Consider the following 72,089-nt stretch of genomic DNA (forward strand, 5'->3'; position numbering starts at 1 on the left):
TGTGTTCGATAGTTTAATTGATTTGATTTAAAAAGCAACTTAGTCAAAGGTAAATAAATATATTTTTTTTTATTAAAAAGAACTTAGGTGAATTAAATTACGAAAACTCATCGGGATCATGACAGACCTTAAGACTTATTAAATGTTGAAAGAGGTATTTACATCTTACATATTAATAAGATTCTCACATTACAGGGAGAATCGAACCAACATTTTTTTGAGATATGAGTTTGTTTCTTGTAAATTGGACCAACCTTTATTGGCTAAGGTAAATAAATAAATATTTGATTTGAGTCTTGAAAAGTGAATATAGAAATATAATTATGGTTTCAAGTTTAGCGCTTTTTCTTAAAGATGGTTAATTATTGTTCGTTTCCGAAAAAATAATACCAATAGCATATTTTATTTTTATTTTTAGGATGATGGTTGAGAGATTTTCTCATAAAAATATGATAATTATTTTAAAAAAATTATAAATTTCCATTATTATAATTATTTAGAGTTTTTTTAAGAGAATAAATAATATATGGATGAATTGTAACAAAATCTTTTACATCATCATAAAATTACAAATTACAAAAACTTTTGCACTAACAACAATTTCAGGACAATTGCTTATGTAAGTTCTCAAAGTTAAGCAACTTCAAAATATTAATGGAATAAATGAGTTCATATAGCTTATATAAGCAACTATAACCAATGTTGCTCTAACATTAAAAAAAATCCAAGTTAGAATAAAGAGGCAAAAGGAGACTCATTACAAATATGTTAAAAACTCAAGTTTAAGCATTAAAAAATAGTAAGTATTCTTAAATATAATATTACTAATAATGTCATATATGATAACAAGAGGCCCATTAGAAGAAACTCAAGAATCTGAATTAAATTTTTACATTGGATATCTAAGAGTATCTCTAACACATGTGCTTCATGAGTTTTAAAACTAAACAACAATTCTTAACAAGTTTTCACCATTGGAGCATATGACTTGGTAGCGTATTGCTTAAGTGAGTTGTTTATATATAAAAAAAAATTATTGCTTAATTTATTCTTACTAATTAAAGAACCATTTTTCAATTACAAAATCTAATGTGGCTGAAGTTAAGCACTCACTCAAACAACTTTAGTCTTGGAGTAAATTTGTATCTACAATTTTAAAATTTATGTGGCATTGTTGGACGCACAAATTTAAGATAAACAAATTATTTAAACAATCGTGCATGATAAATGCTCTAATAATGTAGTCAAAATTTGTTGACACAAATGGTTCAATTTATGATTTCAACATGAAGTCATAATTAGAGTTGTGACTATACCCTAAAGTAAGCCACTTTTTCATCCAAGTCATTTGTGAGAGTTATTGTTCATCCCAAAATGCTTTATTTGGATACATATTTAAGGCCATGCAAGAAAAAATTAACAAATAGTTGGTATCAATAGACAAAGGTTGAGTACTAACACTAGTCAGTGAGGAATCATTTGATATTGGTCAATTGCCATAGGGCTGAAATAGTAGGCTTAATAAAGTTTATTGTATAGAAATAGAAATAGAATACACAAATTAGGAGACCAAATTTCACATAAAACTAATTTTGTGGTTTATTTGTGTTTGCAATAGCAACCAAAATTCTAAAGGGTATGAGAGAAATCACACACACATACACAAACACAAGAGATTTAACAAGGTTTAGCAAGTGTGCCTACGTCCTTGGGAGCAAAGTGATTGTTTCTATTTCTTATTCATAAATAATAAGGTTACATCATAATATATAATATTATGCATACCATGGGCTTTACCCACACCCTCAACCCACTTTGTAACCCAACAGCAGGTTGCCTTTACGCTCTACTCTATCATTTTTTACTAGCCCATAAAATATGAGTCATGCACAACAATCTCCACCTTGGTGAATATTTATCCCATGGAAGATAAATAATAAATCCACCTTGGTCTCTTGGGTTGGGGGTCTTGTCATGTCTAGCACTCAACAATGTTTAACAAGTCCAAACAATGTTTGAACTTGTTAGTTGTGACTGCCTTGGTTAACATATCAACTGCATTATCTGAAGTGTGAACCTTTCTGAGCAAAATCTGACCAGATGTCATCAACTCCTTGATCTTGTGGAACCTCACATCAATATGATTGGTATTAGCATGATACACCTAATTCTTTTCCAAGTCAATAGCACTTTGGCTATCACAATGCAACTGAACTCCACTTTGCTTAATGCCTAGCTCCTTCACTAACCCTACTAACCACACAGTTTCCTTACTAGCTTCTGCTATCGCCATATTGTATGTTTCTTTATGGTATTTGTTTAAACATGCAATATTATGTTAAATAATATATGCTCATTAATATTAATGAGCTTATTGGATAATTGTATGCATATATTTTTTATTTACTTCTTAAAATTTTGTATATAAGTTTATGCAAATATTTAGCTCTTTATTAAGAATTAATTAATCTTAAGTGATTAGTATAATTTAATTGATTAGAGAATAGTCACAACATCTTTAATTGATTAGGTTTATATATATTAAGTGTTAAAATCACATTTAAAACATTAGTTGTGATTAATCATATGTAATATAATATAATCTACCCACAAGAATTTTATTATATTGTATGACTAATTAAGATGAAATATCAGGTCATATTTCTTAATTTACCCAAAGGAATTAAGAAGAAAGGAACAAAATTTGATAGTTTTATCATAAGTTGAATCTAATTGATTAGGACTTTAACCCACAGGAAAGTTTTATGTCATTAGGTTCATAAACTAATACAAGTTTTACATTGGTAAAACATAATATTTTATTTAGTCTTAAATAATGAATAATAAGAATGTATGTTTGAACTTTGCAGTTAATCAATTTGTGAGAAGTTCTAATATTAAGTGTGATATTCCCAAATTAAAAGGGGACAATTACAAGGTTTGGAGGGAAAGAATTCTCCTTCATTTAGGTTGAATGGATATTGACTATGCCATTAGGAAAAATGAACCATCGAGTATTATTGAAACTAGCACTCCAGATGTTGATCTTTTATGAAAAATGGGAGAGATTTAATCATCTCTCTGTGATGTTCATAAAAACCAATATATATGTTAGTATCTGTAGTTCTGTTGATCAACATGAAAAGGTCAAGGATCTTTTAAAGGCCATTGATGATCAATTTGTTACATTTGATAAGGCCCTTGCTAGCATCCTTATAATGTAGTTCTCATCCTTAAAGCTCCATGGGATAAGAGGAGTGCGTGATCACATCATGCGCACGAGGGATATAGTGGCTCAACTAAAAGCTTTGGAAGTTACCATGTCAGATTCTTTCCTAGTACACTACATTTTATGTACTTTGCCTATGCAGTATGCCCTTTTCAAAATCTCTTATAACACATATAAGGATAAGTGGTCAATTAATGAGCTATTGACTATGTGTGTTCAAGAAAAGGAAAGGTTAATAATGGAAGAGGGTGAAAAGGTATATTTGACTGCTTAGGAAAAGAAGAAAGGGGATCAAGCCAAGAATAAGGGCAAGATTCTTGCTCAGCCGGTCATAAAGAAAGAGTCAAAGTGTTTCTTTTGCAAGAAAAAAGGGCATATGAAGAATGACTGCTCAACATTTAAGAGCTGGCTCGACAAGAAAGGGTATGGAAAATCTAAGAAAGTCTGTGGGAAGTGAGCAGTACATTTATTCAAGAGGCAAGATGAGCTCACATGTGGAAGCCATTGGGACATGCAGTTTAGTTTTAAGCAACTGTTTTATTTTGTGTTTAGAAGAAACATTTTACGTTTCAAGTTTTTCTAAGAATTTGATTTTTGTATCAAGACTTGCACCATTGGGTTTTTCCTTTAATTTTTCGGATTCTAGTTTTTCTTTAATTAATAAATCTTGAATTATTGGTTCTAGTGCATTACTTGATGGGCTTTACATTATTGAATTGCAAAATGATGCTACCTATAATTCTATGCATGTTACTGCTGGGTTAAAACGATGTGTTATGAATGAGGAATCCTCTATGTTGTGGCATCGAAGATTAGGACACATCTTTATCGAGAGAATTAAGAGATTAGTAAATGAAGGAGTACTTAGTGCTTTGGATTTTGCTGATTTTGAAACTTGCGTAGATTGCATTAAGGGTAAGTGTTAATTTCTATTCATGAGCTTTTAGTGCATTGAAAATAAGTAAGAAAATAGCAATGTGCCTCCAATTTATGGTTCCTTTTATGGAAATTGTAAATATTTTTATTCTTATGTGAATTTATAAAGTAGAAACCCCATTTTTGTGATCTAATGTTGAAATTCAACTCAGTTTGTAGGCTAAAGAAAAGAAGGTATGAAAAGCTGCTGATAAACTCGCTTAGCGAGGTAGATTGGCTAAGCGAACCTCATTCGCTTAGTGAGGCAGCCAGCTCGCTTAGCAGATGCAAAACCCTGGAAGAGGATAAGTCAAAGATCAGCACGCTTAGCGTGCAGCCAGCCCGCCCAGTGAGGACATTGTCGCTTCTCGCGCTTAGTGTGCCCAAGCTCGCTTAGCGGATTTTCACTTACTCTCGCTCAGCGAGACATGCTCATTGAGCGCGCCTTTGTGTACTGAGAAGTCCAAAAGCCTTTAAAAAACTGAGTTGGTGGGAAACCAAAGGGACCAAGCGAAACCAAGCCATTGCTACGTAAAAACAGAGAGAAGAAGGCAGAAAGGCTGGAGATAAGACATTCATCTTCATCCTTTCCCATTTTCTTTCACAAAAATATTCATTTTTCTAATTGTATTCAACCTTTCATGTTAATAGAGGGTTAGAAACTTCTTAGTTGGGGAGTATTCTACTGAGCACTCTTGATGTAACCTCTAACTATCTATTTAATGTTATTTTTTGGTGTTCTTTGCTTATATTTGCATTTATTTTACATGCTTATGGCTTGATCACCCATTTGTATGTTTAGTTAGGCTTTTGAGTGTTAGAAAATGCTTTAAATCCTCAGAACTTGATAAAGCAAGCTAGAGGCCTGTGTATCTAGGAATATAATGCAGTAATCTAGTATGTTTTGCACTGTGCACATATTGCAACTCTTTTAGAATGAGTTTGTTGAGGAATCAAGGAAAAAAAAACTAAGAGAGTTAGGCTCATTCTTGTGAGGAATCAAGGTCTGAGTATATACTCAGTGCAAGAGCGCTAGAATAACGTTAAATAGAGAAAAACCTTTTTACACAACAAGAGAAAGTTCAGTAGAAGGCTCTCCGACGCTTTTTATCTTGACATTTATCGTATTTCTACAGCTTTGAGTTTATTTCATAAGTTGATAAGTAGAGTAGTTGATTGCAGAAAATTTAACTATCATTAAATCTTTTATTTCATTTCCAAAACTAAAAAGTGTTTACATACTGTATATACATAATCTAAGTGAAACAAATTCCCTGTGGATACGATACTCAGTCTTACCGTTTAAATACTACTTGTGCAAATCAGTACACTTGCCAATAGGTGAACAGTAAGCAAACTAACATGTCTCGAAAAGGTGCAAAAAAGAGCTCAAAGCTATTAGAAATCATACACACTAATATTTGTTTTCCAGACATGAACTCAAATGGTTTGAAATAATTTATCACTTTTATAGATTATTATTCACGATATATGTATCTCTACATACTTCATTCTAAAGATGAAGCTTTAGATGCCTTTAAATTTTTTAAGGTCGAAGTTAAAAAAAACAATGTGGAAAGCAAATTAAAATCGTGAGATCCGATAGAGCTAGAGAGTACTTGATGTGAATCGTACGGGGCGGAACGTTTGACACAAGATTGTTGACGGAGAGGGACGCCACTTCCAGAGATGGAAGATAAGTCACAGTGACGCCACAAGGAATCAACCTTGATAAGTCAGAATTTGGTTCAACAGGAACCCTGAGAGAAGCTTTCTCACGTATTTGAAAAGAATGCCAAAAGTGTCTTCATTCATTTTGACGAAAATATATATAGTTCACCAAACCCTAAAAACGAAATAAATTGGTGCAGCTGAAAAGGCATAGGTTTCAGCCACAACCACCAAATTATTTATTTAATTGCAATAATAAAATAAAAATAAAAATAATGGAAACATGGGCCTTCAATCATCCTCAATGGCAGCTATACAAATAACCAGCCTTGTCTCTGTGATGTGTTGGGCTTGTTTAAGTCTGCCTTTGGTCATGGGCCCTTCCAGTGCTTCATGGTCCTTGCCCTTAGTTGTGTCCTCATCACTATGCTGGGCCTGTTTAAGTCTGCCTCTGGTCATGGGCCCTTCAAGTGCTTCATGGTCCTTGCCCTTAGTTGTGTCCTCATCACTCCCTCCTTCTTGAAAAGGATTTTTCCTCAAATCCAAGGCTCCTCCACCTGCATAAAAAAGAGACAAATCAGACACATTGAAAGTGGTACTTACATTATACTCACTAGGCAAGTCAATCTTGTAGGCATTGTTGTTGATCTTCTCCAACACTTGGAATGGTCCGTCTCCTATAGTTTTAAGCTTGGACTTCCTGTGTTCTGGGAACCTCTCCTTCCACAGGTGTACCCAAACCCAATCACCTGGTTCAAGCACGACTTTCTATCTACTTTTGTTGGCTTGTCTTGCATAGCTCACGTTTTTCTTTTCAATTTGAGCCTTCACTTGCTCATGCAACTTCTTCACATACTCAGCTTTAGCCTGTGCATCCTTATGCTTAAACATAGCAATGTTAGGCATAGGCAACCAATCAAGAGGAGTCAAAGGATTAAATCCATACACTATCTCAAATGGTGAACAATTAGTTGTGCTATGGACAACCCGATTATAAGCAAACTCAACATGAGGCAAACATGCTTTCCAAGATTTAAGATTTTTCTTTAAAACAGTCCTAAGCAGTGTGCCTAAAGTCCTATTGATTACCTCAGTTTGACCATCAGTTTGTGGGTGACAAGTAGTAGAAAACAACAATTTAGTACCAATCTTACCCCCACAAGGTCCTCCAAAATTGACTAAGGAATTTTGCATCCCTATCACTGACAATGTTCCTTGGTAATCCATGAAGCCGCACTATTTCTTTGAAAAAACAAATTAGCCACATGACAAGCGTCATCCACTTTCTTGCAAGGTATGAAATGTGCCATCTTAGAAAACCTGTCAACAACAACAAACATAGAATCCTTTCCATTCTTGGTTTTGGGCAGCCCCAAAACAAAGTCCATTGATATGTCAGTCCAAGGATATTCAGGAATAGGAAAAAGAGTATACAATCCATGAGGTTTAACCTTAGATTTAGCCTTTTTACACACAATGCAATGATCACAAAACTTATACACATCACGCCTCATATCAGGCCAAAAGAAATGCTTTTATAGGATTTCTAGGGTCTTTTGAACCCCAAAGTGACCCATCCAACCCCCCCTCATGTGATTCACTCACAAGCAACTCTCTAATGGAACACTTAGGCACACACAATTTATTTGCTTTAAACAAGAATCCATTATGCCTATAGTAACCATTTTCAGAAAACTTTTCATATGCAACAAAAATTTCAGCAAAGTCCACATCATGCTCATACATGTCTTTCAAAGACTCGAGACCAAACAATTTAGTTTCAAGCATAGCAAGTAAAGCATGTCTCCTAGATATCACATCAGCCACTACATTCCCTTTCCCCTTTTTATGTTTGATGACATATAGAAATTGCTCTAAAAACTCTACCCACTTAGCATGCCTCTTATTAAGCTTTCCTTGGCCTTTTAAGTACTTTAAGGACTCATGATCACTATGGATGACAAACTCTTTGGGTAATAGGTAATGCTGCCAAGTTTGTAAAGCTCTAACCAAAGCATACAATTCCTTATCATAAGTTGAATAGTTAAGGGCAGTGGCTCCTAACTTTTCACTAAAACAAGCTATTGGATGTCCCTCTTGCAACAAAACAGCCCCAATACCCACATTTGACGCATCACACTCAATTTCAAATGATTTTGCAAAATTAGGCATAGCAAGAATGGGTGCATTAGTTAACCTATGTTTGAGGGCAGCAAAGGCCTCTTCTTGTTTCTTACCCCATTTGAAACCCACATTCTTCTTAACAACTTCAGTTAGAGGTGCATCCAATGTACTAAAATCATTAACAAATCTCCTATAGAAACTTGCTAAACCATGAAATCCCCTCACCTCACTCACGGTCTTAGGTGTTGGCCATTCTTGGATGGCCTTAACCTTTTCCACATCCACCCGTACTCCTTTAGCACTAACAACAAAACCAAGAAACACCACATGATCAGTACAAAAGGAGCACTTTTCTAGGTTGGCATACAATTTTTCTTTCCTAAGCACACTTAAAACAGATTGCAAATGTTTAGCATGCAAATCAAGACTAGTGCTATAGATAAGAATATCATCAAAGTACACCACCACAAATTTCCCAATAAATTCCCTTAAAACATGGTTCATCAATCTCATGAAAGTACTAGGTGCATTAGTCAAACCAAATGGCATAACCATCCACTCATACAAAACCATATTTTGTTTTAAATGCAGTTTTCCATTCATCTCCCTCTCTTATCCTAATCTGATTATAGCCACTTTTAAAATCAATTTTAGAAAACACACATGCACCATACAGTTCATCAAGAAGATCATCTAACCTGGGGATTGGATGCCTATACTTGATGGTGATGTTGTTTATGGCTCTACAATCAGAACACATCCTCCATGAGCCGTCCTTCTTGGGTACTAGAGTGATAGGTACATCGCACAGACTCATACTATTTCTCACCCAACCTTTGTTCAGGAGTTCAGACATTTGCCTTTCAATCTCCTTAGTTTCTTGTGGGTTGCTCCTATAAGCTGGCTGATTGGGCAAGGACGCTCTTGGAATGAGATTCATGTGATGCTCAATTCCCCTCAATGGTGGCAAACCATCTGGTACACTTGCTGGAAACACATCATCAAAATCTTGCAGAAGAGACTCAATACCAGAAGGCAATTTAAATTCATCAAATTGGTTAGCATGCAACATCTGACGTTGAGAAAACAATAAATAGAGGGGTTGTCTCGCGCAAAGCACCCTCTTTACCTCCCTTTTTGTTGCTAAACAAAGTTGTTTGCCCTCAAGTGTGTCACTCTTTTTGTTTTCTCTCTTTTCCCTCTCAAGTATTTCACTTTTTTTTTTCTCTCTTTTCCCTCTCAAGTGTTTCACTCTTTTTCCTCTTAAGTGTCTCACTCTTTTTCTTTTCTCTCATTTTTATCTGATCCTTACAAACCTCTCTAGGAGATAACAGTTTGAGAACAATTTTCTTGTCATCTTGCTTGAAAGAGATTTTGTTGGTGAAGCCATCATGCACTGCCTTGGTATCATACTGCCACGATCTTCCTAACAGCACATGGGTTGCTTCCATTGGGACCACATCACACAACACCCTATCATTATATCTCCCAATAGTGAGACACACCTCAACCTGTTGAGTCACTTTTACCTCTTCATCTTCACTAAGCCACTGAAGTTTGTATGGCCTAGGATGGGGTTTAGTTTCCAAATTCAGTTTGGTCACTAACCTGGAACTTGCAACATTGGTACAGCTTCCCCTATCAACAATTAAAGAGCACAACTTACCATTAATGACACACCTGGTGTGGAAAATATTTTCTCTTTGGTTGTCATCCAGTGGCTGCATCTGATTTCCCAACAGCCTTCTCACCATCAACATATCACTCTACATAGCTTCCTCCTCATACTCTTCTTCTTCCATTTCTTCTTCACTGATTTCAGACTCACTAGTGACTTCTCCATTAGCCTTCATGATCATGGTCCTCCTGGTTGGACATTCAGAAGCAATATGTCCTCTGCCTAAGCATTTGAAGCATTTTATGTTTCTGGTTCCAATATTGGATGAGGAAGTGGAAGTGTTATGTTTGCTTCCACCAACACTAGATGCTGCTGACTTTCCATGTGGGGATGTTGCTGCTGGGCTGGACAAATTACCTCCCTCCTTCTTGGATCTGTTGGCCCAGTTTTGGTTGTAAGTATTGGGTGAGTTCCTCCTTGCTGCACTTTTTCTTTTAATTTGTTGTTCAACTCGTAGTGTCTTATGTAGCAGTTCATCCAACTCCACATACTCCTATAATTCAACATCTCTGATTTCAGGGTTTAGACCATTCAGAAAATGAGCCATTGTGTCTTCAGATTCCTCTTCGATGTTGGCCCTCACTAACGCCATTTCCATCTCTTTATAGTACTCTTCCATAGTTAAATTCCCCTGGGATAGCCTTTGGAGCTTTTGTTATAGCTAATGGGCACATACCTTTTTCTCATCACCTTTTTCATTCCAGTCCATGTATCTACCTTTCACCCTCCCTCTCTCAACATTTCTCTCTGGCTTTTATGCCACCAAGCAAGGGCATAGTTGGAGAATTCAGCTATTGCTAGCTTGATTTTCTGCTCTTCAGTGTAGTCATTGTAGGCAAATACATGTTCAATCTTCATTTCCCAGTTCAGGTAGGCATCTGGATCACTTCTGCCTTTGAAGGGAGGAACATTGAGCTTTACTCCCTCAACCTGGTTTTGCCTTGGTCCGTCATTACCGCCATTATTACCTCTGTTCCCACCTGTAGTTCGTCTAGCATTCTGATTCGCTTGGTTCTCCAATAATTCTAGTCATTCAAAGACCTCCTAATTGCTACGATCCAGCAAACGTTGCATCTGTGCATTCATCGCGTCCAGTAACATATGCTGAGCTTCGTCCAACTGATGATAGTCATCACCACCACTACCACCTGCTCCTACCATGATTCAACAGAAAAGTTTGCAGTAAAAAATTATTAAGGTTTCAGGACCTCACCACACTCTACTCACGTGTTTATCTCTTATATGGTAGTACACTCGTGTTTGATGCTCTCAATAGGCTTTTGTGTAATGTATTCCGTCTTGCCTTTTACCACTCGTATTCCCTCTTAAGTTCCTGGATGGACCAAATTGGACTCACAAGAAGGTTGCTGCAACAATGATTAGACGAACGAAGAAGTGACGCTCCAGAACTTGACACAATTAACAGAACTACACTTAATAGTGACTATCCTAAACTAAACCACACGCAGGCTTGGGCAAAGACATAAGTAGAAGTTTAAGGACATAAACAGAACATAAACAAAACACACAGATAGGATTGAAAACAAGGAAAATATGCAATCAATAGAGAAGAAGACACATAAATAGCAAAATCGACATACAAATTTTAAATGATCATAACTATTGCTACAGACGTCTGTTTAAGGCCCACCATATGTCAAAACACTCAGAATTGAGAGGAGAATCCCTGAGCAAATTCCCGAAGATTTGGCCCCACAATTTTCCCAAAAAAACGCCTCTAACTACGTTAATTTTGTGTTCAAAGATCAAACACCCAAATTTCTTCCAAACTTTTTTTTTGCAAATGTTTCCTTTTTTTAAAACAGTCGTCTAGATATTAGAATTCGTTCAATAGGCAATCAGCATTAGGCAATTTGAAAATTTAGCAATTCGACAATTAATCAATTTTTATGCAAACAAAATTTGAATAGGCTGAAACAAAAGTTATGAACAGAAGACATAATACAATATGAAAACGATGAATAGTATGATAGAAGACAAAATACAATACAACAGGCACAAACAGAATACAATACGAAAACAAAAACAATGACAGAAGGCAAAACAAAAAAGAAACGAAAAAAATAGAAGACAAACGAAATACGAACATAGTAGCAACGACAAAACGAACTTGAACAATCAACGAAATACGAACATAGTAGGAACGACAAAACGAACTTGAACAATCAACGAAAATAAACGAAATTGACAATCAATGAAAACGACAACAGAACCTGTATCAAGAGCCGAAGCTCTGATACCAGATGACGTGAATCGTACGGGGCGGAACATTTGACACAGGATTGTTGACGGAGAGGGACGCCACTTCCAGAGATGGAAGATAAGTCATGGTGATGCCACAAGGAATCAACCTTGATAAGTTAGAATTTGGTTCAACAGGAACCCTGAGAGAAACTTTCTCACGTATTTGAAAAGAATGCCAAAAGTGCCTTCATTCATTTTGACGAAAATATATATAGTTCACCAAATCCTAAAAACGAAATAAATTGGTGCAGCTGAAAAGGAATAGGTTTCAGCCACAACCACCAAATTATTTATTTAATTGCAATAATAAAGTAATAAAATAAAAATAAAAATAATGGAAACATGGGCCTTCAATCATCATCAATGGCAACTATACAAATAACCAACCTTGTCTCTGTGATGTGTTAGGCCTGTTTAAGTCTGCCTCTGGTCATGGGCCCTTCCAGTGCTTCATGGTCCTTGCCCTTAGTTGTGTCCTCATCAATGTGCTGGGCCTGTTTAAGTCTGCCTCTGGTCATGGGTCCTTCAAGTGCTTCATGGTCCTTGCCCTTAGTTGTGTCCTCATCAGTACTATGGTAGATACACAAAGAATGGACAAGCATCTGGTCTATTTGTGAAGTTTCTTCAAGAACATGTGATTGTTGCTCAATGCACTATGCCTAGTTCTCTGGATCAGAATGGTGTAGCAAAAAGAAGAACCCAAACTTTAATGGACAAGATGAGGAGTGTGAGGAGTAATAGAAAACTTCCTTAATTCTTGTGGATTGAAGCACTAAAGATGATTGGTCGACTGTGTATATATTAAATCGAGTGTCAACCAAGGCTGTCTCAAGGACACCTTTTGAGTTATTCAAAGGTTGGAAACCGAGTGATAATTTATAACCCACAAGAGAAGAAACTAGACCCAAGGATTATTAGTGGGTATTTCATTGGATATGCCAAAAATTCCAAAGGGTATAGATTCTATTGTTCATCACATAGCACTAGATTGTAGAATCAAGAAATCCAAAATTTCTTGAGAATGACTTGATCAGTGGGAGCGGTCAATTTCAGGACATTGCTTCTGAAAAGGATCACTATGAAGCTCAACTCTCTTGCTCAAGTGACAAATTGATTATCATTCACACCCCTCAAGTACAAATGGGTGTTAGACAATCAGTGATTGAAATTCCACAAACTGTTGAAAATGATCCTGTAGATCAAGCTGTTGATGAGGAACAACAAGTTCCTCAAGAAGATCACGAAGCAACATTAAGAAGGTCTACTAGAGTCAAAAGGTTTGCAATTCCTAATGATTATGTGGTATATCTGCAAGAATCAGACTACAACATTGGAGTTGCAAATGATCCTAAATCGTTATCACAAGCCATGAGTTCTAAGAGATCAAACTTATGATACAATGCTATGAAAGATGAAATGGATTCTATGGGATCTAACCAAGTTTGGGATATTGTTGAGTTTCCTAACAGTGTAAAAGCCATTGGATGTAGATGGGTCTTTAAAACAAAGAAAGACTCACAAGGCAACATTGAGAGACATAAGGCAAGACTTGTTGCCAAAGTGTTCACTCAAAGAGAAGGAATTGACTATATAGAGACATTTTCTCCTATATCTAAGAAAGATTCCTTCCAAGTAATTATGACTTTAGTAGCTCATTTTGACTTTGAGTTACATCAGATGGATGTCAAAATGACATTCCTTGATGGTCAACTAGAGGAAGAGGCTTACATGAAACAACTTGAAGGATTCTCCTCTACTTAGTCTGCAAGCTTAATAAATCCATCTATGGATTGAAACAAGCCTTCCACCAATGGTATCTAAAATTTCATAAGGTCATCACTTCATTCAATTTTGAAGAGAACATCATGGATCAATGTATATACCAGAAGGTCAGTGAGAGTAAAATTTGTTTTCTTGTGTTATACGTGGATGATATTTTACTTGCAACTAATGATAAGAATTTTCTATATAAGGTGAAACAATTTAATGTGTCATCATTTTCTCCTAATTCTTAACCCTTTTTGTCACCATTTTAATTACTGATTAGCCTTATTTACCAAATTAATTATGCAGTTTTATCATTTGGGCCTATTGGATTAATTTTGTATTTTTAATTTAATTTCAGGAGAATTATAAGCAATTGGGCTTCAATCCAGAATTGGGCTTGAACTTGAAGAAAGCATACTATTTTATTCTACCAAATCTTATCTTATCTAGATTTTATCTCATCTAGATATTATTTCATCTAGATCTTATCTTATCTTATCTAGATTTTATTTCATCTAGATATTATTTTATCTAGATTTTGTCTTATCTTATCTAGATTTTATTTTATTTATGGGCTTGGACTTAAAACAGATTTGTAAGCTTTGGGGCTGGGAACATATATATACAACACCAAGGTTCTAGTTTGGGCTCTCTCTCTTTTTCGGTTTTAGTCACTTTTCGTTTTAGGGAGAAAGAATAATTTTAGGTTTTGCAATTCCAGTTTTTACTATTCACATAGCAATAAAATTTTGTTTTCTGCTTCAATCTACAATTTCATTTCTATTGATTAATAGAAGGCTAAGTCTCCAGCGTTGTTTTCTCTTGAGGATCAAGCACAACTATCTTTGAGGTTTTGTTATTTCTAGTGAATTCTGATCAGTTTTTCCTCTTCACCAATCACTCTATATTTGTTGCTATTAATCCATGCATGCTTAGTGCTTGATTAATTGTCTCTACGCTTAATTTATGTTCATGCTTAATTATCAATTTCGTTCATGATTATTGGTGTATGTGTTGCTTAATCACATAATGATAGCCTTATGTTAAATTTCGCTTAGTAATTTAATTTAGGGTTGGATTAAGTGGTTGAACTGATATAGGATAAATTCTCGTAACCTAGGATAAGAGATTTGCTTGTGAATCAAGGGGAAACAACGTGTTTTTAATTCTGATATTTTCTAATTAAAATTTGCTCGATGTTTAATTTACAAAAACAAACAAACTCCCCCAATTCGTTACTATTTTATTACTATCTGTTATGAATGTTTGGTTGACCATTGTTCGTTGGAAGACGACCTAGAATCACTTCCTAGATATTGCATTTTTAATGTTTATTTCATTCGGGTATGACCTCGACCAAATTTGGCGCCGTTGCCGGGGAGCAATGGGCCAAAAGTTCATAATAGTATTTAGTTATCTTATTTTGTGTAGCGTTCTGTTTTGCATTTCAATTGCATTCCCTGTTTAGCGACGGATTCAGCGACTGATTCAACCTTTTGTTTTGCTGTGAACAGTGTTGAATAGTGATTAGCGACGAATTTTGCAATTTAATTAACGATTTTTGTTTTGATAGTTAGAGTTGTTATTTTTGGCTGAATTTTTGTGTGATAGCTTTTTTTGATCCATATTTTGTGTGAAAAATATCAGGAGCACTTGGTGTGACATTATTTGAGAGAGACAAAAGTTTTTGGAACTTGTTTTTAGCAAAACTTAAAACGGTCATAACTTTTGTTCCGGGTATCAGAGCAACTATTATTATGTATGCATTTGGGGTAGAAAAAAATTTCTCATACTGTGATAACTTGCTGAAGCCAGTTGAGGACTCCCAAACTCCAAAAATCAGCCGTTTACTAAGTTTTTTTTTTCAAGTATTATTGTCCTATTTTTCTAAACTTTGCTTATGTAGTTTTCATAGTTAGACTTTGAATTTTTGTTTGAAAATTTTTGTGCTATCTTTTCATGATTTTAGGATATTCCTCAAAAAATTTCAGCTTATTTTGATATCATTTGAGTATAACTGTAGTTTTACCCCCTCGTTAGGTGCCGTTGAGAAACACATTATTTGCTGCATATAGTGCATGACTAAGGGCAATCCAGGTGATTTACAACCCTTTGATCCTGAAATAGATAAAACCTTTCATAGATTAGTTAGGCATAGTGTGCATCCTATTCATTCTATGCATTTTGAGCATTCTATTGAGGGTGATTCTAAATATTATGATTTTGAGCATTCCACTACTAATTTTTATATTGAGAACATGGCTCAACCTCCACCTCGTGAGAGGACTCTTAGGGAGATGATTGCACCTGATTTCACTTATGAAAGCTTGTGCATTCAATATCCTGATGAGGGTGTTCCATATGTTCTCAAGACTGGACTAATACATCTGTTGCCCAAGTTTCATGGTCTTGCAGGTGAAGATCCTCATAAGCATCTTAAGGAGTTCCATATTGTTTGTTCCACCATGAAGCCCCCTGACGTCCAAGAGGATCATATCTTTCTAAAGGCCTTTCCTCATTCTTTGGAGGGAGTGACAAAAGATTGGCTATACTACCTTGCTCCCAAGTTTATTTTCAGCTGGGATGACCTTAAGAGGGTGTTCTTGGAGAAATTCTTCCCTGCATCTAGGACCACTGCCATCAAAAAAGACATTTCAGGCATCAGGCAACTTAGTGGAGAAAGCTCGTATGAGTATTGGGAAAGATTCAAGAAATTGTTTGCAAGCTGCCCTCACCACCAGATTTATGAGCAACTCCTTCTTCAATATTTCTATGAGGGACTTAGCAACTCCTTTTTATCTCCCTGTTTGAAATCTCAGCCTTCCCCATGTCTAATAATAAAACCTATACCGAGGCAACCCTATAACATCCCGGGCAAAATACTCAAAACAAAAAGAAGAAACAATGTCCCAACAAAAATATTGTTTATTATACACAACAAACTTGGCAATCCTATATTCCCAATGATTGCCTTCCTTAAATATATGCAAGACTTTAAAGCTGATACGAGATAGGCTATGCATGCAAGAGATCCATCTGTTTCTCAAACATCATGGGACCAAAGAATGATTATGTACAGCTTGAACCAACGCTTCAGCCACAAAAAATTTCCAGTTCCTACTACTCGCAGCTTCAATAGTTATGATAGCATCAAGCATCTCTACTTCGAGAGCATTAGAATTTCCCAAAAAATTAGCAAAGCTCCCAAGAGCAGCTCCATGCTCATCTCTGAACAGCCCCCACATGCTGCAGGACTGGGTGGCCCCTAGCTGAACAATACAACATCTCTTTATTTTAAGAAATATACGATTATCTCAAAGTTTAGTTTATCTAATAAAAGATATCTTAAATTCAATATTGCATCAAAGTTGAAAATTTGAATCAAATTCAAAATTGAATAAGAAAACAAAGAAAAGTATATAATAAGCTATGTGATATGAATAAAAGAGATAGAATGAAAAAATGAGTCATAAATGTGGGAAAAATAGAATGTCTGGTGTTATTGGGATGATATACATGAAACTAATTTGAAACTCTGAATGAACAAATCTCATTATGTATACACAATATTGTCACCACAACCGTGAATTCTTAAAGCCACTAACAATTCTGCACATTCGTAACCTTCCTAATCCCTATAACAATGGACAGTGTCATCCAAGTTGATAATAAACTTGAACTCCGAAAAACACAAATATTTCATCACATTGCAATATCATATGTACAATTCAGCTCTAATCCCTCTACGCAATAGTCAAACATGACTGACAAAAATTTGATACTAGTTGCAGACACCCATAGGATTTGCATTCTTGGTTATCCAAGGATGCTCCATTATCCTCTGAAGTGAGAGCCTTCGTGAAGAGTCTTTTACCAGCAGCTGCATCAATTTACAAATTGCAGTAAGAAGAAGGACCAGATTTGTTTCTCTGAAAGGATCTGTTTTTGCCTGGATATGAACTTGCCCGACTAATAAGATTTTTGGCTTCTAAAGAAACATAGGGAGTAGAAGGGAAACTTATGTCAACTTTCATTATCCTGCACAAATATATAATACATTACATATGCATTGCAAAAGTGGCATTTATTTTATGATAAACTACACAAGTATATACAAGTCTCATGCACTTCCATACCTTTTGAAGGTATCAACTTGACTCTCAGCCTCAAATGGAGGAGCACCATAAAGGAACTCATAACAAAGGGTACCCAGAGTCCAGTTATCAACCGCATAATCATGAGCTTTGTTTTCTACCATTTCGGGTGCTAAATAATCCAAGGTTCCGCACATGGTATGCCTTTTACTTCTAGATTGTACAGACCAACCAAAGTCTGCAATCTTAAGACGGCCCTGAAACCAAGCCATTATCAATTTGATTATACAAGTTCCCCCCTAAAGCTCAAATATAAATGGTTCCAACTGCTTGCCAAATGGTTTCATCATATATCTACAACAAACAACATTCTCAGTGTAAGTTTGCTTTCATTTTTTTAATGGGGAGCTGGGCTAGAAAGGGAAAAAAATGACAAAGTGAATATGGCAGGACTGTAAATTTTCCAAAAACATCCAACCGAGGTAGGGGATAAGAACTGATTGAAATGAACTGCAAAATGTTGTATGCTTAGTATTGTGTAGGTAGCTGAATTTTTTTGAGTTGTGTTGCCATAAGTTGATGCCAAGTGAAGAAAAATACACTGTTTTGAAACCCGGACTTGACAGTCTGATTGGATCGAAAACCGGTCACGTGTCCGGTCCAACGCTTCCTAAAAATTGGTGTATCCTTAAATCGGCTCAAAACTGAACCGGTTGAAAACCTCTAAACCCGGGATTAACCTGTTTCACTTAAAACTGTTTTTTTAATTCAATAACAACATCGTTTTGGTTTAAAAAAATAGAAAAAACAAATATTATAACTTATGATACTTTTAAGTGGCTTACTTTTTATTATTATTATCAATTTATGCATATTATATTAATTTTTTGTTCAATATTACTAAGATACTATATTAAAATATTAAAAAATATATATATTTTATTAAAACTGATTTAACCTTGGTTCAACCGTTGACCCTTAAACCAATGGGTTCACGATGACGAGTTCGGTTTTGAGAACATTGGAAAAATACACATTTTATTAGCATGGGCAAAAGGAATGTAAAAAGAGGTAAAAGAAGAGAAAACATACCTCATGGTCCAGCAACAAATTTTCAGGCTTGATATCCCTGTGAATAACATACTTCTCATGACAATACGCCAATGCCTTTGTGAGGCTTAAAATATACTAAAATTTTCAAATGAAAGAAAGTTACAAATCTACACAATACAAAAATATTCAAGACTTGCTTAAAAGAGAGTAGTATAGTGACTAGCATAGAATATAATATAAACCCTACTAATACATTTTTTTCTAATCCATTTTCACTCAATTTCTTTATAGTTCCATATTTTACAGCATGTCAATACAATAAGTTCTGCAGCCACATAATCACAAGCATATCATAACTTGATAGTATTTAATTAATTGTAAGAAAAAAAAATCTGCTCTTTTCCCATCCAATCTCTCCAGTTATTTAATCAATTTTCTCAAAAAACAAACTACGATTTCTTTCTGCTTTCCCTCATTTTTTCCCTCAAAATTCAAAACCCAATAATCTAACACAATGCCTAGAACCAATGAAAATGCTCATCATTCAGCAACTAAGACAAAGTTGGGCTACCTACAAAGTCCAAAAGAAGGCCAGATCAAAGCATTAGAATCAAGAAGGGCATCATGTAACAAGGAAAAGATTACACCGGATACACAACCTTCACAACATTATAAGTCACTACTCTAGGTAAAACCAACTCAAGAAACTACGTACCCGTAGTTTACAAGTAAAATCAATCATCTTTCACACATTGTCTTCACTTTATCTCATGTTTTCAAAAGTTTGTATAAAGAACAGTAAAAGCAAAATAACAAATTTTCTTAAACCAAACAATCCCTTGCCATACCAAAGCAGGTTTAATAATCAAGTTTAATTTAAGTATACATTACAATCAGGTTCAAGTTCAACAACATTCAAAATCAAACACACAATAACTGCATCTTTGGTTTCACAATGGATTTCCAAAATAACAATGAAATACCATTATTCATGTTTTCGGTCTCACATCGAGAGATTGATGCTGAAGCCAGAATCGAGTTTTAGTTGAAGAACCTTCATTTAACTTTTGCTATGGAACAATTTTTTTTATTAATTAACTTTTTTTAAGAATAAAAACAACATCTAATTATAAATTACTTCATTTCAAACATACAAATGAACTGAATCTTCAAAAGAGGCATATATAGAGACCAACATATTAAAAAAAACAATCCACGACCATGATTTGGGCCTCAACATCAAGGTTTTTTAAGTATCCAGGGCCGCAACTAATGCAATTAGGACCGTATCGGCCACATTTGTCCGCGATTTGCCACAACGCAACAAAACGGCAATTTGTGAACATTGACAAAGACACATTGAGTGAGAGTAAGACACGGTTACCATAGTAGCTTGCTTCTCATTAAAATGGCCTTTTTTGTTAAGCTCCTTGTAAAGCTCCCCATTGTGAGCATATTGAGAGTACTCTAGCTATAAATATACATATTAGGTCAATTTTCAAACCTGCAATACATCTTTAGGTTTTGTCTTCCTCTCAAATTTGTTTTCCCTTCTCTCTCTCCCAAAACCCTCTCTTTTTCCCGCATACACCTAAATCTGTCTCAGTAAAACAATAATCTAAAACTCGTTAACTGTTGGATCATTGTGAAATTTGAAAACAAGGTTTGAAAATTATTTTCACATACAACCACCATTGGGATTCATCAGATAATGTTTGTAGTGGAAGAATTATCCCTCGCACTGAACTTTCTCTTTTCCAGCATACACTCAGACCCGTCCCAATAAAATTACGATTTTAGACTTTTTAACCATTGGATTGTCTTGAAATTTGGACACCTGGTCTGAAATTCATTTCCGCACATCTCCACCGTTGGGATTTTTAAATTACCGTCTGTGGATGGAGAAATACTCATGACATGCAGATAGTGGTATGAAGGCTTTAATCCCTTTTGCTTCTCTCTGACGCTTGGAAACCCTAACAGAGCAATCAGAGGAAAAGCTTGAGAAATCTCAAGAAATCGCTAGACATGCCGCTATCGCTGCCGGAATACACACGTGAACCTGCTTAGAGGTAAGGGATGAGTTTATTGCAATTAGGATTAGAATGAACATGTGTAGGGATCCTTAGAGGATTAAATTGAGATTTATTTTGTGATGTTTATTGAATTATAATTTTCCTTTACGAATATAAATACGATATTGTTGTGTTTGATGGACCAATTGATATCCTGATGCGAATTGGTTGATAAACTTGAGTGCTCTTGGTGTTTACATGTTTTTTATCTATGATTTTGATTCATTGATTTTAATATGATTGTCTGGAATTGTTTAAGAGGTTTTACTCCCCATGTTGTGAGAAACATTTTGTATAAATTTTTATATTAAGATTATGAAATGGTGATTCAAGTTGTGAGTAAGTGGCAAATTGAACCTGGGATGAATGGTGAGATACATGTGTATTGAGATATTGTATGTATTGAGTTGTGAGCTATAAACTTTGCAATCACACAATTGTAAGACCCTTTTAGGGCAATGGGTTTTTGTGCGACGAATATTATGACGGGATTCACTGTGAGAACCCGACGAGTTGAATCACTTTGAGGCGTGACGAGTTAAAATGATTTTGAAAACAATTGAGTAGTTATGGGTATTGCATAGTTCATAGGTAAAGTCTATGTGTGTGTATGTATATATTAATATTGTGTGATGTGTATATGATTTATGACGTGTAATAACATGTTGCTTTGGAATTATATCATTGTGATTGAGATTGAGTGTATGTGATAAATTGAGTATGTATTGAATTGTAGTATACATGTGTATTGAGATGTTGTGTACATTGAGTTATTAGCTACGAACTATACAATCGCACGACTGTAAGACCATTTAAGGGTGACGAGTTTAATCACAAGTGCGACGAGATAAAATTATTTTGAGAACAATTGAGGAGTTGCGTGTTTTGTACAGTTCATATAGAGTCTGCGTACTAAAAATTTTTCTGGGTTGAATCTAAATCAGGAGGGAAAGGCCCTAACGGACTCTTCAGAGTGTAGGCCTTGGGGGTAAATACACTCGGTTTGAATGTTCCTTGAAGCCTATGTTGACCCCATATGGTTGGAGTGTTCTTGTAAAACAGAGTGACCCTGACTGGTCTCCCTATGATTTTACCAAGTGAGAGTGACCTGACTTAATAGTGTGTGGTTTGTCTTGTCAGGTACTCCTGGGTGCCCAACGAGGTTTTTCACTGACATGATACCACATTGCATATATGATTGAGTCTTAGTATATTTGTTGCATAACGCTTGTGTATTGATTGATATTGATTGGTTGGGTGATATTGTCTTTGACCCTTGAGTACGTGAATGATATGAAATTAAATGAGGCGTGTTGTGTTGAGGTGTGGTGTCACGTGACAGGTGGTGGAATGACATTGGCTGCGTTTAAGTAAGTTGTATTTCATTTATATGATATGTATATCTATGCTGTCATGTTTCTCTCTATTAGTTAGGAATGTGATAACTCACTCCCCGTGTGCTATTTGTGTTTGGATCCTGTGATGATCTCGAACTTTGTGTTCGTGGGAGCAGATGGTTAGGTGAATGGCTATGAAGAACCTCATGATAAAAGACGTTTGAACACAATGCTCTGATAGGACATGACATTGGAGTATATGTTTCTATATTAATTGCATGAAGTCTTGAACGACCTTGTTTTGAGTCGAGATGATTTTGTTATTTATTTGGATATGTTTTATTATGATGTTAGAAAAGTAAATGTGAGCCTTTTACCCTTTGAAATGCTTTTATTTAAATGTATTTTTAAAACTTTAATTAATTCTGCATTCCTATTTCTTTTATTATTAATACATATATGTGTGGGGTAGAGGGTGTCACAAATACCACCTTCGTCACTACCACCATTAGTAATGTCTCATCCACTACCACCATTAGCATTGCCACTACCACCACCTCTATTATTACCATTGCCACCACGACCATAATTGATATCTCTACGAATGTTACTGTTGTCATCACCATCATCATCATTGTCGTTACTATCATATAGAAATACTCTTCAATTAATTTTAATACGATATGAAACTTTCAAAATGAGTTTATTTAAAATTAATCATATTTTAAAAATTGGTTTAAAATTTTTGTGAAACTAAAACTAAAAACTCATTGTTATTTTTAAATTTGAAACTTAAAACTAAACCACCCCAAACAGGACCTAAATGATCAATAACAATTTCTTTTGACAACATCAAATATTTAATTGCTTAAATAAAGAAAAAAATATTCATGCACAGAAAAGATAACTAAAAATAATTTTCTCATATTGTAAAATAGCAACATTAACTTATGTTTATTTTACAATTTGCAAAATTACAATTGACAAGTGGTCAACAATTACATATTTGCGAAATGCTAATTATAACAATCATTTTCTTATGTACAACAATAACATAGCTTATCCTACTGGGAGAGGTCGACGGTATGGATCACCAAGGTTATTCGACACGGTTAAAAATCAAAATTTTAAATATATTAATTATTTAATTTGAGATCTCCTTCAATGATTTCTCGTACATCCTTTTCAAACTCCCTCAATTCCTTTTCACAGTACTAAAAATCATGTAATTTACTCTTTTAACTAATGTCTCTTGTGATCTTCTTTATACATGTCCAAACATCTTAATCAATTCTCTATTATTTTTATTTCTCAATGTGTGCTACACCAATGTTTTCTCATATATAATCATTTTGTTTTTTTTTTTTTGCTTTTTTTAAATAATCACACATCTATCTTAACATTTTTGTTTTTATTACTCCCTTTTTTTCATGTTGCTTTAAATTCCGGCCAACATTAAACCACTACATGCATTTTCTTATGTAGCTACAAAATATTAAAAAGATTAATCATGTCTTAAAAAATTATTTATTGAAGATAAATAACCTGAAATCAAGCTTTAAGTTTGACAAATATACTTCTTTAAGATAAAGTCTAGTTCTACCCAACTTTATTCCTATATATATCACCAATCACTTCATAGTCAACACCATTGTATTAAGTTTAAATATGAAAAATTATAAATCCATACAAACTATAATTTCTACACTAAATTTCTTTATTGGCATAAATTATCAATATTGTTGATGCTTTCCTTTGTTTGGTTGTTATCTTTCATTCGATTCTTCCCTTTTTGACAGTAGACGTGGTAAAAACTTCAACTCATTGAGTAGATTCATTTGACCCATTTCTTTTGATAGAGTAGGTTGGTGTTTTCAATCTATCAACCCACTTTGACTTGTCATGCTTAATCTGCTAATTAGAAAAAATTCTGAACAGGTCAATCATCCCCCAACTTTTTTTTACTTGGAACTTGGAAGATGATATTTTAATTTATTTATTTTGCACTTTTGGGAAGTTGTTTACACATTAAAACTATTGCTTTTGAACTGTTGTTTTATTTATTTTTCCTTCTTGCATGGAAAAGACTGCTATTTGGATGGTGATAAAAAATTTCAAATGCTAATGATGCAATATTTAATAATTTTTTATTGTCTTTATATTTTATTAGTAAAGTTTGTACATTTGTATTTTTTTTTTAATTATTTGTTATTGTTTTTAACAAGTTGACTTCCAAATAAGCGAAACCAATAGAATCCCCCAACAACTTGCCACTTTTTTTCTTTAATCAACCAAATTAAAAGGAAATCTATTAAAAGAGGTACAACGGGTATCAACCCTTCTACAAAAGCACATACGTAACCAAGTATATGTTCATTTCCCAACATAACTCAGCACTATGTGTTCCTATTTCAACCTTTAAATACAAACATAACAATTCTATTCACACTACTTCCTATACCAACTAGCTATCCCCTTCTCTACAGAATAGACCGTGCCTTTGGATTCAAGCAGTTTATTTCCCAATCCACCACTAATTAATCAGGGTTGGCTATGATTTCCAATCCACCACTTTACCAATACAAGTTAATTTGACCTGTGCTATTTTATTGCAAATCCAACCATTTATAATTCCTTAAAATAGAAGCAACAAATTATAAAATGAAAAGGCTATATTAAAATGGAAAATAAACCATACTAATTCAGATATTTTGTTTAAGAAGAGGAAATAGTGCCATTATCTATAAATAGATTGTTTTTTCTTAAACAAGGAAAAAACCAAGTTAATTAAGGGAAAAAAGGTATAGATGCGCTGAACAACATATATGAAACATTTCCTCTCTTGTAATTTATTATTGAGAAAAGAAAACTTAAATTGCAAGCACTGTATATACACAGGGCAACGACATTTTAAAATTTTGCTTTCTATATTCTTTTTTTTATGCCCACTTGTGTTTTAGGTAATAAATAGGTCATAAATATTTTCCTGTTTTAATTTCCTAATTAATATTCTAAAAATACTGGTTAGATATATAATACCACTATTAGAAAATATGCTTTCTACATCGATTATTTATGACTTTCAACATCGTTTTTTGAACCAATGTTGAAAGTACCGATGTTGATAGTATTATCGTTAACATCGGTTTTTTAAAAACCGATGTTAACGTAAAATTACCAACATCGGTTATATAAATAATCGATGTTACTAATATGAATTACACCAAAAAAATGTATATTAATGTTGAAAGTTAACATCGGTTTTTTTACAAAAAACCGATGTTAACGAATGTGTTAATGTAGACAGTTAACATCGGTTTTTTTAAAAAATTGATGTTAACGAATGTGTTAATGTTGACAGTTAACATCGGCTTTATGTAAAAAATCGATGTTAATGAATTTGTTAATGTTGACAGTTAACATCGGTTTTTTTTATACAGAAAACCGATGTTAACGAATGTGTTACTGTTGACAGTTAACATCGATTTTTTAACAGTAACACATTCGTTAACATCGGTTTTCTGTAAAAAAAACCGATGTTGTTTTCAGGATTTTTTTTAAATAATGTCTCTATTTTTACAAAAAAATCAAAAATTAACCTGTAAATTTAAAATCAGACCACACATCACACAACATATATAATTTGCATTCTGCTTTCAAATAGGTTTTAGCAAAAAACTAGCTATCAACAAAGGTTATTCAATGTTAAAATGAAACAACAATTGTAAAAAATGTAATGCAAAGTATGTAAACTAATTAAGTAACCTAAAGTTACATAGTTGCCTAACATCCTATGTTTGATTTCTAACTTTTAGATAATACTGTGTCCACTGGATGCGAAGCGCCTTGAATCTCTTTGCTTCCAATGGTCTAACTTCATTAAAATACTACATGATCAAATAAAAAATAAATTAATAATGTAATAACAATTATTAGAAAACCAACTTTGTTTGAAATAAACAATTACCGTCTCCTAATTATTCCTGAAAGATCCTAAGATTATCGTGGACATCCAGTGCATCACGTAGTAGCCACATTCAGTTATTCCTTTTTGTCTATTACACTAAATACATAATAAAATTTGGATATTAATTAAACGTTAACTACAATTAGTGTACACACACATATAATATATATATAAGTAGAAGTTTTATTTAAATCACGTACCTTAACAACAATCCACCTAGCAGCAGCCTTGGATTTAGGTTGTGGAGTATCATCAAGTCCTTTCAAAGCACTAGTGTTGAATATGAGGAACATTAAAATATTGATGTTGTTGAGTTATGCCAATGAAAATGTATTGAAAACAATACTAACCTGTTAATTATTCCCTTAAGGTAGTTGTCTGACCTGTTATGTAAAGAACAAAACCAAACAACTAGGTTTTCCTTAGGCAGAATGACGACCATTTGCCAGTGTCTGCTGCAGTAGAGACGAATATGGGTTATTGTAGTAGTATAGATTATTTAAATTCAGTTGTTGTGTTTGACTTACCTATTCAGGTAGACTCCAAGGTAAACATCTCGTTTTGAACTCTGTATCCAACTCTTGATGTAACTTTTGGATTCAAATTGTGATTGCCCAGATCTCTGAATGAACTGTGGCTCGAGGAATCCTTACACATCAGAATTCCCTGCTCGTACACTTATCTCAGTCAGATGGCTATGTTGTTAAGACAAAGTTAATTATGTATGAATTTAAAACAATTACTTTGGTAATTAATAGTAATCTAAAATGACTTACATAATCCACAATTGTATAACAGATATACTGAGACATTGACCACCGTGTGCAATTTCAAAGAGATCTTCGTGCTTTATATACAACGGGAAGTTTTTATTAAACACCCCAAATATGGTAGCATCCCACATAACCTGGAGAGGCTTCAAAAACAGTTGTGGGATGGTCAATGTCATCAGGTACAGTGGATCATTGACCTCATCATCCGGGCTTTCTGGAGGTTTTGCTGGAGACACAGCTGCATGTTGATCAAACATAGTTAATTAACAAGTTTTGATTACAGTGAACAAATTAATTGAAAAAAATAAACATATAATAAGAGTAAAATGCCTGTTCTGATAAATGCTTCACAAGATGTGTAGGCCAAGCAAGGAAGGTGTTAAGTGCTTGCCCCACTAAGGTAACCTCGTCAGTAGGTACAGGAACGAGAGCCTCTGCATCTTTAACCTCCTCAACACCAACCTTGACTTGGCCATGCAACAAAGGGATGCTGTGAACTGTTGTGGATCCCTCATAAAGTCTTCCTAGGGCAACCAGGAGGGAAGGATTTTCTTCAATGTATAGCCCGCATTTGTCTGAGTCACCCGTCCCTGGATCGTTCCCTAAGGGAGCAACACAACTCTCCTTTGTGCTAACACAAGGACCTGAGGGACCAACCTCTGGCTCTGGAGGTAGTGCAAGTCCCTGTGATTGCATTTGCCATCAGCTGTCGAGTCACTTTTTCTGTGATTGACTCCTCCAGTTGGTCTCTAATTTGTTGGGTCAGCTGTTGTAGGTCTTCAGAACTGCGGGACGTTCGTGAAGCCGATCCAAAGTATTGCTTTATAGTGACACCGGCTCTAGCAGCACAAACATGGCCAGGGTGCTCTGGTCGCCCAATGGCAGCAGTCAGGACATCTTGACGTCCATGGGGGACAAACGATCCCTGTGACGCCTGCTCGTCCAAAGAATCCTGTACAAAACACATATTTGTCCAAGGAATTCACAGAATACACAAAGATAATTACAATTATTAATTAAAAATGACTCACAATCCTGTCAGCTATTTCCTTTGTTGCCTCAGACGTCATCTGTCCAGTTTTCTTCGTGCGGGCCATCTTCCACTTCACGTGGCGTCTGATGGGAGATAGAGGGTCAATGACGCCCTCAGTGCTTCCAGACTTGGCAACTTCTTCCAGTCTTTTCTTTGTCTTCTCAGCCATGAGCTTTTGTTCTAATTATTCATAACCCCCACGAGACAATACATGGGGGGCAGTGTTTTGCTTCTGGATGACCTGTGCCTTTTTCCGCACATCCTGCAAAAGTTTAACATTAATGAAAATGATTATTACAATAAATTATAAGAAGTGATTTTGTTATGGAAAACAACTAAAATGACAAAGTACATACCTCCCATGACGGGTCTCTGTGGGTCTGACAAAACTGGGTCCATTTTTCCTTGCTAATGTCGTATTTTTCACAGACAATGTCGTCCACACCGTCCTTGTCGGCTGCAGGTGCCCATTTCCTAGTCAAGTCAGATTTAAACTGCCTCTAGCGCTCGCCGACAGTCTGAAGAATTTTCTTCTTTGTCCTACTGTCAAAAGCTTCAGGGATTTCAAATTCCACCTGTCAAACAATAAATTAGGTTTTATTGTAAGTAAATAAAAAATTTAGACTATTAAAGAAAATCAATGAAGAAAACTTAAATACTTGAATATCCTCCCATATCAAATCTTTTTGAGCAGTAGGGACTTTCTTCCAGGTGTCATATGTCACGTTGACCTTATCACGAGCGACAATCCCCAAATATGTTCTTAATTTCCTCTTGTGGGGACCGTCGGCCTTGCCGGTAGCAGGATCGACGTTGACCACAGGTCTTTCTGCCCCAGGTGGTCTAGTGGCCAATGATCGTAGCCGTGTTGCCTTGCGTGTCCGCTTCAACGTAGATGGAGACGCTACTGCGTTTGCAGGAGGAGGAGGAAGAGGAGGAGGAGGCGAGGCAGGTGGAGTAGCCATGGTCCTTTAAAGAGAAAAAGTTAAGTTAGTTAATATTATCAAAAAACACTGTATGAGTTATGTAAATGAATGTATCAAAATGAAATACTATATTAGAAAATTACGTTAGATGATGTTAATTAATTCTCCTTCATCATGATCATTACGATTAGCATGAACGTCGTCAGCTTCTTCTTCTCCGACGCTGTTAGAAATCATTTGTGTAGACAAAGGACTAACATAAGTGTCCATGTATGAATCATCATCTTCTACATTAACACCAATTCTTTTCCCGTGTAGAACCACAGACCACCTTTCATCACAAGGGTCTTGCACATAAAATACTTGCTTAGCTTGTTCTGCCATGATGAAAGGATCATTCTGGTAAGCTAGTTTCTTTAGGTCTACCAACGTAAATCCTACATCATCAGTCTGCACACCGGTGTTGTTGTCAACCCACTTACATTTGAAAACACAAACATTAAATTTGAAATAGTTAAGCTCTCATATTTCATCAATGAAGCCAAAGTAAGGGATTGAAGCTACACAGGGATTGTCATCATGTACAGTTGCAAAGTGTTAAGATTCAGCCCTTAGGGTGACCACGCTGTTTTGCATTGTACTTTTGTCGTCTTGTGCTTTTGTGTAAAAGGAATACTTGTTTATGTCGTATCCTTGCCAAGTTATAACATTTCTTTTAGGCCCATGAGCTAGCTTTCTTAATGTTTCAGAAGCATTTTCATCAGCAAAGATTGTATCTTTAAACCAATCAAAGAAAGTCGTTATGATTTTTCAAGACCCAGTTCTTTGACATTTTTGGGTTACTTTGTTTGACTAAACGTTCATGCTGAACTATGTATGACAAAACTTTATTACTGTTGTTCAACACATACAAGTGAGCTTGTAACAAATCTTCTACACTTAGAGTGATAACATGCAGTCCTCTTGAACCCTTACCGCCCACTCTGTCGTCATGGCGAGACTCAACAAGGCCAACATGTTTAGCCTTTTCAATGTACTTTGAACAAAATTCAACGGCTTCTTCTGCGATGTACCTTTCAACAATAGATGCTTTTGGACGATGTAGATTCTTGGTATACCCTTTTAAGATCTTTATGTAGTGCTCAACCGGGTACATCCAGCGCAGATAAACAGACACAACATTTGATTTCTCTGACCAGGTGAACAATTAAGTGGACCATGATGTCAAAGAAAGTAGGAGGAAAATACATCTCCAACTGGCACAGTATAATTCCAGCCTCATTTTCCAGGTCATCAAACTTGACCGGATCAAGGACTTTGCTACATATGGCATTGAAGAAAAAACACAGGCAAGTTATGGCTAACCTGACTTTGTTAGGCAAAATGTCTCGTATGGCCACGACTAACAATTGTTGCATCAACACGTGACAATCATGAGACTTTAACCCTACCAGCTTAAGCTCCTTGAACTGCACAAGGCTCTTAATATTTGAAGAGTATCCTTGTGGGACTTTAACCCGGCGCAGACACTGGCACAAATTGATCTTCTCCTTTCTGGATAAAGTATGACAAGCTGGAGGAAAGTATATTTTTTTACCATCAGACCTTGGATACAACTGCGATCGTATGCCCATGTCAGCTAGATCTTGACGGGTATTTAGACCATCTTTCGTCTTGCCCTGAATGTTAAGGAGTGTCCCAATGACACTGTCACATACATTTTTCTCTACATGCATAACATCAATACAATGTCTAACATCTAGATCAGACCAGTACGGAAGATCAAACAAAATGGACCTCTTCTTCCATATGCAACTCTTACTTTAAACCTTCTTTTGGGTCTTTCCAAATACAGTATTAAGGTGTTCAACCCGCTGGAAGACCTGCTCACCAGTTAACGGTATCCGCGTAGTTTCGTGCTCTTGACTTCCATTAAAAGCTTTTTTCAATCTTCTGTAAGGGTGATGAGCTTTTAGAAAACGGTGATGTCTAGTGTACACTGTTTTTCTACCATGTTTCAGTTGTATGTAGCTTGTGTCTTCTTCACAGATGGGGCATGCATGATGACCCTTAACACTGTAACCGCTAAGATTCCCATATGCTGGAAAGTCATTAATGGTACAAAAAAGCATTGCACGCATTTGAAAAGTCTCCTTGCGAAACCCATCAAACACTAAAACCCCTTCATCCCACAACTTTCTCAGGTCATCAATCAACGAACTTAGATAAACATCAATGTCATTTCCTGGTTGTCTTGGGCCCGATATCATCATAGACAACATCATGTATTTTCGCTTCATGCACAACCAAGGAGGAAAATTGTAAATTACTAGTAGAACTGGCCATGAACTGTGTTGAGTGCTTAAATTGCCATATGGATTCATTCCATCACTGGCTAGTCCAAGCCTAAGATTTCTTGCCTCTTTGTCGAAATCCGGATACAAACTACCCATCGGACACAGTATCTTCTTGGCCTGATAGTAGCTTTTAGGCAATGTGTTATCCTATGGAAGCAGATCGTGCACTATTTGAAGCAATGAAGTAAAGCTTTTGTCACTCCATCCATATCCGGCCTTGACATTAACCAGACTTAACACCACCAACAATAGCGTCAAGGAATTGTTGCACCCCGGATACAAAGGCTTCTTTGAGTCACTCTACAATCTTTCATACACAGGGGCATGTGCTTGCTGGAAAGACTCTTGTCCAAGGTCACGAATCATATCCTCTAAGCGATCTCCCATTTCTACATCAAACGGTTCGGATTGCTGCCCACTCTGCATGTCTGTTATTTCACCATGCCATATCCACGTCGTATAATTCCTCTTAATTCCATCACACAACAGATGCTCTCGTATGTCATCCAGTATTTGTTGTCTTCCGTTCAAACAATTGATGCAAGGACAATAATATTTTCCATCTTCATCCGGTTGACCTCTTTCTGAAGCAAATTGTAAGAATTGTTCGACGCCTTCCTCATTTTTTGGGCTGATGCGACTTTCATTCATCCAACTTCTATCCATCTAAGTAGTAACTCGGTCATACTCTCAAAGTTATTCGATGCATGAAGATCTCACTTTTTTTATTAAAGGTGTGGCCCTATCCCATTCGGGAAGACCGTCTTTTATGGTAGCTTCATACATCAGGGTTAATTCTATTTTGTTAAATTTGACAAAATTTTGGCAGCATTTCGCATTGGTCTCCAAGTACACGACATGAAATTGGTGAAATTAATTTCCCGATAATCAAGTATGCACTCAGAGAACAACTAGAAATGCATTACCGAAATTTCATCAAATTAAACAAAATAATTTTAACCTTAACACATGAATCTACCATAAAAATATTAGTCTCCCCAAACTGTCCAAACGAACAATTCAAGATTGAATACAATGATTAAGCAAACTATTATGTTCTCTAATAACATACAATCATGAGTTTCTTAAATAATGGGTCTAGTTGAAATTATTTATTGAAAAATAATTTTAAATATTAGAGAAATAGACCTCATAAATAATTAAAAATAACATGTGATAGTCTCAATGTTTATCATAACATCATTTTGCCAAACAAATAAAGTTGACGGCAAAATCTAAAGATAAAGAAAAGTTTGAAGACTTTGACAAGCCAAATATTTGTTCAAATATTAAAATTAGAATTTAAAAAAAATAGAGACTGAAAATAATTAATCCGAAATGCTTTTTCTTTGTTTCTTCTTTCCTAAATAATTTTTTTATTAAATTTATTAACAAAAATTTCACATAATTAACAAATGAGGTTAAAAATAATAAAAAAATGACAAATGTAATAAAAATAAATTACATGTGGATTATAATTAACTCTAAATTTAAAGACTTAAAACATAATTTTTGTGTCTCATGAAAATATTTTTATTTTTGTTCTGAAAAATTTGTTTAAAAATAATGAAGTATCATTTTTTTAAATCCTACAAATATATGAGATAACTATAATTATTTAAATTAAACCACTGTAACATATATTTTCAATAAATCAAATTAATATATACAAATATTTTAATTTACTTTAAATTTAAAGATAATACAATAAGATAAATATAGTAGGATTTCATAGAATTTTTAAACAATATTCTCCATTTACCTTTTTAAGAAGAAAAAAACTAATTTTTTATTTTTATAATAATTAAATAAAAATATATTAATAATAAATTTTAATTTTTTTACGATATAATTATTTTTATCAACATATCATACGTTAACATCGGTTTTTCAAAAACTGATGTTAACATCATTAGTTAACATCGGTTTTTCAAAAACCGATGTTAACCGATGTTAGTGTGTATGCATTAACATCGGTTTTTTGGAAAACCGATGTTAACGTGTATGCATTAACATCGATTTTTTGGAAAATCGATGTTAAGAAGGATACTTTATTTACAAATATGCCACCGTGTTTAACTTAACATCGGTTTTGTCCAAAACCGATGTTAATAAGCCGATGTTAAAATTGTTTTTTGTAGTAGTGTACGACGTGTACGTTACAACCAAATACACTTGGACATCTTGGATTGCTCATGGCTAGCACCTAATTTATTTTCTTCCCCCAAGATTGCCACTGCTACCTTAGTATATTTCTTATAATTAGCGCGAGACTAGAGATGACATAATAAAATTTGGGTACATCAAATTTTTCTCCTATAACTATATATATAGTAAACACATTAAAAAACATCAAAATTATTGCATATGATGGAACCATCGTTACCATTTCTGACGAGCCTTCCATCATTGCCGAGCAATCTTGCATTTTGCCAGCTTCCATACTGAGGGCGTGCCACGAGAACAACACTATCGCTACTACGTGGTCTCGTCGGATCTTGAACAATACAATGAGGGCACATGTTAGGATTCCAAACCCCAGTGCTTCTAACTTGATCAAACAAGTAAAACAAGGCACAATAAGGGTGTTGGTTGGGGCCCTCCACATCTACACCGGTTTCAAAGACGATTTTATAACTAACCTTTGTCATTGAAGACTTCATCCCAATACCATTTTTTAAAAATCATCTCCATTTTAAAACTTGGTATTTATAAAATTGTCACCATCTGATATTTTAAGATGTTTTTATGGAAATTGTCAGGGAAAGTCCGTCGTTAAAAATGATTTTGTTAGTAGTGGTACAATATTAATCTATCCTTGCTATGATAGAGATGCCAAAATCTGATTTAGTTTTAGAGTAATCATTAATTCCAAACAGCTCTTGTCTGAAAATGCAATTGTTTCTCATCCTCCATATATTCCAAACATCTGCACCCCAAATCACAAACCTCACCTCAGCTGCTCTTTTTCTGGAGTTGGCTCCCCCCGTTGCATAAAATGCATTGATGTAGATTCTGGAAGAAGAAAGGCTTCATCTAGCCACCCGATGCAAGTGCACCATACTCTATGAACCTCTGTGCAAGTGAATAAAACATGTTCACTTGTTTCTTATTGTAAGGCACAAAAAGGACATAAGTTTGATTGCAAAGCTACACCTCTCAAGGACAAATTTTGTCTCGAAGGTAATCGGTGAGACATTGTCCCCCATATAAGAATTTGAACCTTTGGTACGTTGAACATACATCTTCCATATGGTGGAAAACATTTATATAGGACAATCTTGGCCAGCTTCTTTCATTTCACTAATAGCCAAGTAAGCCGAATGCACGGTGTACAATTCACTATATTCATGCCTCCATATCCAAGTATCCGCCTCACACTTCATAAGCAAAATATTGTTTAACATATTCACAAGTTCTTCTATCAATGTCTCCTCCGACATAAAGGGATTTCTTCTTCATCTAAGACTCCGCACCCACTTTTCACCATCTCATTTCCCCATATTATTTATAATGTCCCATTGGTGGAGTGATATGACAAAGAATCTAGGATAAGCAATAGCTAGATTATTGTCTCCCATCCAAATATCCAACCAAAACTAGCTTGATCTCTTCCCATTCCCAATCTTCCAACAAAGATCCCTCCACCAAACAGATGTCCTTTTTGACGAATTATCATCCACTAAATCTCTTCATCCCTCATATTTTGACTCTAGTACTTTAACCCATAGTTTTTGGGAAAAATGTAAATTATATTAAACCCAAAATGATACAACAATAAACGGGGCATACCCCGCAACTAGAGAAAATCAAAAGCCTCCCTAATACAAGAATGTCTATATCAAGATGTTAAAACAAATGCAACAGGTGCGCTTGTCTATACATAAGAAACTTAATCTTGCTAATAACCTCTATTACAGAAAATTGATAATCTTCAAAAATCAGTTTGTTCCTAGACAGCCAGATGCAATAGATTGTAATTGCTATAGCCAGACAACGTAATTTTCCTTGAACACCTGATGTGGATCTGCCCCTAATTAAAGAGTCAGTAATGCACTATAAAGAAGTGAAACGCCTGCGGAAAGGAGCCAAACTTTAACCCATAGTTTTCTTTTGAGAGAAAAGGTTTCATTTCCATTTTTCTAACAATACCTCATTAAAACAAGACAAATCTCTCACATACACCCAAACTACCATAATCTTTTTTTTCTAATAATTATATGATACTTGGCTCTGATACCAATTGTTGGGGGGATTTGAGGGGTACACTTGTGGACCACGAGTCACCACATAAGAAGACCTGACACCACACTCTAATCCAAAATCTTAAGGCTGAGTCTTCTCCTCACTTATATGGTACTCAACCTTTCCACTTCTATCCGATGTGAGACTTCACCTCACACTTGTAATCCAATAATACTAAATGAAATTTTTGCATTTTTTTATTATGAAACGATCATTTCAAGATAAATACTATAGAATAAATTATATAAACTTTTGGTGAATATAAATCTAATTTTAATTATGAAATTCAATTGTTATGGTATATACTATACAAATTTAATATTAAATCTTACGAAAACGATGAATTTATATTTTCACTCACTTCTAGCTATCTTATTTTCATGATCATGAAATTCTTCTTAATTGTAATCATACTATTATTTGATATTAAGAGAAATGTTAGCTAGCGGCATTCATCTCACAACTCTTTTTCTAACTCTTTCTGTAAGTTAATTTTTTTTAAAAAATACTATTATTTTGGTCTCACTTTTGATTGAATGATTTTATTCCTTAATGTTATTATAGCCTCTGCATTGTAGGGGCATAATATCAAGTACAGAACTAGTTTATAAAAAACATGATATTTCTCTCATAGTTACTACCGTTACCATCCCCGTTGAATACTCCATGATTTCTTGCGTTTTGCGAGTTGCCATGACCATGACCTGGTGCTACAGGAAGGTTGTCACTGTCGTCGCTCTCAGACTGCCATCTACGCTGTCTTTGGATATTGGCACAGTGAGGGCATGCCCTAGGTGTCCACATCCCGGTTCTGGTGACTTCTTTAATCATGTAAAGTATTGCCGATGAAGGGTGTTGGACAGGGCCATCTACGGTGAAATCCAACTCGTCAACGCCAAATAATGCACCATTTGACACTCGAATCTTTACCATCATAGAAAGACCAACATCGATTCCTCTAGTAAATAAATTTTCCCCGTTATTAGCATAATAATGTGCTATGGTCCCCATGTAAGGCTTCTCATTCTCTTTCTTCTTCTTCCACTCGGTAACATAAAGACCCTTCCTAGTTCCAGACGACCCATAAGGACAAATGGTCGTTGAAGTCACACCGCCCGATGAATTAGTTGTATTTCTTGTGTAGGGAACATACATTGACGCCCCTTTGACATATCCTCTGACGTCTTTTGTTGAATTTGCATGGAAACAAATCATATCTTCTACAAGAAGACCGGCTTCAGCTCTTCCCACAATTTGGGTAAAGCCACTTGAATATTGTTTTATTGCATGGCGATTGATTTTTTCTCGACATGTATTATCTTCCATCTCGATCTTTAACTCCTCGTCTGAATTTATTCCGGTGCTTTTGGTTATGGAGAATGTACAAGTTAATCCTTCTACGTTGTATGAGACTTCCCATTTCTGGCTCCTTTTCCCATTATCTTCCCACTTTCTCTCTCCTTCTTTCATGCTAATGGAGGCCAATTTGCCCAGTTGAAAATGGTAAGGACTGGCTCCATTTCCCAGAATACGAAAGCTGCCAGGAACGTTTCCCATGTGTATATATTCGACAATTTTCAACAATACTACTGTACCTACCTGCATGAATGCATGTATAATTATAAATGAGGAATGCTAGCAATGCAATATATTATTTGACACATTTTTTTTTGTAAATAGTTATTCTAATCGATTTTATGATTTTTGATAAATTTTAGTTAATAAAAAAAATAAAATATTTAAAGAAATATGTTAGAAAATATATTCCTAACCTTCTTCCATATAAATGTATCTTACAACAACAACAGCTGTTTTGGGTTGCGTTCAAACATGGCAAAATCTTAAATATGTGCATAGAGATTATAGAGTAGGTATTGTTCTTCGGCAAGGCTAGGCTAAACGGCATAAAGTTCCTATATACGTACACATCTCTATCATTTGTATCACAACAATTTTCTTTAACATCATGGACTAATTATGTATTTGTGCTACAATATAATATATCTCTTTTTTCTTTTTTTTTAAATTTTTTTTAAAATATTATTGTTAAATTCTTTTATTTATTTATTTTAGTTCTAGTTATTTAGTTTAAAATGTTTTTTGTTAGTCTTTATAGTATATAATTTATTTTAAATTAATTTCTGAAAAAAATTGAGAGGAACTAAAATCAAATTATCTGCATATATAACAAAGACAAACAAAAATGAATATATTATAGAGATTAAGATAAAAATAACAAGGATCAAAATAAATAAAAATAATTACTAGTGTTTTGAAAAAAAATATAATATAAAAGAAACATATTGCATGGACTATAAACATAGTTTCTTTAATAGGACTATAAACATAATTATTCATGACATTATTATTTTATCTCTTTTTATCATCTTAAAAATTTAACCTGGTATTTTTCTCTCCTCCTTTCCTATCCCTTTTTATAGTATACAAAATTGTACACCGAACGTACTCCCTTTTAATATCCATCAATTCTCATACAAATCTCTTCCCACCTCTGATCTCTGGTTTATATATCCCGTACCTTCTCATAGTGTATGGTAAGAATAGTTTCCATTTTTAAGAAAACCAAAAGTCGCCAGGACCAATCCCATGTGTGTCAGTATGCATGGTTCTAGCTAGAACATGCAGCATCACAATGAAATAAAAATCAATATAGTTAAAATCTAAAAAAACAATGAAATAATCAACAAAACTAGAATTAAAATCTGCGTAGAAATAACCAGAGCCTTACCTGCACTTGCAACTCGACGACGTAAATAGATTACTTCGATCCGATTAACGTGAAGACAAACTATATGTCTATATATCTGACCACTTTACTTGATTTTATTTTATTTTTTATGAGAACCACTCCACTTGAAATAATCAAATGATCTTCCTTCTTTGCATTATTGGGTTCGTATGGGGAAATTATAAATACACACGATATAGATTCTTCGCACATTAACATGGAGTAAAGCTAGCGTTAATATTACGCAGAGTAATAAATTAATTAGGTGGAATCTAATTCTCCAACATGTTTTCAACACCACTCTTCTCTCTTTATTGAATGATTCTGATAATGGTGCTGCTTTTTGCTTTTGTTCTATTCTTCCATTAAAAATGATGACATACAACATAACTTAATAACTGTTGGTTTAAAAACAAAGAGAGAAGATAATGGTGCTGCTTTTTGACACCACTCTTCTCTCTTTATTGAATGATTCTGATAATGGTGCTGCTTTTTGCTTTTGTTCTATTCTTCCATTAAAAATGATGACATACAACATAACTTAATAACTGTTGGTTTAAAAACAAACTTTACAAAAACTTCCAAAATTTATGAGGTATCATAGAAATTTTATAATATATGAAAATTATACATACATGTAAAAGTGGAATGGATAAGTTGACACGAAATTAGTATGTATTATGAGGAGGGGTACGCATAACAAGAGGGATGCAGTGCATGTACAGATACTAAACAAATGGGTAACTAAATTAAACTAGGTCTTCTCTTGTTATTGCATAGTTGGAATGTTCACACATGAAAATTATAAATATACGGATCGATTACAGAATAATCTTTGCACTCTGACTACATGTAGCATCCAACTCTCTATCATATTTCCCAAACTATTTTTCTCTGTATTGTGCCAGTGCCATTGCCTTTTATCGATTGATTTATACCTCAACGTGTTTGATTCTTGATTCCAATTTCCACTCGTTCGATTCTAGCATTTATATCTAGTGTGGGGGCCGGGTGTTTGTTTTCTTTAATAACATAAAAACTTTTGATAGAGTTTCAAAACCATTTTTCTTAAATTTTTGTGCAGAAAACATGAAGGATTTAATTTCTGGAAAAATAAACAAAAATAATCATGTAAAACATGACGAACACAAACAAATTAAAAGAGTTTTCTCGTATTATAAAGCAATAGTTCTGTTCGTTCGTAATAGAATCTACACAACTATAGTTGACAAGGTAAACAGTAATTTGTTTTATTTATTAGTGAATCACATGTACATGTACTTTATATAGCTACTTAAAAAATTAATTCTTAACTATATTATAGATTTTTGCTTATAAAGAAACTATATTATAGTTTTATATGTTGTTAATGTCTCATTTTAATTATTATACACATTTCTATATACTGTAAGCGAGTAAGTATATATAAAATAAATAGTTTTTGAAATATACTTAATTTTTGCATTTTTGTTCGATTTCTTTTGTGATACACTTTTTTATGGATATAGGATTTTATTTTTAAAAAAGGCAGGATTCTAAAAATTAAGAAATAATTATAAGAATAATAAAGCTTAAATAAATGTATAATAATGTAATAAACTAATTTACACACTTAATGAAATTAAAATACTTACAAAAATTTAAAGCCAACATTGAAATAAAAAGAATTACATAATACATGAAGTTATCTTTAAAAATAAATGATTAAAATTGTAAAGTATATATATATATATATATATATATATATTGGATAAATATGCAAAAAGCAACGATTGACCAACGCTACCATTATTAGGAATAGGACCCCTTCCAAATGAACTGCAAAATGTGCAGTCTTTTTTTTAGGGAACAAAACGTGCAGTTCTGAATCTCATCCTTCAAATTTACTGAAACTTGTTAAATTTCTAAAGATAAATTTACCATTTAACAAATTAAATCAACTGACAATGCAGTTCTTTTCACAACTTTAGACATCTTAATCCACCATTATGATCCTAACATGAAAAGTAAGACAAAAAAAAATTATCACAAATGAATTCACAATCAATTTTCTAAGTCAACTCATAAAACTAATTAGCACAACACAAGAGTTGACATTAATTAATTTGGGTAATCAAGTTAGGTTCTTCCCTTCCCTTGGTAAACATATAAATTGTTGCATATATTGGAACCACCGTTAGCGTTCCGGGCGAAGTTTCCATCATTGGCAACAATGCGGGCTCATGGAAGGATTCCAAATCCCGGCTCTGTTGACTTCATCCAATATGTAAAATAATACATACACAGGGTGTTGCTTAGTAGGACCCCATAGGAGTGAACTATTGTGCGCAAAAAGACACCCATGGTTTTAAATTGTGGTCCCAATCGTAACTGCAGTTGCATTTTTCTGCAATTGCAGTCGCATTTCTGTTGTACTCCACATTCTGTGTATGTATTATTTTTCTGTTGTCACTCCACATTCGCATAATGATCGCAATTGCAATCACATCAGTCGCATTTTTCTACAATTGTCCGCAAACCATCTCAATGACTAATATATGTCCAAAAAATTATTCCTTGGGGACTAGGGATACCAGAGACAAACCAATCGAGACAATACAAATCAATGTTAGAAAGATGCAAATTGTCAAAGCCAGACACTAAAGGATGAGTATAATAATGGGTGTTAGTGTTAGCGGACCATAGAGATATAAAATTGATTGGGTGGTTAAGAAGGAAAGAAAAAATAAGTCATTTGATCCCTTGGATTAACAAAAATTAGCAATTTAACAATCAACATTTACTAATAAAAAAAATGTTAACTGACCATAACCCTCATCTTTAACGAGGGGATGCGTGTTTTTTCTGAAGATGCATAACATGTAAAGAGAATTGTACAGGAAAAAGAGACTAGCTACGTTAGGGATATAAAAGTGAAGACGAGGGGATGTGTGTTTTTTTTGAAGATGCATAACATGTAAAGAGAATTGTACAGGTAAAAGAGACTAGCTACGTTAGGGATATAAAAATGAAGGGACTGTATAAGTAAAAATGGGATGATAAGCCCAATGAACTCAATGCAGATTGATTGGGCAGGACATGCTAGGTGCACCCAGCAACATTGCTGGTACACCCAATAATTAGGTGAATGGGCAAAATTGTCCTTGTGCCAAAGTTTGAAAATAAAATAATTTTTAAAAAAATTCCTTCTTCCAGACAAAGGTTCTTCCGGATGAACAAATTGTTCATCCAGAAGAACCTTCTTCTAGAGAATTTATCGGAAGAACTTCTTCCGGTAGCTTCTTCGGTAAAAGGTTCTTTTGGTAGAACAATTTATTCTACCGGAAGAACCTTTTTTCGGAAGAAGAAATTATTATTTTTTTAAATTAGTTTTATTTTCAAACTTTGGCACAAGGACAATTTTGCCCATTTACTTAATTGCTGGGTGCACCAGCAATGTTGCTGGGTGCACCTAGATTTCCCTAAAGGGAATTGATATTGGTCCACTAAATTTACTATTGGCCCCTACCAGCACATGGAAAAGACTAAAATATCTTTTCTCCTTCCAATTATTGGCACCAACCCTTCCCACTACTCTTTCTTCCTTCCTTTTCTCTTTCCCTTTCTTCTTTCCCCTCTCTTCCCTCCTTGCCTCACGAAGCCCTCCTTGTTCACGGTTTTTTTTTTTCAAGTTTGTCGATATAACACAATCATGGTTCATTGTGAAATTTATACAATAGTCTGTTGTGCATTTTTTATTTTTTTTGCAACCCCAGTTACATAACGAAAGCTACAATTCTACTATGCTAGTAAGGGTGAGAAAAAAATATATATCGGAATCACAATTTTGTTGTGTATTGTATTAAAAAATCTCACTTTTGTTACACAATGTTTTTTGCACCTGTACTAGTGCAACGAAAGTGTGTTTCTGATATACAAAGTGGAGAAGGGTATTTTTGGAATTTTGAAAGTTGGCAAGGGTGAATAGCAAAGGTGTTGGAAGAAATAGTATCTCCTACATCAAATCACCCAAAACAATCATATAAAAAAGAAAAGAGAGAATAAGCCCAATTTAAGTTTATTCAGATTGATTGGGCCGGGCCTTCCGATTGGAAATGGTGGAAAAATGAAAGGGATGATACAAAATAGGTAGAAACGATGGAAGCCGAAGGTTTGGATTGCCGGAAAACATGAAGCTTAAGCAGTTGGAAGGTCTCCTCGGTGGTCTTCAACAGTTCCCTCAACCCAAGGTAAAAGCTTTCTCCTTTCTCCCACTCTTTTTCACAATTTCCAACTTTTTATTTCTTCTATCTATCTATTGTTATAACATTGCACACTCATCACTTCTGTCTTGTTTGTGTTTGTGGGTTGTGGCATCATGCAGGTCGAGCTTGAACAGTACCCAACAGGACCCCATATAGCTTCTCGAATGCTTTTCACTGTGTTCCCTCTTTCCCTTTATTTACCATGTTTCTTGTTTCACTCTTTTATTCATCAAATATGCTAAAGTTGGATTCTTTTTGCCTTATCCCATGTCCATCATCGGGTGCTTATTAATGGGTTTGTTTTTTTAATATATACTTGTTTGTGGAAGTTGACCAACCTAGTATATGCAAAATGGTACTTGTTGGTCTCTTTTGTAGTGTGATTGTAAACATCTAGTTATGATTCTTGTTGTTGGTAAAATAGCAATTTTAACTGGTTGTAGGGATTAGGGAAAGATGGGGAGGGTATTTTAGTAAATCAATTCAATTATGTGAACGTGTGTGTGGATTTGAAAAAGATTTAGGGAATAATTTTGCTTTGTTAGTCTGAAAATAGTTATTGCCATTTCCACTTTTTTAAAGTTATGTTTCCTTTGCTGTTCATGAGAATCAGGCAGAGAATTCTTTTGAGGATGTGAGCGACAAAGTAGTGGCTGACTTTGGATGCGGTTGTGGTACGTTAGGTGTTGCAGCTGCACTGTTGAGTGCAGAGTGAGTTGCATCTTTCCCTGCTTACTTTTTCGGGGATCTTGATTTTCTTTTTGTTTCCGATTCCCTATGTTACCAGAATCATAGCTGAGATTAGAATCACATTATGGATATTTTAAAATTTTAAATTTCCTGCTTTTTTTAAATCAAATATCCAGTTTTAAATTTCAAATTCATGTTTAGTAAAACAATGTTCCACATACTTTTTCCCCTCTCAATCAAATAGTATGTTTTCGTATTACTATTACTAATGTTCTCTTTTTTTTCTTAGCATTGATCAGACATGTTCTTGGCATTGACATTGATCCAGAATCTCTTGAAATAGCTTCCAATAATGCTGAGGAACTTGAGGTATCGTCTTTCTGCTTATTATTATGGTAAATGAGTGTCTAGATCAATATGTTTCGTATTGCAATTGTCGAGTCTCTTGTTTGATGAAAAGAATAATAATTTTCTATATGTTTTGAATACTGTACATAAAATTGGAATAAGAGGTGATAAAAAGTGGTCATTATTATGCTCTAGATGCAATAAATAAATCTTTTTTGTATCAAATTCAATAATTATGTTAAAGTTGGCTACTAATAACTGATACACAACATTCCTTTGTTTTCAATTAAAACTGCAGGTTGACATCGATTTTATTCAGTCTAATGTCATGGACTTGGGATGGAGAGGTAGCTTTCCACATCATCTCTGTCTTATAATACTATATCATTGTACATGTTTGTGTCTTGAAGCATAACCCTTTTCAACGGGACATGGGTACATGAAGCATATCTTTTTATCTTTGAAAATATTAGAGAACAGGATCTAACCAAGTTTATAAGCACTCGAATTCCACTTTGTATGATGCCAGTTGATTTCGGGATGTGCAAGCTTAGTAATAAAATTGTCTTTATTTTTATTTCAATAAACCAAGCTTAGAGTTTTTCTATTGATCAAGAGGTTTTGTAGCAATTTGGTTTTGTACCTGGAACTAATTGTATTTGTAGTTGAATTTTATGGACTTCAAATTATTCTGATGAAGTAGATCTTTGCACTTTTATCTTTGTAACTATTACTGGGATTTTGGAGCAACACCGGTCTAATGAAAGCTTGTTGCTTGGTGAAATTTACTAATCTCTCTCTCCCCCACACACTTTTTCATTCTCCAAGTTGCTTCTAATTATGTCTCCAGAAACTATAATTGAGAATTTAACAGATTAAGTATGTAGGGCTTGATGTAGGCACAGAGAAAGCGTTCCAGCTTGAGCCAAGAAAGTCTAAACCTTCTATGTAGTACATCCACAACTTCTCAGCTCTTTCATTGCAACTCACCACCCAACAATGTTCACTCTCCCTAGGTTTAAGATAATAGGGCTTGACACCTAGCGGCTTCCTTTTACGGGTTGTCTACCGATCTCACTGGTTCACTCCCTTGAGGAATGTTCCTCGAGTCGCACTGTGTTTCTGAATTGAGTCCTTAATTCTTATAGCAGCAGGCATATTCTTTATGCATTATTTATGACTCATGGACATTGTATGCTATTTACAAGTATTCCATGTATGATGACTTGTTCTGGTAGTTGTTAAACAAAATGACCAAGTGAGCTAGTCATCGATTTAAGGGGAAAGCTGGCTGAAAATCAATTCTAAGTTCTAACTCTAGATTTTATATGTTGTTGAAATTTTTCTATAACAAACTCGTATGATTATCTGGGTATTGTCTCTAGGTCGAATTGTTGATACAGTTATAATGAATCCTCCATTTGGTACTCGGAAAAAAGGTGCAGATTTGGATTTTCTCTCCGTTGCTTTGAAGGTAAGCAATAGCATCAAAGCTTATCTATAAATATATGATTGATGGGAATTCTAATATTACCTTTTGTCAGGTTGCTTCTCAAGCTGTTTATTCCTTGCATAAGACTTCAACAAGAGATGTAAGTCGTTTTTATTTTAAATTCTAAATTCTAATTATTAGATTGAGTAATTGAGATCTGCAAGACTGATCAAATTGTTTTTGACTTATTATCTCCTGTATCATATTTATTTTATTATTTTTTCTTTTTTCACAGAAGATATATCTGGCCATTAGTTAATAAGGTTCCCATTCCACAAGGATGCCATTAGTGTTATTTTCTTCAACCTTTTCACTAGTGTGGCATCGTTCTATTAAACCTATTCTATTCTTCCTCCCAGTTATTGTTTTGCATCTAGCTTGCACTTCAAGTTTAGACATAACATCAATGATATGTTTTAGACTAAAACAAGTTGCGATTCAGGTTGCTGGTTTAATATGAAATTTTAGCAATACAGTAATTTTGGAAAATAACCATTCTTATAATCATTTAAATTTTCCTACAAAATACAAACCACCACCAATGTCTTCTCACTGATTGCTTGCTTAGTTCTTTTATGTTCATTAATGCATAAGCATGAATTCACACGTAATCTATAATTCTGCGTGGCTATTTTCTCCCCATTTGTGATAATACCATCTTTTCAATTTTATCTGATTGCAGCATGTGAAACGAACAGCATTAAGGGATTTCAATGCTAGCAGTGCTGAAGTTATATGTGAGGTTAGAGAAGTTTACTTCATATTTGATGTTTTTGAGTCTTAAAATAAAAGTTAATTTTTTTCTGTATACATGATGTTATTTTTGCATGAAAAAAATGTAAATCCTATTCCTATATATTTCCTTGTGACCAACAACAGATAAGAGTACTTCAACTATCAATGATAAGTTATTTTAACAGCTCTAGTTTAATCAACAGACTTCTGTCAGGTATCTGGCCAAACTCAATATTCTGCACCTATGATACTTGAACCACTTTCCAGATTAATCGAATTAAGTGTTTGTATATGGAATGCTATTTCTAAAAAAATGTGATGAGCCCATGAGTTTCATCTTAGGTCCTCCATCCTCACACCATGCAACCTGATTCTTTCATTGGCTTGGCTTAACTTTGATTTGAACTGCCCAAAATCTTCCATTCCGTTTAACAATTCTACCTGTATAGTTTAATAAAACCAGTTATTTGTATAGTAGCCATAGTGCAATTTACCTGACTTATGGTTGAAATCTAATTTTATTTTCTTGCTTTGGCAGCTTCGATATGATGTACCGAAAATGTACAAATTTCATAAGAAGAAGGAAGTAGATATTGCTGTGGACCTCTGGCGTTTTGTACCAGCAGCAAGTCATCAAAGCAGAAATACTTGATGCAGACAAGGATAGTGTATTTTGGAATAGATGATAAGATTGCAAGTAAAAAGAAAATTTTGGGTACCTAAAAGGATTAGAAACCTTCTCCGTAACTAGCTCTTGTAGTAAATTGGGTGATGCCACTTCTGTAGTTGTGTGTATCTATAAATTTGAGCAAGTTATACTCTTTCTGCTTATACATACAGAGTGTCTTCTTCGAGCTGGTTATAACTGGTTGCTTGATTATGAAACTTGGTGATGTTTTAATAATCCATTGCACAAAGTTGCATAAGATCTTGCTATCATAACCACAAGACAAGGTTATAAAAAAATTTACCTAGCTCCAGATGTAAAGCATGGGAAATTCTTGAACCAGTGAACCCTTCAGACAAAATATAATACTCCCTCCTTTCCATATTGATTGTCGTTTTAGCATTCAATTTTATTTTATTTTCATGTTGATTGACGATTTCAGTATTGAAGGAAATATTAAAACTTCTATTTCAATTTTGTCTCTAATGAATACTATTATTTTGTAATACTTCTTTTTAATACTTAATGATGTATTTATAAAAATTAAGAGAGTAAGGATACTTTAATAAAATTTGCACTCAATAAATACTATTGCCTTGGAGTAATTGTTTTCCTCAATTCACCTAAAAAAATTGTTTTTCTTAATTTGTAAAAAAAAATGAAAATCTTAAAGGTCAATCAATATGAAATGGAGAATAGTGAATCTGTTTAGTTTAATTTACTCTGAAAAAAATATCAGCATTTTAAGTTTTCTTGTGAAAAATGATTTATTTTTCAGAAGACAAACTCGACATGCTCTAGATTTTGTCGTGCAAAATGTCCGTATCTACTTTATATGTGAAACAAGTAGAACATGGCACAAGATGGCATGCCAATTTGGACATGGCACGATAACTATTTGACTTCTAACAGCAACAAATGCCTTCCATCAATTATTTCAACTATACCATGCAGTTTTAAATCAACCATTTACATGAGAAGTAACGAGTCAATAATTAATGAAACCAGTAATTCAAAACTTAATAAAACTTGTAATTCAAAAATGCATCCACTAATATTTTTCAGCATACAAACTGTAGAGAATTAACACAAAATTTAGTCCTCGTGTATCCTCAATGTAGATACAGATTAGGAAGAAGTGTCCCTGCCGATTGCACAATTGGTTATGAAAATTCAATTGCTGTTTCCAACATTAGTCTCTTGCATATATGCTTTTGGAACATGCATATGAATTCCCCAGTTACCATTCATGCTTGATGGTACTTATCCTAAAGTTATGCTGGTACTGTTGTTTCTTTTTCAGATGTCTCCCCAAGCGTAAACCGAACAAAACGGCGCACTTTAATGTTCTCTCCAAGTGCAGCTACAGTTTGCTTAACCAAGTCTTTCACTAAAACACTGTCATCCTTAATAAAAGGCTGCTCTAGAAGAGCAAGCTCCCCGAGCCTCTTTAAGATCCTGCCCTCGACAATTTTTTCTCTAATGTTCTCTGGTTTTGAAAGCAGGTCCTCTCTCTGCATTTCAAGTTCCTTTTCTTTGTTCACAATAGTCTCTGGAATATCTTCAATGGATACAAACTGCACCTGTGGGCAGGCCACAACTTGCATTGCAAGATCATCGACCAACTCCTTGAATTTCTCACCTCTACCAACAAAGTCAGTTTCACAGTTCACTTCAATTAGAACGCCGATGCGTGAATCGTGAATGTATGAACCAATTCTGCCTTCAGCTGCTAGCCTGCTGGATTTTTTGTCAGCGGTTGAGAGACCCTTTTTTCTGAGGTACTCTTGAGCCTTTTCAAGGTCCCCTCCAGTTTCAGCTAGAGCTTTCTTACAGTCCATCATCCCTGCTCCAGTTTCTTCCCTCAGTTGCTTAACCAATGAGGCTGAGACTGCTACTGTTGATTGCCTGCAGCAGAATGTTGAACAATTTAAGATTAGCAAAGACATTATGGGCATGTGTGGGTGTGTGCAATGATTATGTCAAGGATAATTCGAAGACAATACATACATGCGCACGTGTGAGACTGTGTGTGCAGGGAAGGTTGGTATAAATACATGCGAGAAAACATATTATTAAACCTATTGAGACAGTTAGTAGTGATGAGTCAGTTGTTTGAATTATTTGTAAAAAGAGAGTAAAATGAGAAAATGCTAGGCATTGCTTCCACCTTTTTGTATATAACTGAGTCGATGCGTAGTTAATGCCATCACCAAGACAATGTCTCCTTCGGCATAATTATGGCAATTATAACTCCTGTTTCTGAATCTTAAATAATGCACATTCCAGTAACTAATCACCCAAATTTAACAATTTATTTACTCAATGACAAGAAAGAATTCATAGAACTACTTACTTTGGCTCGGTCTCCTTGGCTTCTGGAACAGCAGGTTGCTCTTTCGCTGGCATAGGTGCTGGTTTTGCTGCAGTTTGTGCTGCTACTTCAGCAGCAAAATCCTGGCTTTTCTTCTCTAAACCCTCTCCAAGGTTGAACCGCACAAACCTCTTAACTTTAATATTTTCTCCAATAGTTGCAATAGTTTGCTTGATGAAGTCCTTTACTGCTACCTTATCATCCTTAATGTAGGACTGCTCGAGCAATGCCAGCTCCTCAAGTCTTTTTCTTATCCGCCCTTCAACAATCTTTGATCTTATCTGCTCTGGTTTTGACAAAAGATCTTCTTTCTGCATTTCTATTTCTTTTTCTTTGTTCACAATTTCCTCGGGAACATCTTCAGTAACAAGATACTCTACTTGAGGGCATGCAGCCACTTGCATGGCTATATCATCGACAAGCTCTTTAAAAATTTCACCTCGTGAGACAAAATCTGTCTCACAGTTTACTTCTACCAAAACACCTATCCTGCTGTCATGGATGTAAGAACCTATCCTTCCTTCAGCAGTGACCCTGCTTGCTTTCTTGTCTGCACTTGATAAGCCTTTTTTTCTAAGGTACTCTTGTGCTTTAATAATGTCCCCACCGGTCTCTGATAGTGCTTTTTTGCAATCCATCATTCCAGCTCCTGTTTCTTCCCGAAGTTGCTTCACAAGTGCTGGTGATATAGTTGCTGCAATCCAAAAAAAAGAGGGGGGCAGATATTTAACTATTAGAAATCCTATGTAAGAATGCAAAGAAAAATGAATAGGATGGAAAACCAAAAAGGTATCAATGAACATAAAGTGTTGTTGGTAACAATTGTCATAATTTAATCCCCAAAGGCAATGCCATTGATCTACTTGGAATTCCAGCCCAGAATTCCCACTGGCAATATAGCAAACTTGTGTTTATATATATATATATATATATATAATAAAAAGATTGAAAATGAGAAGTGTACAGATTATGTAATGAGCAGTCAAACTACACAAATACAGCAGCTATGCAGCCTCTATTATGTGCTCAACTTCACCCTGACATTTAGATATAAAAACTACAATACATTTATAAATTCAAGTCTTGCTAACATCAGTTTGATGCAGAAAAATGTGAAATGAAATAATATGAAAATCAGATGAAATTTAAACCTTTACTCAAGCCTTCTCCTGAAGTAGCGCCAGTTTGTCCATCAGAATTAGATAAACTGTTATTTTCCTCACATGCAATTGCAACCTCTTTGTCTTCAACTTGTGAGGTAAAAGAATTTTCATTCTCTGTGGCAGGAGTTAGTTTTTGTGCTTCTTCTTCAGGATCATCAACGGAGGGTTTTACTACTTCAGTGGCAGAACTTTCAGGAGAAGGAACCTGATCAGTTTCTTCTGTTGCATCTGTTGCAGAGGATTCACAGTTTAAGAGCACTCCTTTTATAGCAGTAGATGGAAAAAGGAAAAAAAATGCCAGCAAGATAAGGCGATTATAAGGTCAACTCTTTTATTTAAATAAAAACTAATAGATTGGGATCACAGTGGAAATGAAAGGCATGCAATATCATGTAATATATGAAGATCAATTTTGGGAAACTTGTTAGCAATTCTCATTCATCAGCCAAAATCAACCAGGCAAATAGGAATTGAAAAGAAATTGAAGCATAACCTGTAGTCAAGCTTCCCACAGGAGACAACTCGTCACTTTGTCCACCCAAACTAGTATCGCTGTCAATGTTTTCAGTAATAGCTCCAACATCATCATCTGCTTGTGATGCAAAGGAAATATTATTTAATAAATTAATTGGAAAGCTCTGGTGCATGCATCTAATTGTGCAAAATATGTTTGATTTTAGACTTACAATCCATATTTCTAGATGAAAATATAAATTAGAAAGAAAAGTAGATTGACAGATTTGTATAGCAGAGAGAGTGGGAGATAGATTAAACAGAACCTGCACTTTCTTGGAGAGCTGGTGCACTCGATGTAATATCTGATTCTGTTATTGTATCATTTTTATCAGGGCTAGGTTCAACCACATCACTGTCTGTTAGTACTGCAGCTGCAAACTCTTCAATTGCATCAGGAGTTTGTGATTGTTTCTCATCTTCCGTAACAATTTGATCAACTCCAGTTTCTATTACATTTTCATTAGCTATTTCAACAGGTGTGTCAGTTTTCAAATCGTTTGTGACATCTGTCTGAGTAACTTCTTCAATTATTGGATTTACAGTAGATAGATCCTCTTCAGGAATCAAACTTCCAGAAGCAACCTCTTCTTCCTTCTCAATGGCACTATCTATACCTGTCGTTGGGCTAGAAACATTGCTGACTAGGTTACTTTCATCATCCACAATAGCTGTTGAGGAGCCATTTGTTGCACTGGTTCCCACATTTTCAGAAATATCATCTTCAGCAGAAGGAACATCATCATCTGTCAACTTGCTGCTTTCTGGTTCACCCTGAACGTCAGGAACATCCAATACAGTTTCCCCTTGATTGACAGTTCCCTTAATTTCTTCCGAAGTACTTGCAGTCGTTGGTTTTTGAACCTCATTCTGAGTTTTCTCCCTCTCATCCAAAAAAGAAGCAATATCCTTATTCTTACGAAAAGCCAACACAAAAGGGTTTGTTGCAACATGGACAACCCCATGGTTAAATGTTGAGTCCAATCCTGCAGTATCTTCCTCCTTCTTCATAGTCAATGTTACTTGTCCTCTTGTGATACGCAAAACTCGTACATTAACTTCTTGACCGACTTCCAGCGTAGTGTTCCCCATAACATTATCAAATCCATCATCAGGTTCCTCAGATACAGGTAGAAATCCTTCCTCCCCTTCAGGAAGAGATATAAAAGCACCACTCCTAGCCAAATTCTTCACTGAACCAACCAGTTGCTGCCCTATGGCAAATTTGGTGCTTTTCGTCACATTATCTTTCTTTGAACTGGGTTTTGAACTGTTCCTCTTCCCAGGTCCAGCTTTCTCTGTCTTGACAGGTGCATCTTTACGCTGCTTACCAGTGTCAGCATTTTCACGCATAGAGAGAGAAATACGCTGAGTTTCAGTATTCACTTCAATCAGCTTCACCTTCACTTCTTGACCTACAGAAACAACACTTGTAACATCCTTAACATAGCTATCACTCAACATCGAAATATGAACAAGCCCATCTGTGAAAGCACCAATATCAACGAAGGCACCAAATGGCTGGACAGATTTCACTTTCCCAGTAAAAGTTGCCCCAGGTATCAAATCCTCATTCTTTACAGGAGGCATCTCACTTTTCCTTGCAGGTCTTGAACGTCTACCTTTAGCTGGATCAGGGTTGGCATCAGACTTAGAAGATGAATCTTCACTAATTCCAACTTCATTTGAAGTAATTTCACCAGAATCTTCATCAGCAACAGGACTTGGTTCCTCCACTGTTACATCTGTTTCTGTGGCTGATATGGAGGTGCTAGATTTCTTATGAAAAGAGCGTATTCCTTTGTTTTGTGGAAACGCTCCACTGGCAACAAATGAAGGTAATAGAAATCTCCAAGATGATGATCCAGGTTTTACAGTGCTCCTTGACAAGTTGAATCTTGTTAAAGTGTTATTCTTCCTTGTTGAATAGATGAATACAGGAATAATTGAAACATTGCCAATAGAGCATGGTATTACAGGATTCATGTTGGCTTGAATTGTAAAACTTGAGTTATATATTTTGGGATCAGTTCATCTTTGCCACCTTGACAAAACATATGTAGGATATTAATATCAGTAAGAAATGAGGTAACAAGTTTTTTACCTATGTGGCCTATATAATGATATATAAATAATGACAGTGGTGGACAAAAATCACTTAAATTGTTCAGCCAGCAAAACTTTACAAATACACAAATCACATTAATAACCTGCTTCAGATATCAGTATCAATTTTCACAGAAACATAAAGCACAATCACATCTTTTACAAATCACGAGTAAATTCTTGACAACATTGCAGTTGAAATGACTCCATGATAACTACCCCACATGAATTTTACTGCAACAAAGACAATCAATGAATCAAGGCTACATGACAAATGCTAGGAGATTTGGTATATCAGGATTTCCATTTAGTGTAGTAGGGGAATTAACATCACAAATGCAGTTTTCAATGATATAAGAATATGTTTGGTTTGAGAAAATGTTTTCGGTGTTCATTTCCTATTTTCACTAATAATTATAAAAAAATGTGATGTTTCAACATTTTTCCTATTTTCAAAACTCTGTATGCTAAACAGTGAAAACAACACTAAAATTTTACCATTTCCTTTACAGATGTTTGAAAACATGAAACACAGTGAAAACAAGGTAACTTAATTGTAATTATTAATTAAAAATAAAAGACAATAGAAGCTAAAAATGTTTTCTTTAATCAAAGAGAGGTTGGTTTTTATTAAAATTATTTATCCACTCCTGCAATATGATTGGTTGCTTTCATCTTATTGGTTTATTCATACATGATGTTTAGAAGAATTCAAAGCTCCAACTTAAACTATTTCACCTTGATCAAAATCCTAAAGCCATTGAGTTGTTGTATTTCAATATCTGGTTTTGGCAATCCAACTACATAACAAGTTCAGTTATCTCCTTAGTGTCATCAACGTTAATTTCAAAATAACAAAAACACAAATTATCATCCTGTGAAAATTGGCATTTCCATCAGAATGTAACAAGCAACATCACATGTTGAAATTACCTCAACCACAAGTAAATACAATTTGAAAACCCCACCCCACAAATTGTTGTAAGAGTCTAAAATCTAAATCAAGCTTACAAATTGAACCAAAAAATAAAATTAAAATGAAAAAAAAATTCAAGTCCTTTTAAGTTAAATACACACTACACATGCACATAATTGGCAAGGCCCACGAGTCCTTTTGCAAAACTAACAAAATTAGCTTAGTGAATTAAGCGTATTCTGTTTCAATTTCAAGCACACTAAGAACTGAGTCCAAAGTTCAATGAAGCAATTTCAACAGAGTACTGAAAAATCCACACAATGATAAGAAGAAGAAGCACGGAGAAAAACAACAACGACCCATCGTAGTTTGAAGCAGAATATGTACCTCGGAAGCTTCAAAAGGCCAAAACGCACACACACACACACACAGAAATTTCGGGAGAAAAAGAAAGAAGAAAAGGAGTGTGAAAAAATGAAGTCTTTGTGGCGAAACACGAAATGTATATGGATGATGAATGATGATAGATAGAGGGTAGAAGTGGAAGGAGGGAAATGAATGGCGAGGCTTTAAATCCTTATCATGAGTTGAGCCAACGTTGTTGTTTGTTTCTCGTATTTGGTTCCAAATTCACGCTGAAGCTGTTCGGCTCATTCGGCTTCGGCTTCAGCCGAATGGGCAACGCTGATAACTGAACAGCGACATGTAATTGGACCTTAGAGCCCAAAACAACAAGCCCCTAGAAAGGACATTGCTACGTGCACCCATGGTTATGATTTTCCCATTTTATCCTTCCATACGAGGCTTAAGGATTAGTTGATCCATAAGTTTTTTTTAAAAAAAAAATTTAAAAATATGTTTTACGAATTAATTTAAAATTAATAGCCCAAAGACGAGTTGAGCCTCTGGTTTTTAGGTTATTAGTAAGACACTTTAACCAACTAAGCTAATAGCTCAATTATGTTGTAAAATAAATATTTACTATTAAAATTAATTTTTTTGATAATAAACATTATTTTTATTTATAAAAAATATACATATTAAATAATTCGTATGAGTTATGTCAAAATTAATTGTTACAAAATTTATTATTTAAATTTACATGCGCATTAAATATACATTAGAAATTTTTAGTGTTATATATAACAACATTATTTATTTTATAATATAATTGGGTTATTAGCTCAGTTTGTTAGAGCGTCGTGTTAATAACCTGAAAGTCATAGTTTTGACTCTTGCTTGAGCCATTAATTTTAAATTAATTTGTAAAATATATTTTTGAAAAGAATTAAAAAAATACTTATGGATCAGCTAATCCGTACCGTAAGCTTCATATGGACTAATATGGATTAGTTCATTCGTATGAGGCTTAGATCAGTTGATTCGTAACCCTTTTATGGAAGGATAAAATGGAAAAATCACGAAATTACTGGGTGTACCAGAAATTTCGTTGGGTGCATGTAGCAATGCCCCCTAGAAATTGGGTCTATAGATGGGCTTAGCCCCAAGGCATGTAATTGGGCTTTAGAGTCCAGTTGTGTTCACTATTCACGTATTTTGTCAATCAAAAAATGATAATTTATGATTGGATAATAGTGTTTTACACTGGTACATTAAACTCATATAACTAAAAGGTCACTACAAAAAAAAAATAATGTTTTTCAGATGGTTTTTTTTTTCCAGTCAATCTCAATAAACTGCCACAAATGTTATAATTTTAAAAAAACAAACTAATGATCACCACCAACTTATATTACATGTGTCACTTAAGTGTAATAGAGAATAATTTTACCAATCACCAATTTAAAAATTTTGAGTATATTTTTTTAATTCTATTTTAACAGGCTTTACAATATATTATTATTATTTTTTAAAAAATTGAAACTCAATAGTGTAGACCTTTGCTACGATAAAATACCAGCACCCAAACTCCAACTCTCATTTAGGGTTAGAAGTTCTTCATAGTGTCGAAACATGGTGGATTCCCAAACTCCAACTCTCATTTTTGATTTAGGGTTCTTCATAGTGTTCTTTTCTATTCTTAATGTGATTTACAAACTCTAATATAGTTATGTGCCCAAAGCGCTTATATTCTCTTTCTGACAGATGTGGAATCGTTGACGCAATATTTTTCTTACAGATTAGGTAGTGTTCATGCAACTCTGTTTTGTTAAGATATGCTTTTCTGGCAGTATCAATAAATAGAGCTATAAACCATGAGATTCAAGTAGAGGGGAGGAAATAGAGGGGTTTCTTGAATGTTATTTGTGACAAAATTACATTGCTCAAACTTAAGGGAAAATTTCTTGCTCAATCTTAAGGGAACAATAAATAAGTTGTTACTAGAAATTAAGGAGCAAATTTTCTGCTATAGACGAGGTTGTCTTTTACATGGCTAGTTAATTATCCTAAATAATTGTTGTTGCTAATCTTATAAAAAAAATCATAATCTCGCATAGCCCATAGATCTAATATGTTATTGAAGGAATTATGATATGTTTTGTTTCTCAGAGGCTATAAGAATGTCTACTTTGCATAATTTAGATATACTCAAACATCTATTTAATTAATATCTTATTCTGTTATGAATTTTCAAAGTTTTGCAATGTGATGTATTTATATTTTAGTTAGTGGCAATGTAGGTTTCTAAGATGATGTAACTTGTCCTGATTAAATAATGACTTCCTTCAATTTTGTTGTCTCCTCTCACAAAATTACTCTTCTCTATATGAACTAATATCTTATTACTTTGTTGCAAATTTCACCTTACTTTGGTTATGACTGCAGCAATATGCTGCTGGATGATGTAAGTATACGTTTGATTTGCAAGTTCTTTTAATTTTCATAGAGTTAGAATAGGAATTGCTACATTGTACAAGTTTTGTTCCTGAGCTTATTGCCCCAACAAGCTATTGATCAAATAGAAAAGGAATACACTAAAAACTAAGTTTTCATTTTTTCCCTAAATGGATAACTTCTTTGGCTGAATGTGTCCATAATCAGTTTCATTGAAGTTATTTGTGTACCTGTACTTTTACTCTCCATGACCATGAATTTGGAATACTTTTTAGTTGAATTATGTGTGTTGTGTAATAGTACCAAACAAAAGTAATTGAAGAGGAATAGGTGGACTTTTCAAAATCAGGATATGTTTAGGCATACCCATGCCTTTGGTGCTTTACTTTGGTTGTAAGATGAGACTTTTTGCTGCCATATTTCACAAGGAGACCAAAGGATATATGATGGGAAGCTTTGGCTTGTGCTTGATACGTAAATTGACTGTGATATAAATTGTAGTGATGTTAACAGGAAATGCATAACAACTTCTGCAACAACATGTTGCTGGATGATGTAAGTACACATTTGATTTGCAAGTTCTTTTAATTTTTCATGGAGTTAGTATAGGAATTGTTGTACTGTGCAAGTTTTTATATTTATTTTGAAATTTGAATTTTCAAATGATTTGCAAAAAGGAGTGGGTTCATTTTTAAATAATTTTTTATGATCCAAATCACTCTCCCCTATTGGATTAACCCTTTTGCTTAAGAATGATGCTACTGTTAGTTTTTAAAAATATAAAAATAGTATAATTAGAAAAATAGATTATTTTATGAAACGGTTAAATAGTAAATAAGAGGACTAGTAAGACAATGGACTTGAATTTGGAAGGAAAAGGCCTCTAGCTATTACTGATGTTTACAATTGATTTGGAAGGAAAAAATATATGATTTCATAAGAAATTCAAGGTTCTGGTAATGTTTTTTTTTTTATAATTTACCTAGGATTCTTTTCCTTGGTGGTATAAATTCTAAAATTAATTAAGATGTTCCTTGGTGACATAAATTCTAAAATTGAAAGAGCATGCATAAGTATAGAGGCAATGAGACATGAAAGTTTTGTTTTTCTCAAATTCAAAAAAAAAAATAATCTAGTATATGGTGTTTTAGAATCTAGCTCCCTTACCCTGCCACTCATTTTCTCTCTCATGATCAATTGGCTTCACTTCTCCCAACTACAAAATGGGGGACCATAAATAAGGAAAATAAGTAATCTTTTGGAGATATCATAATCTAATCATGGTAAATTCCTTACAAGTTTAATTATGCTTTCTATGCTGATATAGTTAATGCCATCTTACGTATTCATGTACCTTTGTCTGTCAGTTCACTATGTTAGTTTACTTTTCTTTACTTACATAATCACATTCACACCCTTCATAAGATAAGGCATGTTCTTGATTAAAAGAATTAATAAGTAAGTGATCAATAATTGACTATAACCACTTGATAATAACAAGCTAAGACTATCAACTCTTATCGATCTCTTTTTGTTGGCAGTATCATCATTATAGCATGTGCCTTAGCTGCTACTCTTTCAAATGATTTGGTCATACTAAGGCTGCAATCGTAAAGCCAAAAATTTCAAGTAGAGAGCTTTTCTAAATCTTGGATTTGTTTAATGTGATTCTTAGGATGCTTCATTATCTTTACTCTTGTGATTATTCATTTTAAGTACAATATTCATTTGTTAATTTGAACTCAGTTCACATTGGAGAATGATTTAGTTGAAATCAGCATGATAAAAAAATTCCAAATGTTCGAGAACATGTCCAAAATTTCTAAAGGAGAAAATAATTAAGATACTATAGGTTTACTTGTAAGATTAATAAAGGACTCTTGGTGGAACATTGTGTTTCTTCGTTATAAGAATTGCATTTTCATAGTTCTCTAAAGTCTAAACCTTTGCACCAATATGTTTGTTTCTCTTTTTCTCTTAAAAATTATTGCTTTGTTTGGAATGTCAAGACATTAAAAAATGTCATGCTTGCATACATCCAAATGAAGGAAGGGCATATTCCTTTTGAGTTGGGTGCTATGTTTGGTCATAACACTAGTAATGTAGTTGTAAGTACTTCTCTTATTCTTGTGTTAAATTTAATATATTATTAACACTTGACATGATATGATTTTTATTTCATAGGATGAAGGAAGTGGACAAGATGAGCCAACACGAAGAGAAGGATCATCATTAGATAGTAATTTTCATGCAACTTGACATATGTTGCTTAATTCCTTTTGATATATGCTTTTTTGGGTGTATATGTTTCAAACTTTCAATGGTTGAGTAATTAGATCTCCTTACTTGAACACATTATTCATGCATAGTGTTTTAACTTGTTATTACACTGAATTTTTATCCATGTTGAAATTATGTTTGATATTTTTAATTGCAATTTAAATTCTATCAAATATGTAATTGACTTATTGGTGCAAAGTATAATTATAGGATAGAATGAATCATTTTGAAGATTGTGATGTGAATAGGAATATATAAGAAAAAAAAATTAATATTAATAATTACAATAATTATGATAGTATTGAAATTTTTTAGAATAGAAATTTAATACATTATCTCAATTTTTATGCTTAATCAAATAGGAATGAAAATAATTATAGAAATAATGGAAATGATTAAAACTAGAGAAAGATTAATATGAGTTTTTTTTATAAAAAAAAAGATAGTTTTTGGCCAAAAAAATGCAAAAACTAAAATAAAAAATACAAAAAATAAACTTTATGACAATTTTTAACGGTCACAAATTGTTTGGTGGATTTACCAGTGTTCATCTAAAAATCACCACAAATTTTGTCTAACATCGTTGTTAATCCTAAGAGTTGATCCTCATCATTGGAAATGCATTTTGTGACAGTTTTTAGCCGTCATAAATGACTTTTTTAACCGTTACAAATTATCAATTTTTTTGTAGTGGGTGAAAATATTAATTATTATGAGAAATTAGAATATTTAATTATAATCATTAAATTAAAATTGACTGTTCAAGAAAGAAAGTGATGAATATGTCAAAATATAGAATTATAATTTTCTAAATAAAATAGTTTTACATAATGTTAACTAATTACAATAAAATTAATTATAAAAACAGCAATAAAATTATGATTCATGGCTTTTTATTATGCTTAACTGCACTTTTTATTTACAATTTTTTACTTTTTTCTGAATTTTATTCCTAACTTTTTCATGTTTTTTGTTAATTTTACTTCTATTTTTAATATTTTTGATAAATTTTATCTTTAATTTTTTCTTATGCCAACATGCGATGTTAGCTTGAAGACAAAAGGTAAAATTTATAAGATTTTTTAAAAAGTTGATGATACAATGCTTTAAATTTATTTGTTAAAAGTAAAATTTATCAAAAAGTTAAAAATTAGGAGTAAAAAATGTCATTAAGCATTTTTCTTATTTAAAATTGTAGTTCATTGACATTATATGTGAGTGCATAAAAACATAAATGTCATATATTTGCAGGTTTGAAACGTTAAGCATACAACGGTTGAGATTAATTCATTTTAATAATAATCTTGTTTTTTTAATATAATAAATGAGTTTGATTAAATATTCTATAAGTTAAATTTGAATTCTGTAAAAAAAAGAGTCAAATTTGAATATTTACGTTCATCGATAATTTAAACCATTAGTTACGTTCAAATTTTTTATTTATAATTCTTTAATAAATATTAAATAAGAAGAAAGAGACCCATAGGGAGATGCACATCAAGAAAGAAGAAGAAGAGATTGATATAAATTTTAAATATGACCATATCATGTTAAATATTAAAATTAGATGTCATAATTTTCTATATGATAGATATCCAGTTCTATATTTAATTATGAATTCAACATTCTAATAAGATCACGTTTTGTAGAAAGCTCAATCAATTGTTTGTTTTTCGAAGAGCAAAATACTAGTATAATATAGCAAAAAGATAGTAATTAAAAATATTGGATAATCAACCCTCTCACAAATAAAATTACTCATACCCATAAAGAATTGTGAGAACACACACAAAGATTACACTATAAAAAAAATAATAACAAATAGTGGTTCGACATCTCTTGCCTACGTCCATGGAATCATCTCAAAAATATTTTTTTTATTACAAAAATGATTACAAGATGGTAAATTATCCTAATAGTGTATCACTCTACAAACCCGAGTACTTCACTCAATGGTTACAAGAAATGATAACACTCTCACACAAAGACACTTTTCTCTCAATAGAGTGACTTTGTTTCACAATCTCTCTTCTCACACACTCTCTTTATGTTTTGTTTCTCCACTAATAATTATCTTCTTTATTGTGAAGATTGCCACCAACTATAATAAATAAGTTCTATTGGAAATTAAAATAAAAAACAACTTCCAATGCATCCATTCAACTAAGATTCATTTAGTAAAATATAATTTTTTACTTTGCATTTAAGTCACTTAGTGATAAAAATCAAATTTCCAATATGCATGCATCTTATCTTTTGCCTTGAAACTCTATAATTGAGAAATATCCTCCAATCAATTTGAGAGTGAGCAAACTATGCCTCCAACAGAAGTCTCGCCCAAGACTTCAACAATATTAGAAAACTTTACTTTTTTTTTCACTTTGCTATCATGGTTCCTCTTCAAGGCTTGTCCATTCAAATAGTAAAGGTTGCCTTTTTTTTCCTGTGCTCGCAACACCAAGTGTCTCCCCTTGTACACATTGCATCCCCACTTTGAACCAACATACTTGTATCCTCATGATCTCTTCTTCCCCATCTCGAACCTTTGTGTGCTCTCAGCCATAACTCTAATATTATTGTTGGGTAATCAACACTCTCACAGATAAAATTACTTACATCTACAAAGGATCGTGAGAACACACACAAAGATGACACCATAAGAAAAATAATAACAAACACAATAATTTAACGTGGTTTGACATCTCTTGTCTACGTCCACAAAACCGTCTAAAAAAAAGTATTTCTCTATCACAAAAATGATTATAAGATTATAACTCACTCCAAATAGTATATCACTCTACAAATCCGAATACCTCACTCATTGGTTACAAGAAATGATAACACTATACAAAGATACTTTTATCTCAATAGAGTGATTTTGTTTCACAATCTCTCTTCTCACCTACTCTCTTCATGTGTTGTCGTAGATGAGTCATGGCAAGCTAAGGAGTTAGCACACATGTTAGTCTTCAAAGTTGAAAAAATATGAAGTTATGAAGATTCCATGTCGTGTTGAGGATGGGCCAAAGTGGACAAACTTTATCTTCAAAAACTGCATCATTTCGAGCCTTCCATAGTTGCCAAGAGGCGCAAGCAAAGAGGATACCCGACGGGAGTTGAAACTGTGAATGAAGCCAATGTTGAACATCTACTGAATGGAAGTCATTGCTGTTATCAAGTTTGAGCTTCCTCTAAACTGTTTTTGAAATGTTACAGTCTCATAACATATGTAACATATTTTCCTCCAAAGCACCACACTTGCAACAAGAGAGATCAAAGAAATATGTTACGAAATGCAGTTGTGAGAACTAACTGGGTTTGCGATTTAAACATTAGGCTCTTGTGAAATCCATCTATAGGCAGAAGGAGTTGTGTAAATACCATCACTGCCTGGTCTCAACATGTAAATTTCTCGAGTATTAGCATGAAGGGCAATGTTCATAAGCAATGCCTTGACATTAGCTGGGATAGCAGTATATAAATGATTCCACTGCCAAACTCCATTAACCAGAATATCGTTAATATGTAAGTCAGAATTGGATATGTGCACATAGTTCACCATACCACTGATAGGTCCCTCGTCCAAAAAGGAGTCACAGAACAAGGAAAATAAATTAGAAACCACGGATGTAAGAGTCAATCTTGCCATAGGTTCCTTCAGGCAACCAAAGATTCTGCATGGTATAGGTAGGGACTGCTGCTAGCACAGATTTAGCAAGAGTGATTATCCCTACTCTACTCAATAAATTAATTTTTCACCCTACTAATTTGGAAGTGATTTTGTGCACAATGAAGGCAAAATGAGCCTTTTTAACACGTCCTGTAAGGAGAGAAAACCATAAATATTTCCCTAGATTGGTAGTATGATTAAATTCAATAATAAAGGTGAATTATCCAACTTCCTTCCAGGAATATTGCTTGAAGCCATATAGATAGATTTACTCACATTGACTTCAAGCCTGAAGCTTTGCAAAACAAATGAAGAACTTCTTTAACCAAACACACCAGCTTAGAAGAAGCCTTAACAAATAACAGGCAATCGTCTACAAAGAAGAGATGTGAAATAGAAAGCCCAGTCCTTGAATTTTTACTGATTGCCACTGACCTAAGTCCACTTTCTCTTGGATCATAATTGCAAGTTTTTCCATACAAAGCAAAAATAAGTAGGGAGATGTAGGGTCACCATGTCTAAAGCCCTTATGAGAAATAAAACTATTAAGAATAGAATTATTTCATTTTAGAGCATAAAAGGTGGAAGAAGTACAATTCAGAATTAGTTAAACAGTGGGGAAATCCAAACTCTTTCAAAGTAACTCAGAAATCTTCTAGTCAACACAATCATAGGCCTTATCAAAATCTATTTATAATATATAAAAGTTGAGTTTTGCAATATCACACTATCAGGTAAGCAAAGTTAGTGATTTGAAAAAGGAAGACTATAAACTCAGGTTTTCAAAATCACATTGTCAGATTAGCAAAATTAGTGATATGAAGGAAAAAAAAACATTATACGTTTTGTGTCATTATATTAATTCAAAGTAGTACTGATCAATAGTCGTTAATATATTTTAATAAAATAAATAATTTCTCACATTAATAATAATTTAAATTATTTGTAATATTTAATTTTACATATTGAATAAATATGAAAGAAAATTTATTAAATAAAGTAAATGTAAAAGTTTACACTAATTTAATATTACTATTTATGCACAAATTTATTTATTTTTATAATTAGTTGCTTTAAAATATATTTCTAGGAAAATAATAAATTAAATTCATGAATTTAAAGTTATAAAATAATATAATATAATATGAAAATAAATAATATAAAAATTAGATATATATATATATATATATTTAAAAATAAAAATATTAATAGTTGTATTCAATGTTAATTATTTAAATTAGAACTAATTAGATAAATGTAAATTAATGATAGAAGAATAATAGTTAATATAAATATAAGAATTTTTATATTATTTTTATCGTAAATTTTATTGTATAAACTAATATTTAAAAAAACTATAAATGTAATAATTAAATAATAAATATTATTGGCTTCATTTTTATATAAAAATAGTTATATGCAAAAATATATGTTACAAAATTTATCGTATGATAAAGTTAACAATATATGTTTTCAATGATAAAAAAATTAATTATATTTTAGATTATTTTAATAATACATTGAAGTTGCACAATAAATATCAATAAGATTAAACGATTACATGTGTTAAAATACTATTAATCATATTAAACGAGATTAATAGAAAACCGTTATATATACATAAATGAATTTTAAGATTGAATTTTATGTAAAATAAATAAATCTAAACTCTAAGTTAACTTATTTGTGAAATATAATTTTCAATTAAGTTCATTTGTAGTCATTTAAATGTATTAACCATAATCATATAATTCTGATACTATTTTAAATAATAATTTTCACATTAATAATAAATTAACAATTTATAGTCATTGATTATAATTACAATTATATAACCATTTTCATGTTCATTATCAAATTGATGATTTCATTTTCTATATAAATTCTACTTCAAAGGATTATAAATATCCACCAAATTTCTTTCTAGTGTGTTTTTCATCTTCTTTTTCTTATTTTCAATATTATAATATCATTTCTTTCATTCTTTATTTTTATTTTTATGTATGAAAAATGATACTTGAATATGTTATTAATCATTGTCAAAATTGAGAATTTAAATTTTTTAGATCAACAAGATATAAGGTAGATCTATGTTCATAATTGATAAAAACTCATCTGTTTAAATTTTTATTTTCAGCGTTATTTATATTTATATTTTGATGTTAGGTCTAACTGTTTCTTTGAATGATTTTTATGAGATTGAATAAACATTTAAATCAATATTATGTTTTTATTAGAAAGTTCTTATATGAATCATTTATTCAATATATTTTGTGAGAAATGACAAGTGGAAATTGAAGATCATATTTGATCAGGTATCTCATCTTAATCTTTATCTTTTACCATTATTTTTTTTGCAAGTATCACTCCCGTTATTTTTTTCTTCATTTTATTGTTATGTTATTATATGTTTTATATAATATCATTTATTTTATTCTTCATTTTTATGTATGAAAGGATACCTTGAACGTATTATTGATCATCATCAAAAATCAAAATTTAACTCTTTTGGATTAGTAAGGTATAATGTAGATCTATATTCATCATTGATAAAAAATAAATTTGTTTAAATTTTTATTTTTAGTATTTTTTATATTTATATTTTGATTTTAGGTCTAATTGTTTCTTTAAATAATTTTTGTGAAATTAAATAAACATTTGAATCAATATCATGTTTTTATTAGAAAATTCTTACACGAATCATTTTTCTCTTTGTCTTTCATTATTTTTTTCTTTCCAAGAATTGCTTGTTTTTTTTATTTATTTTTCTTCATTTTAGTGTTATGTTATTATAAGTTTTAATTATTATTGTTCAGGTTTTTTTATATATGTTTCATGTTTTTTTCTTCTATAATTATTATATTAGAATTTTTTTCTTTTACATTATATTTGTTCAACAAGACATGAAGAAATTCTATTATTGTGATAATTTTATTTTTTTATCGATCATATTTTGAATAATTCAATTACGAATTTTTATTTTTCCTACTCAAATCAATTGTCGAATGATATGAATGATAATTTTTAACTATCAATTGACTAATTTATTTTCTTTAAAATACATGTTATGAGTGTCAATAATTTAATAATTATAATTAGCATAATTAATTTAATAATAATATTTTTAATTTTGAAATATATGCTAAAACTTACAATAAATAATTTAAATAATTAAATTTATAATAAATATTACACCACCACAACAACAATGACGACAACAACAACAATAGTAATAATTTGTAAAGATCAATCATAAGAAGCTATAACTTAATATCCTTTTATATTTAGACCATACATATCAATTAAATATCATTAATTTAAAATAGTTAAACTATGTAACAATATAATTATTATTACAAAGAAATAATAGAATGTAATAGTTAATAAGATATTAAAGATTAGAAATAAATAAAAATAATTGGTGACATCTTTAATAAGTTAATAAATATATAAACAATAATATTTAAAGTTTGAAACATATAATTATTTTTATAAATAAATTTTTAAAATTAATAACCAATGAAAATAAAACTAAAAATATGAAAAAATAAATTATTATTATTACTATTATTATTATTATTATTATTATTATTATTATTATTATTATTATTATTATTATTATTATTATTATTATTATTAAATCGTGATTATTCAATTTATATTACATCATAATGAGGTTAATTAATTCAAACTTTAAAACTTTAAAAATAGTACACAAAACTAATATATTCAAAATAAGTAAAATTATAGTTTAAAAATAATTAATGACCATATCTATTTAATAGAATTCACACTATTTCAACAAATTTAAAAAATATTTAAATTTTTATCATAAATATACAATCAAATTTTAATAAATATTGTACATTTTATATATATATATATATATATATATATATATATATATTATGTATTATTTTTTAACTTCTATGTTTCATATTGATATTGCATTAATATTATTATTTGGAGAAAAAATAAATTATAGTGAAATTCAATAGATTTAATAAATTTAGAAAAATGTGTTCATTAAAAATATAATATTTAATATTATTTTTTAATTTTAATATTTATATATTTGTTTCATTACTAAAAATATTTAAAATGAATAATTTTATTTATGTACATTTATTTTTCAAAAGATATTGCATTATCATTATTATTTGAATGAATAAAAAATTACAATAAATTTTAATATACTTAATTTTTAAGATAAAATTAACTCAATTAAAAATATAATTAATGAAATTTCTCATCAATAGTATAATTATGCTTAACATAGTATAAAATATTTAAAAATTATTGTTTTTATTTATATAAATAAATAAAAATAAAACGATATATATATATATATATATATATATATATATATAAATAATTGTAAAAAATTCATGCAACGCATAAGTTTAAAGTGTAATTAATTTTGAAGAGAAGATAATTAGATATACCTTCTTTTTTTTTTTAATGCATATGTGATGTACAATCTCTTGAGGGCATTATCTGTTGGTTCTCTGTTAAGGATGAAGCTGCTTTGAAAAGGGCCAATGAAAGAATCCAGGCAGGGTCTAATTCTGTTGACCAACACTTTAGTAATATCGTTGAAAAAGATGTTGTAGAAACTGATGGATCTGAAGTCCTTAAGCAAAACTGGGGAATCAATCTTGGAATGGGAACAATGAGAGTATTTGCAAGATTTGAAGGAATATAACTCGATGAGAAAGCATCAAAGACTAACTTCCAAACCTCATTGCCTGTAGTGTTCCAGAAGGATCTGTAAAAGATAGGCTGAAAGTCATCTGGGTCAGGGGCTTTGTTGGGGATCATAAAGATTACAACATTACGTACTTCAGTGAAGGAAACTGGCTTCAACAACGTACTCTTCATGTAATTCTGTAGGAATCTTTGGAATTGTTTGAAGTTGAAGGCTATCGGAAAACTCTCTTAAAAAAGAAAGAGCTTCTTGAAGAATTTTTTAGCTTCATTCTGGAGGAGGGTCATGTCAGTACCCCAATTACCATCAATAAAAAGGCCAAAAATTTGGTTCCTCCTGCGTTTGATTTGAGTGTGAAAAAATTTGATATTTTTATTACCCAACTTAATCCATTCCTCTCTTGATTTTTGAAACCACAACATTTCTTTTTGAGCAAGGACCTCTTTATAATCTTGTTGAAGATTTATCTCTAATTGAATAAGGTCGGAGGTAATTACCATATCAAGTTGGCGATGAACCTCTTTAATCCTTCCCTCCAATTGTCTTTTCCTCTTGAAAATATTACCAAAGACATCCCAATTGAACATAATGGATTTTTCTTTGACACCCTCCAATTTACAAATGGCATCCCCAGGAGTAATATTCCAAGCTTGAGAGACCAAGTTGGCATAGTTAGGGTGGGACATCCAGGCAGCTTGAAAATGAATGAAATAGTTTATGACCACTTCTGGGAGACTTGAAAAAGGTGACAATCAAGGGGTTGTGATCAGAGTTATAGGGCTGAAGCATTCCTCTATCCAACTTCTTTCTAACATGACCACCATTCTGAGTGTTCTTCCTCCATGTAAAGTGACCTCCAACAACCAAATCAATCTGTAGAAAAAAGAATCTCATTAAAGTCTCCGAGTAAAATCCAAGGGCCAGTAATAGATGTAGATAGATGGGAGGTGTGGTCCCAAAGAACACTAGAATCGTTGGGACAGGTGACGCATAAAGAGCAGTGCCTGGGGGTATCAAATCCAACAAAGAAAAAAAAGAGACATCTGTTCTATTAGACATAACCCATATACCCCCGGAATGTCCTGTGGCCTCTTGGATAAATATAGGAGAATATCCAAGTGATTTTCAGAAACTCTCGGCTTTGTGAAACATTACATAGGTCTCGTATAGCAGAATCAGGGAAGGTTTGTGAGACTTAATCTTCTGGCGAATGTGATGTTTGGTACAACTACCAATAGCACCTCTTACATTTCATGAGATAATGTTAAAGTCGTGGAACATATTCATGGACAATAAAAGGGTTGGGGAAGGGGAAAAACCCCTTAAATAGACATGTTAGCTGAATTTGGTGGACGAACTTGTCCCCCTACCATGAACTCAATCTCATGCGAGGATGATTAATGCGGTAATTCAATCAATATCCATGTCTTTTTCAACTTGGTCATCATCGTAATGTAAGAGTAAATTGGTTTTCAGAAACTCTAGTAATGAGCGATATCAATGATTTTTAAGATAGAGGATAATGAGCGATTTCTAGAAATACATTACTATTACCTAATATTTGGAATATCAATGATTTGACATAATCTTTTTGTGATCATTATTTTGTATAGGCCGTCCTTTTGTCCAAATATCTAATTGGACACAAAGTATAGACTATATGTCATCCCCTTGTATAGTTTAATTTACGTTTGTTGACACTTTAGTAGACTTTACTATACAAGTATCTCAAATTTATCTTTTTAAGTATGGTTATGCATTTAACAGGAAATAAGTTAGCATTTCTATTATTTTTTTTAGGACAAATCGAGTGAAGCTATATAATATGTAGATTAAATTCCTCTAAAATAATAGAAAAAATATATTAAGATGGTATTGGGAAGAAACGCCCGGCAACTCCTTTTTATGCCTTGCAAGGATCTTTTAGATATATTTTACTATAGATGTATAGCTCTGAACTCTGATAAAGATTGTGAATGCTGAAGCTTAGGAACCAAAATAATGAAAATGACGCCCTTAATTAGGTAATTTAGAATTAAAGGAAAAATCTTAACAATGAAATAAACTTAGGAGCTATTTGTTTTTTTAATCTATAAAAGGTATGTATTTCTCTTTCCAGGAAACACACACGGCCTTATTATAATTCAACCAGTATGCCTAATAAATTAACCCAACCATGTGTGGAACTCTGAATAATAATTTCGACATTGAGGGAAATGACATCATCGGTATGGTTGAGATTGCGTTTATATATTCATTAAAGTGAAAGTACCAAATTGTTCTTTAAAATAAAGTTTATGATGAGCTAGTTCTTTTATTAAAAAATAATCAAATTAATCCGAGAGAAGAAAATCTCGATGACACGTGAAAAGGACAGAGTATCTGTCATGTCATGCATGACAGAATGTGGCTGCTTCATGAGTCAATACTAGACAGAACTAATCAATTAAATCTATTTCAAATTCATGTTTTCTATATAAAAAAGAAAAAAAATCGAATTTAATTAGGGTGTGGGTGTGTGTATACATGCATAATTAAAGAACTTGAAAAAATTGGATGTTAAATGCAAGAATTTTGTATTCCCGATCTCCGAATGCATGCCCCAAGTAACCTGTAAAAGCTATCACTGTTTGTGTTAGGGAGATATATATAGTCGACATAAATAATATTCAAGCAGACCAAGATTCATTGGTAGCCAGCAAAAATGCACGAATATTTGAAAATAATATTTTGTGTTAAAATTCATGCATGATTTAGACCAAAAAGAGAAGATAGAAGGGATAAAATATAGAACTGAAATTAGAGGATGTATCGATAGTGAGAAAAGGTGGGTACAAAGTGATTACTTCATGATCATCAAGCTTTTATATACTAGGCTAATAAACTATTACTCATCTATTAACAAACTTCTAACCAATTACATTTCTAATAACTCCCCGCAAGTTAAAAGGTATTCACAACACTTTTAACTTGGGATGGACAATATAAGCACATAGGAAATCAAAGCAAATACAATAAAAAATTGCCAAAAAGTATACAATGACTAAATGATCAAAAGTCAACGGACAAAAAAAAAACCTTAACCATCAAGTAAAAATCATAACTCAAGACTTAACCACTAAAAAAAACAAACATATTTAATCACCTAAAAAATACATAAGCAAATCAATAACAAATGCTTAATCACCATATAAGTCAGAAGTACCAAAACTTAATCATCAAGCATCAAAGTTTAACCATGAATAACAGAAGCCGAGACATGACGATGGTTTTTTCTTGTCTGCTAAAATGCAATATTTATATATAGTGGTACCAGTAATACTATAGAGCCGCAAACCAAGTACACATAATTTCCTACATAAATATTGTATAACCATAGAGTAGCCAAGACATGATGCTTAACCACTCAAAATAACAGCGTAATAATATCTTAATGTTTAACCATCTATTGCATATGCTAAACACAATGCTTAATATTTTGTAAATTATTTAAACTTCGATCTCAATAGATTTTAAGTGAAAGTGATCGTTAAATCTGGTTTCAAATTTTCATATAAAGGAATCTGTAAAGAAACTTATGGTTTATAATTTGGGATTTAAGATTTTGAGTTTTCTCCAAATCATTGGTAAGTTACAATTAAGAAATATAATAAAATAAATATACTTAAGAGAAAGTGTGTGATAGAATAAATAATGTAACAGAAAAATATAAAATAATACTATGCAAAAATATTATAACTTTTCGTACGATTGTGGATTAAATATTATGCTGCTAACCACTGTACTTGTGCCATTGAATCCTTCCAGGATATATCGTGTCAAAAATTAAATTAAAAAAATAAAATTTTATTTTCTGATTCCTCAATAACGCTGGATAATTTGAAATATATAAACCTTAAAGGTCCTCTTAACATATAGGATTGAGACATAAAATAGTGCAAATTAAAGCAGACGCTGTGCGCTGCTAATCAATACAGCGCACACAACAAATGAAATTGGAGATCGGATGATTAATTAATTACTAATCAAACTTCACATTTATTTACATGATCAAAATCAAGTGTATCAGAAAATCATATCCAAGATAGATTATAAGAGCACTAGGGGATGTTGGTTTTGTGAGACAAGGAGGACCTATCGCATTAATGCTGCCACATTTCCAAGTAATCAGTGGGACTTTATAAAATATTATAATAAGGGATACATATTTAAAGGCAAGCCAAGTGTTGAATTTTTGTATTTTTTTTCTCTCAACATGTGGGTCAGGACCATTCCTTGTAGTTTCCAAGGTCCCAGTCCAGTTGTGCCAATTATATTTGCATAATGTACATGTCCATGGAGACTTCTTCAAGTTTTATTTTATTCTGAGAAAATCTTCTACCAAAGCAAAATATGGATTACATATAGATCAAAATATTTCTTAAGCATCTTAAGTAAAGATATCAAGAATTATAAGGTATCCACAAGTTTTAATCTGCACACATATCAATCCTACGTTTAATCGGCTAAATGTTAATTAATGTCTTTAGAGCATTGGTTAAAAAGTTAAAAGAAGAAAGATTTTTATTAAGACAAAAAATTATGTTTTTTATATTTTCCTATAATCATTACAATAAATATTTTTTATTTTAATTCTTTAAAAAATGTCCTCAAGTCAGTGATTTTTTCATTTTAATTCTTTAAAAAATGTCCTCAAGTCAGTGATTAGTAACGACCTTTCAATTATAGTGTAGGAGTAGGGGAAAAACACACAGATATATTTATATATATATACTCATTTTAAAATTAAAAGAGACAATATTTTTATATTCACAAAACATTTTTGTTATTATTAATTGGAAATCCAAATTAAAGATGAAAAGAAAATCTATGATAGCCATATAGACAACACCTTGTGACAGCAAAACTCGGTATATATGGTTCGGTTAATAAAATAGATTCAGACAAATTAAAGCATTCATTATTACACACGCAAGATTTTGTGGATAATATATTCTTTATTAGAAACAAAAATGAGAAATCTTACAAGTTGACAGATTCGTAGTTTCTAGCTACTTTTATCGAGAAATCATTGGCTTTGTGATTAAACCTCTTCATTTAATTGAAATGAAGAATGATAGTGAAATCCA

The 72,089-nt window shown here is 32.9% G+C and overlaps 4 protein-coding genes and 1 non-coding gene across 9 annotated transcripts; 1 reads left to right on the forward strand and 4 right to left on the reverse strand.

The window, feature by feature from the left end:
• Positions 1–16,285: 16,285 nt before the first annotated feature.
• LOC112997835 (small nucleolar RNA R71) lies at positions 16,286–16,392 on the reverse strand. Its single transcript, XR_003262905.1, has one exon. It is a non-coding gene; the product is annotated as a small nucleolar RNA R71 (small nucleolar RNA).
• A 1,038-nt stretch (positions 16,393–17,430) lies between these two features.
• Positions 17,431–28,150, reverse strand: LOC106794372 (serine/threonine-protein kinase Aurora-3). Its single transcript, XM_014761634.1, has 9 exons — positions 27,980–28,150; positions 27,869–27,900; positions 27,606–27,787; positions 27,083–27,186; positions 20,181–20,267; positions 18,836–18,931; positions 17,786–18,000; positions 17,615–17,687; positions 17,431–17,529 (listed from the first exon to the last, which is right to left on the reverse strand). Exons 1-9 carry the CDS (start codon positions 28,148–28,150, stop codon positions 17,431–17,433), a joined length of 1,059 nt encoding a protein of 352 aa, XP_014617120.1.
• A 7,885-nt stretch (positions 28,151–36,035) lies between these two features.
• LOC102669056 (uncharacterized) lies at positions 36,036–38,470 on the reverse strand. Of its 3 annotated transcripts, none has more exons than XM_006573384.4 (3): positions 38,259–38,470; positions 38,049–38,138; positions 36,036–37,108 (listed from the first exon to the last, which is right to left on the reverse strand). In XM_006573384.4, the coding sequence occupies exons 2-3, from the start codon at positions 38,079–38,081 to the stop codon at positions 36,110–36,112; spliced, it is 1,032 nt and encodes a 343-aa protein (XP_006573447.1). In that variant the 5' UTR covers positions 38,082–38,138; positions 38,259–38,470; the 3' UTR covers positions 36,036–36,109. The 3 variants fall into 3 exon arrangements, with proteins under 3 accessions (XP_006573447.1, XP_006573446.1, XP_006573448.1); XM_006573383.4 differs by having other exon boundaries at positions 38,049–38,142; positions 38,259–38,469; XM_006573385.4 differs by lacking the exon at positions 38,049–38,138 and having other exon boundaries at positions 38,259–38,465.
• Positions 38,471–42,328: 3,858 nt separating this feature from the next.
• LOC100305753 (AdoMet-MTases superfamily protein) lies at positions 42,329–46,674 on the forward strand. Its single transcript, NM_001249301.2, has 9 exons — positions 42,329–42,487; positions 42,622–42,678; positions 43,116–43,213; positions 43,492–43,561; positions 43,839–43,887; positions 44,926–45,014; positions 45,085–45,132; positions 45,715–45,774; positions 46,306–46,674. Exons 1-9 carry the CDS (start codon positions 42,428–42,430, stop codon positions 46,417–46,419), a joined length of 645 nt encoding a protein of 214 aa, NP_001236230.2. The 5' UTR covers positions 42,329–42,427; the 3' UTR covers positions 46,420–46,674.
• Positions 46,675–47,445: 771 nt separating this feature from the next.
• LOC100797166 (polyprotein of EF-Ts, chloroplastic) lies at positions 47,446–54,059 on the reverse strand. Of its 3 annotated transcripts, none has more exons than XM_006573387.4 (7): positions 53,894–54,058; positions 50,751–52,528; positions 50,465–50,560; positions 49,960–50,199; positions 48,791–49,502; positions 48,605–48,702; positions 47,446–48,342 (listed from the first exon to the last, which is right to left on the reverse strand). In XM_006573387.4, exons 2-7 carry the CDS (start codon positions 52,468–52,470, stop codon positions 48,329–48,331), a joined length of 2,880 nt encoding a protein of 959 aa, XP_006573450.1. In that variant the 5' UTR covers positions 52,471–52,528; positions 53,894–54,058; the 3' UTR covers positions 47,446–48,328. The 3 variants fall into 3 exon arrangements, with proteins under 3 accessions (XP_006573450.1, XP_014630718.1, XP_040871706.1); XM_041015772.1 differs by lacking the exon at positions 47,446–48,342 and adding an exon at positions 48,397–48,515 and having other exon boundaries at positions 53,894–54,059; XM_014775232.3 differs by lacking the exon at positions 48,605–48,702 and having other exon boundaries at positions 53,894–54,056.
• Positions 54,060–72,089: the final 18,030 nt, after the last annotated feature.

Source organism: Glycine max, chromosome 1, assembly GCF_000004515.6.
Source record: "Glycine max cultivar Williams 82 chromosome 1, Glycine_max_v4.0, whole genome shotgun sequence".
NCBI lineage: Eukaryota > Viridiplantae > Streptophyta > Magnoliopsida > Fabales > Fabaceae > Glycine > Glycine max.

Bases quoted from the DNA above. Each gene is read 5' to 3' on its own strand.
- LOC100797166 (XM_014775232.3), bottom strand. From the start codon at position 52,470: ATGAATCCTGTAATACCATGCTCTATTGGCAATGTTTCAATTATTCCT. The intron at 50,561-50,750 runs GTTCTGTTTAAT...CATCACAAGCAG, and splicing joins AGCTCTCCAAGAAAGTGCAG to ATGATGATGTTGGAGCTATT. The intron at 48,343-48,790 runs GTAAGTAGTTCT...ATTCTGCTGCAG, and splicing joins GCCAAGGAGACCGAGCCAAA to GCAATCAACAGTAGCAGTCT.
- LOC102669056 (XM_006573384.4), bottom strand. From the start codon at position 38,081: ATGGAAACTATTCTTACCATACACTATGAGAAG. The intron at 37,109-38,048 runs GTACGGGATATA...GCATTCATGCAG, and splicing joins TTACCATACACTATGAGAAG to GTAGGTACAGTAGTATTGTT.
- LOC100305753 (NM_001249301.2), top strand. From the start codon at position 42,428: ATGAAGCTTAAGCAGTTGGAAGGTCTCCTCGGTGGTCTTCAACAGTTC. The intron at 43,562-43,838 runs GTATCGTCTTTC...TTAAAACTGCAG, and splicing joins ATAATGCTGAGGAACTTGAG to GTTGACATCGATTTTATTCA. The intron at 45,775-46,305 runs GTTAGAGAAGTT...TTGCTTTGGCAG, and splicing joins GTGCTGAAGTTATATGTGAG to CTTCGATATGATGTACCGAA.
- LOC106794372 (XM_014761634.1), bottom strand. From the start codon at position 28,150: ATGGCTGAGAAGACAAAGAAAAGACTGGAAGAAGTTGCCAAGTCTGGA. The intron at 27,788-27,868 runs GTTTGTCCCCCA...TTGTGCTGCTAG, and splicing joins GAGCAGGCGTCACAGGGATC to AGCCGGTGTCACTATAAAGC. The intron at 18,001-18,835 runs GTATGTTTTCTC...GCTTGGTTTCAG, and splicing joins ATTTGTTGCTGGACCATGAG to GGCCGTCTTAAGATTGCAGA.